The sequence below is a fragment of the Sylvia atricapilla genome, chromosome 2 (assembly GCF_009819655.1).
Source record: "Sylvia atricapilla isolate bSylAtr1 chromosome 2, bSylAtr1.pri, whole genome shotgun sequence".
Classification (NCBI taxonomy): domain Eukaryota; kingdom Metazoa; phylum Chordata; class Aves; order Passeriformes; family Sylviidae; genus Sylvia; species Sylvia atricapilla.
The window spans coordinates 108,862,049-108,926,643 of NC_089141.1; the positions used below are offsets into that span (position 1 = coordinate 108,862,049).

At 43.4% G+C, this 64,595-nt stretch overlaps 1 protein-coding gene across 1 annotated transcript; it reads left to right on the forward strand.

Annotated features, from left to right (window-relative positions):
• Nucleotides 1-24,031: 24,031 nt before the first annotated feature.
• On the forward strand, nt 24,032-60,612 carry LOC136358165 (amine oxidase [flavin-containing] A-like). Its single transcript, XM_066314071.1, has 15 exons — nt 24,032-24,100; nt 34,247-34,341; nt 35,631-35,768; nt 42,879-42,983; nt 44,189-44,280; nt 46,619-46,760; nt 48,318-48,467; nt 49,479-49,638; nt 50,899-50,995; nt 52,317-52,370; nt 53,280-53,337; nt 53,771-53,868; nt 55,840-55,951; nt 57,298-57,360; nt 59,309-60,612. Exons 1-15 carry the CDS (start codon nt 24,055-24,057, stop codon nt 59,462-59,464), a joined length of 1,566 nt encoding a protein of 521 aa, XP_066170168.1. The 5' UTR covers nt 24,032-24,054; the 3' UTR covers nt 59,465-60,612.
• Nucleotides 60,613-64,595: the final 3,983 nt, after the last annotated feature.

Here is a 64,595-nt window from a genome sequence, read left to right on the forward strand (position 1 = left end):
ATTTTGTGGTTCCTTTAATAGGCTCAGTGCAGCAAAGTGCTTCCAGCTCACACACGCTTCTTTTGATTTCAGAGAAGGAAAAGCAAAGTTAAGGGCATTTGCATTAGTGGCTGTTTGCTGACTCAGTCCTTCCTAATTTTGCTCCAAATCCTTGTAAGAGTTTATTTCATAGTTTTTAATGTAGCTCTGTAATCATCTCCTCACCTTAAAAATTGATCTTTGCCACAATGTGAATCTACAAAGCATGAACTTGCTTTTCCTCACACTCTGTGCCAGGATCTGCATTTTAGGTGAAAATATAGAATAACAGAAAAAAACAGGCTTGGGAGGTCACCAAGACTTGGCAAACCTAAATCTCTTTTTTATTATTATTTAATATTTTTAATCTGATCATCTCGACTCTCTTTAGGTATATGTGTGCATACTGAACAGGCAGGTTTTTTTCATATTGTTCACAACATTAAACATCAATTGCCAAGTATCCATCCAAAGTAATGAAGTTTGACATTTAAAAGGCATCTCATTTATTATTCTATTTCTGTGGACACCATATGGCCCAAAAAATAGACTCAATTTATCTTCCTAGTTTAGAAATGAGTTTTTCAGACTGTCCAGCCCTCTGATCTGTGCCTGTTGTTCCAGCTCCTCCAATGCCAAGAGTCACAAGCCACAAAAGCCCTGAAGTCCTTCAAAGCCAGTGTTGAGGAAATTAAGTGAAGGTGTTGCTTCTCCCATATTAAAGATATGTTTGTGTGCTAAGCCTTGGATGTAGTGATGGTAATTTCAGAAGAAAAAGCAATTTTCAACTGTTATTTTTAAGATTTCCTAAGTAATTTACCTCAGCAAGTTTTTCTGCAGAGCTCTGGGTAGGTGCTGCCTGTGACACCCACAGCAAAATCCTGCACAGGGGCATGGGGAGCATCCATCAGGCCTCTGCAGAAGTAGTGGCAATTAAAATGCCAAAGCAATAATTTGTCCAATCATTGGTAAAAGCCAAAAGAAGGTCTCGGGTCAGCTTCTCAGCCTCATCTCCTTGTGCCTTCCTGATGACCTTCTCCAAGGCTGTTTGCTTGACAGATTGTTTCAGCTCTCTACCAGCACTGGAGAGATGGGATTCTGATTTTGTTTTAACTGCCCAGTGTATCTTCTCCTACCACAGACAGAAAAATTTCATCCTTCTTTCTTCTTATTTCAGAAAAGGACTCCACTAGCAACTGTGTCAGATCGTGCCTTCTCTCAACCTATCTTATTTTGCCTTTATTTCCACCCCTGTGTCCACGAGATGTGGTCTGGAGCCTTTCTGCCACAGTCCAGCTTATGAGTTCCAGCAGAAAAATTCAGGAAATAATTCCAAACAAATTCTGCATGAGCTAGCCATGTCTCTAGAGCTCCCACTGCCCTTTAACTCTGACCTGTCCTCATTTCTCCCCTCATAACTCCTTCCAACAGAAGCCAATCAACAAATAAGACTGACCAACCTTCAGTCCCTGTCCTCACAGATCACCTGCAATAAACAAATTGGCCAAGAAAAAGCACCTCTACTCTTATTGATGGTGATGCAGTTTTTGTTGGGGTTTTGAGTCATTTCATTGCTCAATTCAACAAGGAATCTCCATCATTAGTAGTTTTGCTTGTATATTAAACCCAAGCTTGGCTACAGCTGTGGAATATATTATTGACCTCTGGATTCTTTTGCCACACAGACATTTCTGCTTTGGGAAAAGTCAAAGGCTTTGTGCAAAGTCAGAGGCTTTGGGTTTTTTCTGCATTACTCCCCTTTCTTGGTAGCCCAAGCCATGCATGAGAAATACGGGTTTCAGCATAATTGCGTGCCTAATGAAGCTTGAAATTATTGGTGGTGTCCACTGATGAATGAACAGTGGACATCGACCCAAATCACGGAGTTTAAGCCTTTTTAGTTCAGCAATTCATTAGCAGCAATTAGCACAGAGCATGTGGAACCCCAGGTGTTCTCCACTGCAGCAATGAGATAACTGATGCGATGCCAAACACCTGTGAAACCAAACAGCTGGGCCCAGGGCGCAGCTCTGCCAGCACAGCTGGGCACTGCTCCTTGGTCAGCCCAGAGCAAGGAGCTGAGGAGGAGAGGGCACCTGCCAGACTCTGAGCCTGCACTAGTGACAGCACAGCTACACGGCTCTCACTGTGCTCAGTGATGAGTTTGCACCTAATCCTGGACATCCTGGACATCTTTCCAGGCTCTGTTCTTTACCTTGGGCTCAGCTGAGAGAGGAAGTAACCCTACAGACACCCTGAGGTTTTCTGTGTGGGGACTCAGTGCAGGTGCCTGGCTGTGCTTTGATCTTCAGCAGATGTGTCCCCCCCACACTCAGAGGTCAGCACAGCACAATTTCCATGCCCAGTGCCAAAGCTCAGAAAATGAGAGGACTCATGTCTTGGGTTGCAGTGCAAGATGGAACCAGAAGTATGTATTCTATTGCCAGCTGTTAAACCAGCTGAGGCAATGTTCTTTACCTCTCCAATGACCCATCCTCATAACTCCAGGGGACATCTGCTGTTAATGGGCCATCCAGGCTCACTGCAGGGCTGATACAATTACATCATCCCACTGGGAGATGCTCCACCCAGTGGGAGGAGCCCAGCCTTCCTACCTGGATCAAACCTGAGATTCAGAACACCAGGACAGCCTGTTTGCACTGGATTCCCAGAGGAAGACTGGACCCATCTCACCACCACTGGATCTTCAGAGGAAAATTACACCCTTCTACAGGATCATCTCTGCTCCAACAGAACCACATCTGTCACTCCAGGAGGATTTAATTGGACTGGTACCAACCCTCTGACCAACAGCGTGTCAGGTTGTATTCTGACTCTGTCAGTGTTTTCTTTTTTGTTTGCTTTTCTGTACTACTGCATTTGTATTTTTAATATTCCTACTAAAGAACTGTTATTCCTATTCCCATATCTTTGCCTGAAACCCCCTTAATTTCAAAATTATAATAATTCGGAGAGAGGGAGTTTACATTCTCCATTCCAAAGGAAGCTCCAGTTTTCCCTGGCAGACACTTGTCATTCCAAACTGGGATAACTAATCTTTTTTTCAGTTCAACAGGTATGAGAGCAACTATTTCCTAAAATGTTTCAGCAGTGTTGAAGCATTTGAGATGTGCACACCAAGAAATGTGCCAGTGCATTTCCTAAGCTCTTTCCCAGCAGGCTCCCGCCCTTTAACCAACCTCTATGAATCTTGCTGTCCTCTTGCATGAACAGCTTGCCGTGATGGAAATGTATACCTGAATTTTGTTTCACAGAATAGTCCTCAGTTAACTAATGGCTTGATTCAGCATAGCCTGGCAAATGTCCATTTGGAATATTTCCAACCAGGTTATCCCAAATAGAGCTCTTCCCACAAATCAAATATTACTAAGAGCCTCAAAAGATGAGATTAGAGCATTTAAACTGACTAGTCACAAAATACAGGGTGTGCTTCCTTTCATAAGAAATCAGGGTGTGGAAAGTAGTTCTTTGTTTTCTCCCAGGTAGAACCACAGATTTCTCTCAGCACTGAAAGATAACCAGGCAGAAATGGAAAGTCATTTTGTGCCTGGCCAGAACTCCTGTTCCAGACCCTTCTCCTTCTTCTTGTCTCTCTCCATTCACTTCTCACACCCTGCAGCAGCTGGAGCTTGGCCATGCCAAGTGCCCCTGTCCAGATCCACACATTTTCCTGGGCCAGGGGAGTGCTGAGGTACAGGGACAGACAAACCCTGTTAATTGCTTCTTGTCTGCAGCATTCATTGTCCTGGAGTATCCATTAGTAGGAGTGTGCAAATCTCACAGCATCAGCCTAAAATACTGTCAGACATTCTCTGTCAATATTAAACATGCTGTAGGAGGTTTATCTTAGAGCACATTGAAGTTGTAAAATAATGTCCAACACAGAAGCAACATGTTTTTTTTAATCTACAGGAATTAACTACTCAATTAATTTAGAGTGGGATTGAGTCAGTGATATTGGAAGCTGGTCAGAACCCAGCCTGTGGTTATTTTGCTTCAGGATGCTGCAGGTCATGGATGGGTGGGACTCAGGAGTGAGAAAAGCCCTCAGAGCATTGCTGTCTCTATAGGTGGTTGTCCAGTAGAAGCACTGAAAGCACAAGTTCCTAGAGACTGCCCAAGAGAGAAAAAAATCATCAGATCTTTCAAAAGACACAAATATTTTGTGAGCTCTTGTTGCATTAGAAGCTGAGATATCTTCTAAAAGAGATGGTGAAATTTTGGGTTTCAATTCTTTTTATGTGATTTGGCTTTGAGCAAGGGCTGAGTTGGGGAGTTTGAATATCTTAGTCTAATTGGAGGGCAGGGAAAAAAAGGAAGCAAAGAAATAAACATCGTGTCTGTTAATGTCTAAAACATTAATTCGAGCTTGAAATCCAGGAGAGTTGTTTAAGATCCAGTACAGCTCTGGAGTTTTGCTTTTCTGGCACCAGCTAAGCAGCAAGGAAGGTGCTGGTGCCTTTATTGTATTTTAAAAGCCTCATTATAAAGCCCCATTCTTATCCAAAGAACTGTCTGGCTCTGAGCTGGAGGACACCTTTCACAGTTGAGAAGTGACCCATCAGGAAAGCAAATGCCTTGGCGTTTCCAGGCAGGCTGTCAGAGGTGGCATGGGGCAGGGTGACAGCCTGCTCAGCAGCAGGTGGCCACCCCAGACCTCAGCCGTTTTCCTTGGAGAGGTTTTCCCACGTGGTTTAGGAGCAGAGTGCCCAGGGCACCTCCTCCTTTTAGGGGCAGTGCCCTCCTTGCTCACCCCTCAACAAATTGCATCCCTAAGGAGTCTGCTCAGGAGGGAAGGGTGGGGAGGGTCTAATCCATCCCTGATCCAGTTTGTGGAGACACACACTGCCCAAAAATTAATCAGGAAATAGCCCCTACCAAATCAGCCTGACAAAAGTTGTGAGAGAAGGAGAGAGTAAGAGGAAAGGGGAAATTTTAAAAGTGCTGGTGCCAGAGGAGTCACTGAGCCTTGGGGAAGAGCAGCCGTCAGGGTGGGAAGGGGAGGCTGCTGGGGAGCAGGGACAGCACTTACCCCTGCTGAAGCGGTGTGAGTCCACTGCAAACGGCAGACAACCTACTTAAACCAGAAAGTAGCTCTGGCAAATGAACAGGGAGAGCCAGACAAGCTCTGGGGAAATAATCTAAAATATTGTCTTTCCATTTCGTACCTCAGAGAGTGAAATGCTCAAAAAAACCCCAAAACAAAACCAAAAAAACACCCAAAAAACCAAAAACCAACAAAAACCACCACCACAAAAAAAAAACCAAAAAAAAACCAAAAAAAAAAAAAAAAAAAAAAAAACCACAACAACAACAACAACAAAAACCTAGACAAAACACAAAAATACAAAAATATTGATCCTTTATTTTCCCACAATGTATTTTTTTTCTTTTAGTTTTACTGCTTTTGAAAAGAAAGCACCTGACTTGGAAAAGCAGGTGGCATCTTTTCCTTCTCCAGAGGTATTCAGTGGTAACACAGCTGGCATCTGCTTTGCATGTCTACCCCTGGGCAAGCAGGGATATCCCAGGATGGGCCTGAGAGTATCACACACCAGACTGGAGAATCACACAGTCCAGCCTGATCACAGAATTGTCTGGGTTGGAAAGGATCTTTACAGGCCATCTAGTCCAACTCCCTGTAGTGAGAAGACACATCTTAACTCAGCTTGCTCAGTTCCTTGTCCAACCTGTTTCCAGGGTTGGGGGCATCCACCATTTCTGTGGGCACCTGGTTCCAGTGTTTCACCACTCTCATCATAAGCAATTTCTTATGGCTAACCTGAATCTACCTTCTTTTTGTTTAAAACCATTTCCTCTTGTCCTATCACAACAGGTCCTGTTAAATATCTGTGTCCATGTGTGCGAGTCAAGCGGCAGAAGCTGGAGAGAAACAGGCCTGTGACAGGAGTGACAGCCTGAAACTGTGTGACTTTTTTTGCCACAGTTTAGGCCTAGATATCTTTTTTACTTTTAAGTGGCAGATGGGGATTACCATAATGTCTTTTATTTGTGTTTTGGAAGCAGGAGAATGAATTCAAGCCAGCTGTGTGGGACCACAGGAATGTTATTTTTCTTAGCCTGGGAAATATCCGTAATCCACTATTTGAGGTGTGTTACAAGGCACATCTACTGCCCCTGATGTTAATTCTTTAGGTTAAGCTTAGCCAGCTTACAGTTCTATCTGTGAATATCTACATACAGCCTGTCTCAGCTGCAGTGGTGGCTGTCACAGGGGTACATCCTGCTCCATATCTCTGTCCAGATAAAACTGACATTGTAAACTCCCTTGGGAAACGTCATGAGCCAGGCTAAATCTTCATAGATACGACCCTTTCTGGCATGGTTAAGAATATGAAATCTGTCACATTCCTGCTCGTTGCCTTGTTTTCAAAATGTCTCTGTTAAATGTTGCTGAAGTGAAGGAGCTGAACATCATTATTTCAATTAAAAAGTTATACAAAGGACCAGCAGTGCACTGTGCTGCCCGTGAGATCAGCAGCCTCAGAGAGATGATTCCACTCCTATGGCTCACAGTGTTTGATGAATTCAAACAGAAACAGACCTGAACTCCAGCAGAACTCCACCTCTGGTTTATTTTCCCCAGTGTGTCTCCTCCTGTCCCTGTGCCACCGCCCCTGTTCTGGACACTGGAGCACCTGGAGGAGAAGATGCTGGTGGCTCTGAGACTTTCCTGCTCTGATGTGTGCAGAGCTCATGAGGCTTGGGAAAAGGAGTCCCATACCAGAGTGGGGTCAAACTCATGGCAGTAACATTCATGCAGTAATATGGGTGTAGGTGGACCTGTCCTCTGTCCCAGTCCTGTTTGTACAGGACTTGAAAGGTGGCTGTGCTCAGGTGGGGTTGGTCTCTCTCTCCAGGCAGCAGCTGCCAAAATGAGAGGACACAGTCTTCAGCTGCACCAAGAGAAACGCAGGTTGGATATTAGGAAAAAGTTTTTCACAGAAAAGGTGATCACGGAATCCCAGAAACACTGGGTTGGAAGAGACCTCCAAGATCATCAAGTCCAACCCAGCCCTAACACCTCAATAAACCACGGCACTGAGTGCCACATCCAGTCTTATTTTAAACACATCCAGAGATGGTGACTCCACTACCCCCCCAGGATGACCATTCCAGTTCCTTTATCACACAGTTTTAAGCTGTGCTAAGGGAAATACAGGTTGGATATTAGAAAAAAGTTTTCTTACAGAAAGTGTGGAGTTGATCTTGAAGGTCTCTTTCAACCCAGCGACTCTGTGACCATGTCATGTCCTGGTTTCCATCGCGGTGCCCAGGCAGAGGAGGGAAGAACCCAGCAGGGTGGCACTGGGAGGTTCCTGTCCCCCTGCACGGAGCAAGGAGCAGGTAAGGGACAAGGAGAGAAATGAGCACAGTGACAAATTCAGCATCCAGGGGGCCTGGCAGCCTCATCTTGCTGGGAGACAACCTGCTGTCTGTCAGGAAAGCAACACCTGATTTATACCACATCTTACACTGCCAAGACTGGATTGTGCATAACTTATTTGCAAACATTGTGGAAATAGCTCATATGTCACCCAGCCTGTGTTTTGGTGTGGAAAGAAAAAGAGGGGAAGCATTTATTATAGGAGAGTATTAGTACAAGCAGTCTGGAGGTGTGGAAGGAGATCTGTGTTTTTAATTGTCATAAAACATCTTGTATCCAGAAGCTTGTTCCTGAGGGTGCCATACATTTTTTTACATAAGTCATTATGCTTGGACAGAAATCATAAATGCACTACTGGAAATGCTGTAGGTTTGTACCAGCTGCCTCAGGCCTGACTGTAGAGAAACAAGAATAAAGAAAACAATCGCTGAAAGCCTGGGATTTCTTTTCCTAGAGTCATGCCCAAAATTTCTGTGCTGTTCTCAAAACTACTACAACTGTTGGATTTTCCATGCAACTGAGATGCAAAACTGCCAATTCTTCTGCCTCCACCAAAAATCCCATGGTTATGACTCTTCGTTTTTAAAGCTTTGGATTGCAGGTTCTTAAGATTTATGGAAATCTTGTTCTTTGCTGGTTTTAAAGGAGTGAGCTTCTGCTGTCCAGAGCTGTAGAGAAGAAACTGCACCTGTAACTTCTCTAACACAGCAAAATAAATAGCACAAATGCTTCTTTCCATGGCTCTCCTCTGTTCCAAACAGTTTTAAGCCAATTTTTTCTTTTCAACAGTGCCTGTCTGATGATGCTTGGCTATGTGCCACCCCCAACCCTGGAGGCTGTGAGGATAAAGACCATGTGTACCCCCTGATCTGGGGGTAACCACTGCCCAGGTTGTTCCCTTCTGTCACCTGCCTGCACCTCTGCTCATCAGGCACAAAGATAAACAGCAGATGGCTCCAGCCTTGCCCTCGTGGGCAGCTGGAGAGGGGCTGCTGAGCCATGCAGAGGTCACTTCTCAGGGGCTACAAAATGTTAGATGGACTTGAGGGAAGGAGAATGTCACACACACAGTCAGCTGGGCTTCAAAAATGCTCCTGACAACACTCCCAGAGCATGAGAAGGAGGTAAAGAGGATACAGAGCCTCTCTGAGGTATCAGGTGTCTCTGATGGTCATCCCCCATCCTCTTCCTCCTCACCAAACCCACAGCTTGGAACTGCTAAACCCATTGGGATGGGGGGAAAAGCGGATGCTGGTTCTTGTGAGAAGAGGTGCAGTACCTCAGCTTTATATCCCATCCTAATCAGATGGACTGTGGCCAGAGATGCATGAAAACGCAAAATAATGAGGGACAACTAGGGCCTTTATGGGAGTCAAAGGTTGAAACCACAATAAAGCCTGGCTTTGTGTCAGTTGGAATGGGTTCACCAGCAGGATTCACTCCCAGAGCTGCACCTGCAGCAGCTGCTGCCAGGGCACAGCACTGCCCATGGGCTGTCCCCAGATCAGTCCTGTCCTTCTCACAGGATCAAACCTGTGCCATGAGCTGTGTTTGCCAAACTGCACAGGGAACCACGCTGGCCTATGGCACTGCATCATTTGGATTGCAGCTTTGAATAACAAAGTCCATAATCAGATTTTAGCCCTGCCCATCCTTTGCAATCTTCAGAAACCAGAAATGGTGGAGTCCTAGAGACTTAGAATTTGGGCTTTTAGTGCATAGTGATACATGTGAGTTAAGATGGAGGATTTTTGGGTATTGTCTTTGTCCTTCTTCTTCCCCTTCTTCTTCCATCTTCTTCGTGGGTTTGGGTGGTTTTCTGTAATTGGGTGAAAAAGATCTGCATTTCGGGTGGTCATTATTGGGTCAAAATATAAATAATACAGGTGTCACCTTGATATTGGGTAATTCTTGCTAAAAAAAAACCTTAGAAAGAGTTAGAAACATTCCATTTCACCTCGTTTTTCTAGCATGCTAGTTAAGCTCATGGCTCATGAGTCTGTAAATACTGTAAATTGATAAGAGATAACAAACATTCCAAGTCCGAACTCAACATCTTTGTTTCCTGTGTTATTCATCCTGACCTTGGCAAGGGAAAAAAGAATCCTAAACTGCCACACAGAAACATTTGAGAAGACTATTGTTTTTCTTGCTTGCCTGCTTTTTCAGTAGGTGTTGCAGGCACCTACCTGCTATTCATGGAAAGAAAAAAAAAAAAAAAAGAAGTTTTGCTAGCTGCTACATTAGCTGTACTAAAAAGAGTACATCAACTGCTAAAAAAAATCATAAAATTCAGAAATTACTTTTAGGAAATTAAGTTATCAGTTAATGCTTAACAGGTATTCCAGCATTTTGAGTTTTTCTATATTTATGCCTCCATAGCTACAATCCTGTATAACTGAAAACATCCTCGCTTCTTTTTTTTTCTATTTCTTTCACAGGTGCTTGAAAATACCTGCTGCCTTCTGGAATGGATTGCTGCTAGATAGTCAGAAAACACATTTGTTAACTTCCTAAATATTCTATTTGTTAATGCATTTAGGTTTTTTTAATGGGTTTTTCCTTTTCTGAATTACCATTTTCATTTTAGAGGCTTTGCCAGCTCCTGGTGTAATGGATTGTGGAAGTAGCCTTGACACATGTTTAAATTCCTGATGAGCAGAGGCTGAGGTGAGCATGAGCCTTAAGGATTCTGTGTGCTCATGTGTGTGCACTTGTGTGTGAATTAAAAAAAAAAGTAAGTTACATGCATTCAATTTTTTGTTAAAGGATCTGGGAACGAGAAGGAGTTTTTGGCTGCAGTCATCACTGTCAAGAGCTCACTGCACATACTCCTGTCTGAGAGATTTTGAGCTGCAATTTTGGCAGGCTGATGGCAACCATCAAGATGCAGGTCAAACTAGAAGTATGAGAGCTGGATCATCACCTGAGCTGTCCACATGTCTCAAACTAAAATCCAGATGATCTGTTTTCATTTAGACAGACTTAGTGATGGGCTCAGGAGGAAATTTCCCAAGAGGGAACAAATACAGTCAGCACATCTGTCTTGAGGGTGATAGAATGGGAAATTTTCCTCTTGGGATCTCAACAATTCCTTTTGCAAGCCTCAGCTCTGCCAAAGAAGCAATGAAGTGCATAAAAACATAAGTAGGAGCCCCGATCCTGTCTCTTGTGCTCGTGCATCTCATCATTCTACATTCTGCAGTGAACCTGGGGACAGCAGCCCTGTGTGCTCTGCAGGAACTCATCTGGTCCATGACATTTCTTTTCCAGGTTTTTCCAAAGCAAAATAATTTTTGTGTTTTTTTTTGTTTGTTTGTTTCTTGATGGGTTTTGTTTGTTTGTTTGTTTGTGGGATTTTTTGTTGGTTTTTTTTGTTTTGTGTTTGTTGGGGTTTTTTTGTGTGTGTGTGTTTTTATACTGCCTACCACTGTCACAGGTTTACCTCTAAATGCGATTTAAGCAGAATAAATTATGCCTGTGAAATACATCCCACCTTCCCTGAACTGTACTGACAACTTAAATGTCTTCTCATTAGATGAATCAGGAGAGCTGCATTGTTCTCAGAGCCACTCCCTCCCTCCTTGGCCTGACAACAGGGGATGCTTTTGGTTATGGGTGTCCTAGAAACAAATTAGTAATGTATTTTCATGTACAGGAGGCTAAAGCCATGCAAGCAGAAGATGCAGCTTTTTCTCCATGCTTGGAGTGGAGGACCCTGGAAACCAGCACATCCTGTGGGTCAGCCCCTGCCCTGTTAGAAAGGAACAACTCTGTCACATTGCCTGCAACCTGTTTTGTTTGCCCTCGGCTACTTCACTGTGCCTTTTTTTTTTTTTCCTTTTTTTCTCCCCAGCAGAGGGAAAACTCCATGAAAACAAACAAACAAATAATCAACATGTTTTACTCCATAAGTGTCTAAATTACGTGGCATAACACATGAACAGGTATTTTACTTCTGTGAAAAATAAGACAAAAAAGATCTAGCACAGTCCTGATAGAAGAATATTTAATAAATGGGATTATTTCCCATCAGAGCAGTCACTAAGAGATCTGGATGTGATCAGCACACTCAGATATACAATGACTCTGAGGAGATGGCAAACACACACTAGAAAAGAGGAGTTATTAAAATTACAACAAGCATGTGTCACAAGCTGGTGGTTTAAATAGGCATAGGAAAAACAAAAAATATATAACAAAGTGTTCTGGGAATGGTTCACACGAATACACATCCCAGCCCACAAATACACAGGAATTGTATACCTAATACTTTATTGGACCTTGACTTATTCATTGTCTTTCCAGGGATCTCCTGTTGGTAGTCATTCCCTCCCCAGATGATTTTTTCTCAGGAATAACAAATTATATCTAGGTATTGTTTCTTTAGAAATATATTTGAAAGCCACTCAAATTTCAGAAGAGGTAAAATTCTCCTTCCAAAGGACTCCATGATTCACCACTGTGTAAACTTCAGCACCTGCAAACACAAAACATCCTGCAGGTAAAAAGTTCAGGCAGATATGACACCTCACACATAGGAGGATCCCACAGTTCATGGGGTGTACTTTCACACTGGAGAGCAAACACAATGAACTGTTTATTGCTGCAGGCTCCTTCTGATAGCTTTATGATGTTTGAGATAGTAAAATTCAAAACTGCCAGAAGTCAAAATCCAAAGAGCACCAAATAAGATGTTTGCTTACTTAAGCACTGTGTAGTTGATAGACAGAAATAATCTTTACACTGAGGCATTGCATTAGGCAAGGCAAGCACTCCCAATTGCTAGAGGCTGGGGAAGCTGCAGGAACTTGTCTCAGGTGGCTCTGTTACGTAGAAAAGAGGAAAAAGTCCAGAAAGGGAAATCAGAGTATGGAAAAATATGAAGTGAGATCCTCTGTCAGAGTTCTTGCTGATGGTGCTTTCACCTCATGTCTTGGCTGAGCACTTCAGCCTGTGCTGCATCCTCCAGACTCTGCAGCAGGTGGAGAAGTCACAAGCTTCTTCAGGAGGGGCAGAAACCAGCTTTTGGAGACACTGTGTTCTTCCAGCCCCTTTTAAATGCGCTGCAGACACACAAGAGAAGGTGCTGTGAGTCCCTCCTCTCAGCCAGACCCTGGGGCAGAGCTCATGTCCCCCTGGACTGGCTGCTGTCCCCTGTCCCTGCTGTCTGCATGGCTCTGGCTGCCCAGACTGGTGGGCAGAGGGCTGCCCTGGGGAGAGCAGCCCTGGGGGACACTGCTGATGGAGCCATGCCTGCCCACACTGGCACCAGCTGCCCTCAGTCCTGTCACCACAGAGTAAATGTACACTCCCATGTGTGATTTCTCCCCTCAGTGCTCTTCTCACAGGTGTAAGCTGAGGTTTAAACTCATAATGACACCTGTGGCTCACAAGACTGAAAACCACTTTTACGCTTCCTTCAGAAATACCTCCAAAAATATTTGGGAAAATTGCACTGATGTCCCCATCTCTTAAATGACTCATTCAGAGGAGAGACAAGAGGCAATGTATTTTTCTAATGACTCAGGAGCACAAGGCAGCAGCAAACCTGCCTGCTGCTGCTGCTTCCCACACTCCCAGCTCTGTGGAGGAACAAGAGCTTCACAGCAAGGACTTTGCCACCCTGCCTGGGCATCTGTGCTGGCACCAGGAGTGCAGCCCGGTCCTGGAGCATTTGCCAAAGGCAGAGCACAAATACAGCTGCCTCCCTCTGCTGCAAATCTCTCATCTGTGCTGGGGATTTTGGCTGGACATAAATCACCAAAGGAAGGAGCAGGCAGCTCAGTGTGAGAGCAGCTCTCCTGATTGCTGGCCTCCCTCCCTGCTGCCCTGGCACCACAAATTGAACTTTGATTGCTTTGCTCTGCTCGTGCTGTGGAGAAACCTGTGAGGCTCTGCAGACTCACCCTGTGCTCTCTGCAGGAGAATGCTGCATCCACATTTATTAATCAAAGAAAGTGTGTGTAGGCAGGGATTCCCATTTCTCTTTTTCTCTTCTGCAACTGAGCGGATTTTTTTTTTTTTTTTTTTTTTTTTTTTTTTTTTTTTTTTTTTTTTTTTTTCTTTTTGTGGAAGCTTGTGGTGATTACTACTAAACAGAGCTCTGAGAAACTGCATAGGGTGGTATTGATGGATTTCATCAAAGGGTGCATTCAGTTGTTTTCCTTTTCCAAGAAGTACGTTGACAGACTTGACCAGAGAGATTATTTTTAAATGGAGATCCAGATTAAGACTTTTTTTTTTTCCTGAAGCAGTCAAAAAGTTTAATATGTTACTAAGTTGCATGAAACAGAAGTAATCAATATTATTTTAGAGAATATTATTTTAGAGTTTGATATCACCAGATAAGCAATAATCACTGTGATAAATACTGCTGAGAAAGTGTAGTTACATCAGAGGTCAATGAAGTTACTAACAATTCTCATGAATTTAACCAATTTATTTACAGTTCCTAATTACAAAATCTGCTAATTCATTGTTCTGGCCAATTTCTAATAATTCATCATCAAAAATTGAGTGATATTTTGAGGAAAAAGGATGTACTTCTCTCTAAGTCAGTTTTAGAAATGAGCACAATGTTAGGATCCGAGATCCTCTGTTTGAGTTTGTAAAACTTTTGTTTTACAAAACATCCTCTGTTTGGTTTTGTAAAAGCAAAAACAGGCAATAAACATTATTTATTTATTACGAGAATGTGATTCCTTGGGTCACACTAGAAAATGTCCTGCATCTACAGGGCAATATCCAGTGAAGGACTTTAAAGAAAAGAAATGGCACCTTGGAAATGACTCTTCCGTCCTTCTCAGCTCATCTGCCTGACAGAGGTAGGGAATTGTGTCCATGTGACTTATTCCTACCTGCTGGAACTTAGGGCTGAGGTTGCTGCAGGAGAGGAGAGCTGGTGGAAAGGGATGTTCAGCTCCCAAACCCCAGCACTAAATTTGCTTCCCAAGAGGAGTGCTGAAGGTTTTAGGTGTTCAGTGAAGCAGTCAGTTATCTAGGAGAAAGATGAAACTGTGCTCATGGCTTCAGTTCACTTCATCTTGTATAGGATTTGCAGTGGAGAACAACCTCTATTTCTTTTTGGATGGTTTCTGTAGATTCCCAGCGCTGTTTTCCCTGATAGACAGTGAGAGGGAATGACAAATTTCTCTGATCTAGTTATAGCAAAGCTTTTTGATTTTTGTTATTGTGGTTGTTGTTGTTATTGGCTGGAGTTTGATGGCTGTAAGTGGATTATTTATTCCTGCTGGTGTTTCTATCAGGCTTTTTAGCTCTCCCAGACCAAATCTTCTTTGCCATTTTGATGTCTACACTAATTATCTCCACTCATCTCCCCATATGCCTACAGCTGCAGTCCTGCCTCTAAAATCCTGTTCAAGCTGCAGCCAGGCTCTGTGATCTATAACAAATCCTTGTTCTCCAAAGGTAGTATTATGTTCAGATTGTTGTTATTTCTGATACAAGCTTTGATCTAACCTCAAATGATACCAGCAATCCATGAGCTATATACAAGCCACTCTTTTATGGAACTGGTAATTAAAGGGACATTTAGTTAATACCACTGAAAGTTCATTTTGAAACCTGATGCATAAAAATTATCTGATATTGGGATGGTGGTGAAGGGCACGGAGAAAACTTGATAGCAGCAATGAAATGACACTGCACAGCATAAATCTGCTTCAAGTGCTTTAAACAACATGAGCAAAGTTCAGGTCTTCACACAAAGTCTCATTCACTGGCTGGGTCACACATTGTGCAACACCGACCCTTCCCCTCCAAAGGTCAGAGGGTGCTTGCATTCATTTGGGGTCTAAAACCTGAAAAGGGAGACTGAGCAAATCGACTGGAGCTGCTAAAGTAAGGATGGAATTAAGTCAATTTAACATGCGCTCAGAGAGACCAGAAATTAACTCTGGTACACAGTGACAGCCAGGGACCTGAAATGTGCAGGTTGGGTGTTAAACCCATGCCCTGCTGAGGGGCTGAGCCCAGGAGAGATGACACAGAAACTTCTCCCAGTTTCCAGAGCTCAGGCAGCTCTGCCATGGCTGCTCCTTGCTGTCACCTGTCCCTCTTCTTGAGCTCTTTACACGACTTTTGGACAAAAATCTTGCAGGCACCTGCTGGCAGGTGTTTGGACAGCATTGAAAGCACCACGTGTGCTGCCCAGGAAGGTCTTGCCCCCCGTTAGGATGGGATGAAAGAGTCCCAGAAGTTTGAGGAATGCCTGGAGCTCTTCTCTTAGACCTCTCTTGTGGGATCTCTCCCTGATTTCATGTTGGAAGTTATATTGGAGCTGAAAGTGTCAGTCAAACAAAAGTTCCTAAAGGATTTATTTAATATAAGCTTGTTGAAAACATTTCAGGGCGTCTTTAACTTGAAAGCAAATAGAGACATATACATATTTTTAAAAATTCTTATTACTGCAGTCAGTGACTATATTTTATCCCATAGTTATTACAATAAACTCCTTTTGAAGGCAAAGGAGTGAAGATAAATTTGAGAGAAAGAGAGAGATTTCATGTCTGTCTTGACACTGGCATTTGAACTAATGCACCTAATTAAAGACAAAAAAATAGAGCTAAAGAGATTAAAAATTAGTTACCAGCATAATTATTTTAGTCACACAGGCTAGCTTAAACTTGAATTACCTCTATTTATTTTGTTAGCAGAAGATGTAGCAGCAGCTATGTTTCTTTCATACCTTCTGAAAAAAAACCCCACTCCCACACAGAGGGATTGTACATTTTTAAAGGCAAAAATTATATTTTGTGATCATTTTACCTTCAGAAGATGTTTGCCAAGAGGTGGTCTGAAATCTGTTGTTGCCACTGTAATGGAATTTGACTGGCTGTGAAATTGTACAGGCACCTAAAAATCATTGTTTTCTTTCAGAGAGGCTGTGTGTGGGGGAAGGCTGAGTCTGGAGAAAAAATGGGTTTATTGTTCACCTGGTAATTCCTGGAGCATTCCAAACAGCCTCTTCTCTGTGTAAGACCTGCCCTGGGCATATCTGGCTTCTGGTACCTGGAGATTTGTGCTGTATTTCACCCACTGATGAAGCCTACCTAATGCTCATCTGTAGGATGCTCGAACTTTGAAGAAAATTGAAACATCTTCTTAATTTAAAATTATTTGACAATTCTGAGACATACAAACAGGACTGTCTGATGCTGTTAAAAGATCAGTAAGTGTTTCAGTCAGATTGCACAATCATGCAGAGAAGTTACTTTAAAAATTTGAATGAGGTAATTCAGTCTCTTTCTCAAACTACTCTCTGAATTTTTGCATCCCACATGCCTAATTCTGTTGTATTACACAACGAAATAAAGAGTACAAAATATTTTGCAAAATGAAATTATTGATGTTATCCTAGCAACGAAAGAAAACATTTACCTAATTCTTTGGTGGCTAAAAAGCACTTAGAATTTTATTCCACGTTTCTATAGAGCCAAAATATCTTTTGGCATCTTGAGGTAGTGAAACTCCATGCAGTGAGTACGTAACAGGTTTCTCTGGGGGAACAGAAAGTTTCACTGCATGGAGCTGAGGGCACAGCTCTTGAGGGAGCAAGTCTCAAGCTTGTGTTTTTCTTTTTCTGTTCCCAGCTGCAGAGGAGCACTTTGTAATTTGAATTCCTGTGTTAAAATATATTCTAGTAGATTTACCTAAGGGCACTGAAGCCATTGTAGTTGACCTTTTCTCCATGGCTTTAAAAAAACTCCTGACATGCTGCTGCCTGTGTTCTCCACTGCTGAGTCACAGGATGGGTCAGCCTGGAAAGCACCACAGTGGATCATCTGGTCCCACTCCCCTGCTCAGGAAGGGGCATCTCATAGCTCATGGCACAGAATTGTGTCCAGAGGCTTCTGGAATATTTCCAGTTAGGGAGAATCCACACTCTCTGGACAATCAGTTCCAGTGCTTGGCTTCTGAACAGGAAAGAAATTCTTCCTCGTGTTCAGGTGGAAATTCTTTCATTTCTTCATTGCCTCCTGTCCCTGGCACCACCAAGAATAGCCTGGATCTGTCTTCACAGCACCCTCCTTTCAATATTTATATCCCTGTTTAAAGTTTCCAGGCCCTCAAAGGCCGTGCAGTCACATAAAGATGCCTTGTGCATCCAGAGCTGAGGAGGAACTGAGAGCTTTGGAGCTGTGTAGAGGAAGGAGAGTGGATAAGGAGATCCTGCTTCAATCAGGCACTGAAAACAGGAGCTCTGCCAGTGCTGGGGGCTGACTCAGAGCACCCCACTCCCCTCATCCCCTTCCATGTCCCACTGCCACTGTCCAGGACAGGCACTGCACCAGGAGGTTTGTGGGATGCTCCACAAATGAGTGAAACCCAGGTCAAGGAGAGGGTGGACAGTGAATTTTTGTTCTCTGTGTTTGTGTATCAGAAGATTCCTGGTTGTGATTATAAGGCAAAATGAACAAACCAAATGCTAACAGCCATGAGTGATGATAATTTGCTTCAAGGTGCTTATTCCTTGATTAGAGTTGAGCACAGTGCCCTGAAAAAGAGGTGGTCAGGAAGCATGAGATCACTAGGACTGCTGAAAACATGCCAGTAAAAATGAACACTGATTAATAAATATGCCACAGCCATCTTTTTGTAGAAACCCATTTTTCATACCAGTGAAGACTGTTCTGCAGCATCAGACTGGTGATGGTTTTCAGATGGTTTTACACATCTAATGAAGAAGATTATCTTGAAAACCTAAGAATTTACATCCTAGTCCATAAAAATGAAGATTAATACTTGACAATGCCACCCACAGTTTACCAATTTGATTCTAATCAGTTCTTGCCAACATGTTGAGCAATGTGTTTGTGAATCCCCAACTGGGACCATTCCAGGGGATCTAGACAACTCTGTATTTGAGGGACCAGAAAGAGGTGAAGGGATTGTAGGAATATTCCCTGAGGGACTCACTGAGGGCATGGTATTGCAACAACAGGGGTCCCTAATGTTGGAGTCCAGGACATCCCCTTGGATGACCTGGGACACGAGGAAGGGAATTTAAGCCCTGGACAGGGGGGTGTGGAGCCAGTCCAGGGGGCTCAGAGACCTTGGCACAGAGCCCAGGAAAACACCAGGTTTGATTTTAATCCATGTGAGAGGCTTCTGACACTGAGAAAGGAATTACAAACCACCGGGATGTGAAAACAGTAGTTTAGCACAGTAAATGATACAGAATTCAGTAGTTTTAGGGTTTATAGAATAGAGGTTAATGGGGACAAGATGGTGGAATTTGGGTGGTACCTCATGTACTTCTTCTTCCTCGTCCTCCATCTTTTGGGGTGTTGATGGCACAAAGTAGTTAGAGTTGATTGGATCAAAGTAGAAATGACACTTTTAGTGTGGGCACTAGGCATTGGTACAAAGTAGTAAATAACCAACACGTAGTTACCTGTATAAATGTTAGGGAACATCCCATCATGGACAGTCACTTCATGTCCCAGCTGCTGTCCAGACCTCAGCTGAGAGCAGAGAAAATTTTGAGATACCAAATAATAAACAACACGAGAAACCTGAAAACAGACCTCGAGGACTCTGCTTTTTTATACCGATGTGACTCGGGTCTTTTAGAGGGCCAAGGACTTTAAACCACCTAAATCTCGAGTGAGGAAACCCTCCCCGAGACCTAAATAATAGGAGGCTGGACAGAGCAGTCAACACATCAAGCCAATGTGGTTATCATGTCGCTCTCTCTTTATTGTTTACAGCAGTGACCCTTCATACATTCACAACTCAGTTGACATTACAGGTCACACAAAGTATGTAAACAGTCTTGGACTTAAGGTGGTTAAAGTATCAGAGCCACAATTCTGCATATGGAAACCTCATTATTGCCTGGAACACCTTAATGTCAGAAGGGAATTTTTCCTGTGCCACAACTGGGAATTTTTCCTGTGTCACAGAGGCCAACACTCCTTGTGGTCCCAAGGAGCCTACAGGCCTTAGGGCTCAGTCTGGAATTGCTCATCCTGTCTTCACTCCTGCAGCATGGTATCATGATTTTTTACTTTCAAGACCTACTGTGCAGCGTCATGGTTTTAATACTTCTTGAAATGCCTATAACAGAAGTTCCAAAACACAAAAGTACCCCAAGCTCCCTGTGATGGAACAGGAGCAACAAGCACAACCCCGAGCCACAGAAAATGCCAACTCAATCTGAGGAGCAAAGGATTCACTCTGAGGGTGGTCAGACCCTGGAGCCCACGGAGCTTAAGACTTTTCCTTCCTTCAGTGCATTCAAACTACACAAACCCTGGATCTGCTTTGGCCAGGAGGCTGGTTAACCCCTTCCTTGCCATTAGTGAATGAACATTTTCTCTCCTTCCTCTTGCACAGAACCCTTGAAGACAAGGATCTGCCATTGTTTGTTTGGAATTTGTTTCAGAGGAAAAATACTCTAAAGGCTGGAACATTTTATAGACCTTTTATTTTTTTCCCCTATTCACAGTGTGCAACATTGTCCAAATATCATGTGCTACACGGTATTTTATGAACTCTCTTACTGATAAAGTCCTTGGGCAGGGAGAGGACTAAAGGGGAAGAGGAATAAACCCACCATTTATAAACATCATTAGCCATATAAATTACCTGTTGACCCTAAATTTAGCCTAAGACAGTCTCAGACACTGCTCGAAAGTAGAAAACTGTTCTTAGAAAATACAGCATCACCTACAGCTGCGTTCTGAAGTTGCTCCACACTACGTGCCCTGTTGCCCCACAAAAGGGCTCCCAACAGAACTACTGAGTGAGTCTGATGTTTGGGAGAGTTTATTTTTCACATTTTTTCGCATTTCAGCTTGATGCAACCCAGATTGCTAACCCTATAATTACCAGAATTAAAATGTGTGCAAATGCAAATTTCTGTGATTTAGGCTTTGCAAAAGGCTCTAGTGCTCCCTGGAAAGCTCATCTTTGTGCATGCAGAGTAGAGTGCTAATCAACACAGATGATGAGTTAATGGCAAAATTTTCAGCTGACAGTTACACTGAGGATGACAGGTTCTAGGGTGTTTTAGAGGAGCTCTGTTGGTGTCATTAAGATACAAGAATTACATGACTTTAGAGGTGGCTAAGTGGTGGTAATTATGACCTTGGTAATGACAATCAGTCTTCTAGGGATAATGCACCCTGCTTACAGAACTTAGGTTCTATTTACTTTTCAAAATGCACTCATAAAACAAATAAATAACTAAAAATCCTATTCCATATACATATATGTGCAACAGATAATACATTTCATTTTTACAAAAACAATTTAATGGTAGAGATTTTCCCTATGTTTGTGTTTTAGTTTTTAGATTTTCCCTATGTTTGTGTTTTAGTTTTTAGACGTGCTGACAATAAGTAACATTGAAATCAGGAAGGAATGCAAAATATCTGACTTTCACAACAATTATGACTGATTTTACTCATCATTTGGGGTATTGAGCAGACACAAAACGACACTTAATTGTGACTCTTGATGGCATGACCTGAGAAGTTTGACTTCCATCAGTAGCTGGCAAAACTGAAAGCAAAACACTAGCAGCACAACAATGGACTTGGTGATGCCACTTACTTTTGGATGCTTTTCTTCATGTTCTTTGATTAAAAAATTGATCCATTTTTGCCCATTCTTGGGGCTACCCAACAATTTTTGTTGTTGCTGACACAGATATGATCTCAAGTGAAAGCTTTGTTCTTGATATTCCACTGTATTTATCGACAACTTTCAGTGTTTTTTTTTTCCTGGCAGATTTGAAGGTCTATGTCTGTGACTTTCTTTACCTTCACATTTATGAACATGCACACTCTGCAGGCTCAGCAAATTATTGCTACAAATCAATCACTGAGGCAGACATAAATCCACTAGAGAGATTGCTAGGAAATGGTTTCAGCAACAAAAGCTTCCTATATTCATCCTTCAGTGCTGTTCCCTTGTTTTTTGTACTGCATAACAAACAGGGCCCAATGGTGAGCATTTCCTTCTTAATCAACTCTCTTTTCTGAGTGACAATTGATTTATTTCCAAATAAAATTTTATCTGCTTGGAATTTCCTTTAGTGTAAGGTTTGGCATCCCTTTATTTTCTGTTGAATTCTGACACATTTCAATTTTTTTTTTTTTTTTAATGTTGTCATCGCATTTTAGGAGGATCACTCTCAATATGACACATCACCTTCTTCCTTCCCTACCTCTTGCATTTTCAGCAAGTCTATTGGATTTATCCTATTGCTCTCAAGTAAGGCTTCAGGATTTGTTTTTTCCCCAAATCCTAGATGTCTGCAGGTCTGAATTGAGAGACAACTATTCTGAGTACTCTTATTGATGCCAAGGTCTAAGCAGTCACAAGGCTCTGACAGGCTCTGGAATCTCTGAGGTAACCCTTGGTAACCCCTCAGGAATTTTTTCAGTCTTTACTACAGTGATTGAGCCAACAATTTGTGTAATTCACACTTGGATAGCATCTCTCATCATTAGAGCTGGTCTAGGTAGAACCACTTCGGTCTCCACTGCCCTTTAACAAGACTCTCACAGCTCCTTTTGGCACTGGAGATTTGCTGGCAAGCTTATCCATCAGCAAGTTATCTAGAGGCACACAAGTTTCCTGCTGTTATCACAAAGGATGTTTTTGTTGCTTTCCTCCAAACTTGGCTTGTGAATATGAGGGAGGTGCCCCTGGGTGAAGCTTTTGATTTGTCAGATTCCCCGTGACCTGCCCACTGAGGCCAGCAGAGCTGTGGGAGTGGGCGTCCTTATCTCCCTCAAGGAACAGAGTCTTTTTCCCCCCGCTGAGCACCAAGGGGGTGTTGGTACATTAGGTTTTCTGTTTCAGAATCCATACCACTCTCTCAGCCTTGGTCTGCTCCCGTGGTGCTCCCTTTACCCTGGCGTGGAACAGCGGCAATCACAGTGATAACCAGCTTCTGTGTGAGCTGAAGATCTCCCAGAGCAGCAGGGATCTCTTGCTCTGCCTTGCTACAGTGTCTGCCACTTCTGTGTCTGCAGCTATTGCAACACCCTTACTGAGTTCTGCACTTGCTAAACTACCTGTTCTTACTGAAGAAGATCCATTGTTCTGTCTCCCACACCGTTGCTTAGTGATTCATTGATGTTTCTGCATTCAGTCACTGCTGTCACAGAAATACAGGATGGTTTGGGTTGGAAGGAACCTTGAAAGCTCAGCCAGTCCACTTGCCCTGTAAAAAGCAGGGATATTTTCAACTGGACCACGTTGCTGGGAGTGACCTGACCTTGAGTGTTTCCAGGGATGTGTCATCCTCTACCTCTCTGATCAACCTGCTACAGTGTTTCACCACCTTCACTGTAAAAAATTCTTATTTACCGCAAACTTAAATCAGCTCTCTTTTAATCGAAACTTGTTATTCCTTTTCCTATCATTAGAGGCCCTGCTAAAATCCTGTCCTCACCTTTCTCATAGTCCCCTTTTAAGTACTGAAAGACCTCAATAAGGTCTCTCCAGAGGCTTCTCTTCCCCAGGCTGAGCAATCACAGCTCCCTCAGCTGTTCCTCACAGGAGAGGTGCTCCAAACATTTTTGTAGCCCTCCTCCGGTTCACACAACAGGTGACTCTCACTCATTTGGCACAACTAACAAAAACCAAAGGTCCTATATTTTCCCTGTAGAGGAGAAAACCGACTCATTTCCAAGAACACCAGACAAAAAGTATTGCAGTCTTATTGGATCCATTGGTCATACCCAGGCATGGAATATGATTGCAGAATTGGGCAACTCTCAGAATTTACACCAATATTTAACATGAAACGGTGTTAGGATTTCCCGTAATTTTGTGGACCTTGAAGGTCTCCTGTGCTTACTTGGAAGGGGATGGACAAGCTCTCTATTTTTCCCACTCCACAGGGATGACATTTACACTTTGGCAATAAAATCTGTACGAGTTGTAAAACGCATAGCAAGGAATATCACAACCATCGTGTATTCCAGAGCAGTAATAGTAGCTAAGTACAAACAGGATTCCGACAACCAATTATTATTTCAGGCATTGTCTTTGGGAAGGTCGGTCCGTGGAAATGTTAACCCGTTGTTCTCTGGCTCATGGATCAAGAACGACTTGATTCTAGCAGTAGGGGAGGCTGGCAGGCTGCCATAACCTCTGGCTCCATGGATCTCCTCCTCCTCCGCAGTGGCTGCGGCTCACAGGCACGGGGTTGAGCGAGCTCTGGCCGGTCCATACTCTGCACCCTGCACCGCTGCCGCCCGCCTCCTCACCCCCTGCCCCGGGGCGGCACGGAGCCGCTAGCCATGCGCGCCCCGGCATGCAGCATTCCCGGTGTCCCTCCCGGTGTCGCCGGCTCCCGGTGTTCCGGATGTTCCCGGTGGTCCCGGAGTTCCCGAGCATCCCGCGCGCCGTCGAACCGCGCTGAGATTCGGGGAGGGCGTGGCCATCCGCGGCCCCGCCCCAGACACCTCAGCCATTGGTGGGCGGGCCGTGTGGCCACGCCCAGGGGCGGGGCCGGGGCGGGGCCGGCGCGGGCGGGACGGCGCTGTCCGAGCGCGGGGCCGGGACGGAGCCGCGGCCGCAGCCGGCGCAGGGACAGCGGGGACAGCGGGGACAGCGCCATGGCCGAGAAATGCGACGTGGTGGTGATCGGGGGCGGCATCTCAGGTGGGTGAGGGCAGGAAGAGGCTCCCGCAGGCCTCTCCCGGGGCATCCCGCCGGGAGCGCGCCCGGAGCGGGGCCGGGCGGTGGCGATGGACGAGCGCCGAGCCAGAGCGCCGGGGGCTCCGGGTGCGCTCGGGGAAGGAGAGGGGACATGGTCCCTGTCCCTGTGTTAGGGACAGATCGCTGCTCCGTGCCTTGGTTTGTCCTCGGTGCTCGTGGCCGGGGGGGGCTGGAGGAACGGCGGCTTGGCCGGACAGGTGCGGGACAAGGGACGGGGATACCTCGGTGCGGGATACAGGCTGCGGCTGGTGCGTCCCCTCGAAGATGGAGTTTGGACGTGGTCTTTTTGGGTTGCCCAGCAGCGGTGGCAGTTGTTTTGCTTGCGAAAATGCGGCAGAATAAACATCTGGGAGTATCTCTAGGCTGGGTTTTGTTGCTGGGAGAAGAGCTGTTCTAGAGGCAGCCCGATTCCCCGGGTGCCACGGACTCCTCACACTTCGCCAGGCAACACTTCCCAAAACACTCTTCAGATCTACTTTGACACCAGCGATTTTATCATGGCCCCTCATCCTTAAAACTTTAAAAACCCCGTTATTTTTTTTTTTCTTTTTTTTGTGTTACCAATAATGAGAATGTTGCTGTGTTGGAGAAAATTAGTGTTTAGCCTGTCCCTCAGGTCAATTTTGCGTTGGCAGCTTTGGCCAGGTCTCAGTTTTCAGGCAGTCCTTACTTCACTAATGATTCAGAAAAGGTAAGTTTTGTGACTGTGTGACTTCAGTGACGTTACAGCCATTATTGGTGTGGGTAAAGTTAGGTTTTGTTAGTATTGAGAAGGAATCAGAAGCTTTCCTTTGGTGTTATCTGCAGTTGAATTAACGTGTAAAACAGCAAATGGTTCTCGTAGTTACATTATTGCATTTACTAAAAGAACAGTAATTGTTTAAATAATTATTTGTGCATATGTAAATATGCAAATAATTTGTACCACCACTAAACAGAAAGGAAGAGTGTGGACCTAGATTTCCTTGCTTTTTAGTTGTACCAGATGCCTGGTAATTTTCCTGCTAGCATGAGACATTTGGTCTTCATCCTTAGGGTTCCTGTAATGCACACAGTGTCCTTAGGGAATTACCACCCATTCTGTGTGCAGCTCATGGTGACATCCTCTTAATATGGCTTTTAGAGCTCTGAGAAGCTCCTTCAGGGTGCCTGGTTCCTCCAGGTCCCCAACCTGTTGCGGTGTTTCAGAAAATGTTTTGTGCGTTTCTATGTGGCATCTTCCCTCACTGGTACAAAAATGCTAAGTTACTTTGTAACACCCGCACCTTGGACCAAAACCCGGTGTGGGGATTGAAATGGAGCCAAGGAGAAAATTTCACGGTGCTCACAGTCCTTGAAAATTTGTCAGTGACGTGAGGAAGACAAATAAATATTTCACAGCACTCCTGGGGTGCAGGAACATTTTTCATGCCGATGGAAACCCCACGCCAGTGGCACAGAAATTGGTGTTTGCCTGTTATGAATTAGAACAGGCATCATTTTAAGAAAACAGCCATTGAAAAATAGACAATAAATGTCTTATTTTATAATTAATCCATCTTTACTCTACACTGCTATTCATAGCTGGGGATTAAACTCTGATCAGCCTCTGGTCTCTTTTGCTTTTCTCACAGCTTCTCTGTCACTACGATTCCTGTACCAATATGCCTACATGCACCTCAGTTCTGCAAGAGGTTAGACAGTGCTGCTTTCTGGTCTTAAAAAAAAAAAAAACCAAACCAAAAAACAAAAGTAATCTGTATCTAGAGCTCTGCTTCTGCTGGAATACACAGTAAATCATGTTCCATTATGGACAGGATTTCCCCTCAACATGTCCCTGACTCCAGTCTTGACTTGCTGTTTGCATCTCTGAAATTGAATTTGCAGTTGACTCATCTGGTGAGATTTCTGTCTCCACTCCTTCTATTGTATTTTAAAGACTCACTACCTGGTGCTTGCAGGAAAGGATAGGAAACTCTGGGATAAACAAGTCCTTCACTAGAAATACATGAAATCTGTAGAAGGCATAAACAAAGTGCTTGTTTTATTAAGTGTGAACTTCCCAGCAGTGATGCTGTGGCTTTTAAAAATGTTTGTCCAGTATTTGTGTCTGGAGTTTATTCCTCAAAGCAAAGCAAAGCATAGTCCTGAGAGGCCATTTCTGAGCAATGCCTAACGTGTTCTACTCATCCATGCTCCCGGCCTCTGCATGGACACCACAGTGTGGTGTGGTCATTCCAGGGACACAGAGTCCACTCTGTCTGGGGGGAACTGCAGTCTAGGGGTGCAGGGAGCAAAGAGTGCTTTTGGAAGAAAAAGCTTTTGGAAGAAATCTCTGCTTGGGTGGCTTCTACCTCTGAGATTTTCCTGCTATACCCCGTGGAATCCCACTCAAGGGCTGCATCAGCAAGTGCCTTTGGACCCCTACAGAGAGGGAGCTGCAGGGGTTGGGATAGATTCCTCATTCCACTTTAACATTTTGCATGTTAAAAATGTGGCTTGTGGCCAGTAAAGGCCCCAGGCACACCTTTGTGTCACTCTTAATAGATAATGTCCCCTGTAATACAGTTAATACTAATTACAGCATTTTATACCCAAGCATATTAAATAAACTGGTGCCTGAAGTTAAAGGCTTTCCCCATACCCACAGGGACTTTTTATTTATATGGCTTGAATATTGCTTCCATTTTCTATTTATAGCATTTTCTGCTGAACTGAAGAGTGTTGTTTTGGATTGATTTTGACTTGATTGATTTTACTTGGTTGTGTGTTTCTTGAAACCCAGCAAGCTGATGGCACAAAATGTTGTAAGGAGGTCGATGCTCAGTCACTCCTCAGACCCTGCTCATTAACAACTGGACAGCATTAAGTGCTCAGAGAGTTTTGACAGAAACCTCAGATATTTCAGCCAGTCAGATCTGCTCAATGACTGCTGTAAACTGTAATTTCTCAAAACTTTCTAACTGACCTTATTGGGGTGTGTTTCCACATGGATAACAAAATGTGCTATGTTGACTCCAAGGTTACCTCCCTGCCAAATTTCAAGTGGCTGCTGCAACTTCCAAAATAGGAATTCAAAAAAGGCATGGTTTTTCAAAATCAAAGAATATGTTTTGCCTAGACATTTAGAAATACACCATGAGTTTGGAACAAGATTTTCCAGCAGAAAAGAATCACCAAAAACCACGCCCTGAAAAGCACAGTGTGAAAATTCAAGCTTAAATAGTTCCAGATTTGGGGGAAAAAAATGTAAGCAAAATACTTTTAACTTTTTTTATAGGAGTATATTTATGTGCCAGCCTCATCTCATGTGGAAGCCAAGTTTATCAGAAGATTGCATGAAGAATTAATAATGTTTGTCTACATAATGCAAACCAGAGAGGCAGCAAACATGGAGAAACATGTCCAGAAGCAGAGAAGTCCAAAAAATCTTGTATGCAAATATCTTTTGGAAGAAATTTCAGCATATTTTGATACAAGTACAAAACACAGGGGAAAAACAGACGTAATTGAATGTTACACTTAAGACTATAATTAGCTGACATTGATAGTTCTTATTTATTCTTATTTATACCAGAAAAAGATGTTTGAAAAAGATGTTCTTATCCAGAAACAAGGAGATTGCGTAGTTCTACAGAAATCAAAGCTGAGATTTCCCAGCCATATGCAGGAAACAGCACTGTTTTCTGCTGCACTTATAGAGGGGTCCAAGGGCCACAAATTGTAGGAAAAAAAATCCAGGATGTAAAAATAGTAGTGATTAGTCTTTACATAAAAATAAAACATATGATATATGATTGAGACTTTAGTTTGTTTGTTTTTCCTCTCTGTAGAAAAGCACTCTGTGTTGGCATCCCCAGCTCCACAGTGTGTGATCGACAGCCTTACCCCTCGAGCTGCCCACGCCTTGGCTTTGGGCTCTGAGTGGAAGACTGAATAAAGAGGAAATGCAGATTTTTTTTTTTTCCTTGCTCGCCATCCTGGCAGCACAACTTCTGTTGTACACTGCCCTGTTTGTTTTGACAGCTCGCCAAGCTGCTGGTGGGTGGTGGTGTCACATAAACTGTCAAACACACAGTTGTTGGTGTGAGGTAGAATCAGTCTGACCTGTGTAAATCTGGTGTAGTTTTCAATAAGTTGCTTTTTTCCCCTACTGTGACTTCTGTATTTACCTGGGATTTGACCTATAGGAATGTAATATTGGATTCATCAAATGTATTCTCTTCTTATCGCTTTGCATTTGCCCTGTGCTGGGTTCCATCTGCCCTGCTCATTCCTTCCTTCTTTCTAGATCCAACCAGAAAGCTGATAATCACTGATGATGTTGTCATTTAGCACCAGAGATTCCTCAAGACCATTTTTGGGGATGCAGAAATAAACAACAACGTTTCACAGAGCTCTGAATTCCCAGTGTACTCCTAGCAAGCCGACTGTCATTATGACAAACATTTACAGCAGGAACAGAATTCCTAAAACCCTATACAAAAGTGTAGTGGATGCTTTATACAATAATTGCAAATAAGCAAAAGTACCGATTTCCATTTGCCTCCTTCTTCATAACTGTTCTGCTGTTTTGCTGCTGAAATCTTGTGAGTGTTATTTTCCCCGACAAGCAGAAGAAATAGCCAAGTAGTCAGGACAGATCCCTAAAAATACCCATACGTAACAAAACCAGGCATTATGTCTTTTCTGGGAATACCAGCACTGGTGTTATTGGTATTTGTGGTGATGACATTGATCATAATTTAGCAGCAACATTTTTTTCACTTGCTTTTTTAGTTGAAGGTCACCATTTAGGTAAGAGGAATTTATTCTGCACAACACTGACTAGAAAAATTGCCGATAGTCATGAAATGTGTGTAATTACCTTGGTTGTTTCCATTACTAGGTGGCATCAAACTGTCATCATTTAATTGCTCATTTTAATATGCAATGAGAGGAAAGATGCCTCAATTCCAACCCTGTGCTTATACTCACTAACTTTTATTCTGCCATTGTTTTGGGGGAGGGCATTACTTGGGGGAAGGAATGTTTCCTGCAAGAAGCTGTGGACATGAAAATCACAGTGGGTGTTTGCAGAGGAGTGAATTCATCCATGCAATAGAATTCCCTCTTCCTGCCCACTGTATTTCTGTTAACATTGTCCATGAGAAGCTGTCTTTGTGCCCTACAGAACAAGGCTTGCATCTGTAGAAAGCTTTTAGACAGTGATGCCATTGAGCCCAGTAAGTGGCTCGGTCTCATTTGGACAATGTACTCTGTAGTAGAAAATATTTATTCTCTTTTGGTTAAGATCTTTGCTGAATCAAGTGGATTTTTTTTCCCCTAGAAGAGAAAAAAAAAATACTGATTAAAAAGAAATTAAATACATTTACCTGAAAATGACAAAATACATAAACTCAATCTCTCTCCAGTACCAAGTATACTACAAGAAGGGATGTGAAAGGAAGTATGGCAAGATAAAACACGGTTTCTGACAAGCAGAAAATTAGTGATGTTGTGGTATTAGGCAACACTGAAGTAGAAATAAATGTAGACTTGTGATCCACACTGTGCATTCTTGCTGTTTTGTGTGGATTTAAGATGCTGTTACTGCATTATGAGCATTGGTGGGTTGGTTTCTTTTGGGGGTTTTTGGGTTTGTTTTTTTTGGTTTGGTTTGGTTTGGTTTTTGGGGTTTTTTTGTTGGTTGGTTGGTTTTTTTGGGTTTTTTTAAATTTAAAATCTTCAAATCCTTAGTCAGTGGAAGAAAACAGTTCTTTCAGTCTCAGCTTTCTGTGTGTTGTTGCCCATTAGTGGCTTCTCTGGTCAATCTGATGTAACTGAGCACGTTTTAACTGTATTTTAAAGCTTAAATAAATGCTATGATGTACACAAAAATTCCAGTGGAAGGGTAATCAGGGTTGCAGGAGAAGAATAAAGAGGTGAGAAAGGGAGATTTTACCTTATGGTCATGGCAGAAATGTTTTGCATCTCTCCTTGACAGGTTCATTTTTACTTGTCAAAGGAATTTCTAGCTGGAAAAATGGGAGCTGATTTTAAGGTGGTCATTGCCAGGTTTAATTACTCAGTAGGGTTTAGAAGAACTTAGGTTTTCCGTCAGTGAAACAGTAAAAATAATCACAGCATTAGAATGCCATTACATTGGAACTTTAATAGTGATATATTGCCCATTCTCTTATTTTACTGGTGTGTTTTAGAAAAATTAACAAAAAGAAGTCTTAGATTTATTTCCCCACTCAGGATCAGAAAAATGTAGGGATTTTACGAGAAGATTTTTCCCCATTTCCTCAGTTAAAGCTTGCTAGAACACTACAGCAATGAGTTAATTATCTTTCTCACAGTGTGGCTATCCCGTGCCATTTACAGTAGGGTGGATTTATAAGGATTTCAGGAAGGAATGTTCTGTATTTACAGAGCCTAGATTTTGAAAAGTAGAATCATTTTCTGTACTGTTAGTATGCAATCACTAGGACATTTCCAATAAAGTAACCTTTTTAAAACTCTCACTATTTGTGCTGTAGAACTCATCTCTGCTCATATGCCCTGTATCAACCCCAATATTGAGGCACTTTGGAATTATCCTCAGAAATCTTCTCTTATAAACACTTCGCTAGGAAACAGGGAACCATTTTCCAAATTACAGGATTCCTCTGGAATCAAGTTCAAGTCTCTAAAGTCCTAGTGGTTTTTGCTACCTGTGGAGTTAAACTTTTCTTTCCTATGAGGTAGACATGGGCTTTGTTGTATTACAAAATTCAGTATTGTTCAGTGTCCTTATGTTTCACTCATGGGGTGTATCTTGTAGTCTGCAGGTTGGCATCAATTCATCTTAGGTTGTGGGGTGTTTGTTTGGTTTTGCTTTGCTTTTGCTGTATATCCAGTGGTTTGAAGCACTTCAAAGAGCTTTTCTTGTGGTGGGATTATTACGATTTTCAGGCATGAAAGCACCCTCAGTCTGATCTGTAGCAGCAGCAATTTTGAGTCCTTAATAGCACTGCAAAATCAATAGGAGCAGAGCTTTTCCTGCATGGAGCTGCTTGTGAGATTTCCATAGAAACCCTTGTGGAGGATGTCTTGCCTTGTTTGTTCTCATTTAACAATAAGTGAATTTCCACGGCCAGACACTGCAGATGAGGCATGGGTTTGGCAGCCTCCTTCCGTCCTGCTGAGGCAAGAACTGCATTTCTAATTCATGGAATTAGGAGGATATCTGGAAGGAGTTTGTCCAGTGATTTGGGGCTGTTTCCAGCTTTATCTCGAGGCTGCGCTGGGAGGAGGTGGAGGCGACAGGCTCAGCTGTGCCAGGAGTGTCTGCACCACAGTCACACCAAGAGACTGGAGTGTTTCCATTGCCTCTCTGAGCACAGAGCCCAGTGCTCCATTTGGCCTGGAATAGCCTGTAAGGGATGGGTTGGGTTGGAAGGGACCTTAAAACCCATCTTGTTCCAGCCCCTGCCATGGGCAGGGACACCTTCCACTAGAGCAGGTTGCTCAAAGCCCCATCCAGCCTGGCCAGGGATGGGGCATCCACAGCTTCTTCCTTGCTCCTTGGCAGTTGCTGAAGTTTGTGATGTCCTCTGAGATGGAGATGTTGTAGGGGAAGTGAGAGGAGAGCTCCATGCAGCCTGAGGGGAGCTGAGCAGTCAGGAAGGAATGAGGCAAGGTGCAGGAAAGGAGAAGGTCTCATTCCTTCCTCTCTCATTATTACCCCATCAATCAAATGGTCACTCTCTGGTGTCCAGTCCTATCCAGGATACTGGAACAGCAACAAAAGTCTTGAAAACTCAAGTTATGGAGAAGATGAAGGGTAAATATGCAGTCAGTTTAGAGGTTAATTGTGTGTTAAAAAGCACAGGGGCTTCATTACCTGTGGGGTGTTTCAGACAAACCTGTGGAAGCACCTGGACCTGGTGCACTTCAGTCTCATCAGGGTGGAGCTAAAGAGGTGGGTCCAACAGGTAGAGGTGGGCACAGAGATGCTGTGTGCAGGTTGTTGCTAGTCCTCTGTTTTGAAAGAGTTTCCATGCTTTGAGCAAATAAATGTGGAGTGGCAATCTTAAATAAGCATATTTTGTATTGGTTTTACTCGTGAGTCATGCCCTCTCCCAGTTTCCAGTTAAGCCATTGCTGTCTCAGTTTATTTCTTGCTGTTTCCCAGTCTGTGAAACTTCAAAGCCTTTTTTCTTTTTGGACCAGTTTCTCACATGACCCTTGGGTTAACAATTATGAAACCTAACCACCTGTAAATCTGGAGTACAAGTACAGTTTAACAGGCAAACAGGTTAGAGAACCTCAGTCACATTGCAAGACATTCTTCTTCCCTTAGCAGCCCTTCTTCATTTGGATACATCCCATAATTAAGCTGTAATCCAGTAGTGAGTTTAACTTCCACCTCAATCCAGTGTAACCATTATTCTTCCTAAACAACTGTAGCAGGAATAGAGCTGTTGTATTCAGCATGAAATTATGGTCTTAAGCACCAAAGATTTGCATTTAATTTTTTTTTGTATAGGCCAAACTTTTTTTGGCTTCATGTTCAATTTTTTTCAAGGCATTCATGTCTTTTTTACAGAAGAATTACCCACTCATGTCTGAGTGTCCAGTGGTATTTACACAGAAAGGAGATTTCAGCCTTTTATTTTATACATGTAGGATATCCACTACTTTGTGACAAAACCCACTGTATATTTTGAAATCTCATTTTTCTGCATATTAAAAGATTATGTATTTGTAAGAAAATACTGCAGTTTGTGTTTTCAACATCATAGGTTTTTGTCTTCTACATTTATGTTGGGGAGGAAGAGAAGCAATCACTCAATGGATTAAAGAGTTAGCTAGAAAAATTTGTTTCTAGAGTTTCATGGAGGAAAAAAGTTATCACTGAAATAAATTAGATCAATTTGTAAGATATCCACTCCACTGAAAAATGGCTTGCAATTTAAAAAAGAGAATATTAAATAGATGGAAGAATTAAGTATACTTCTGCTCCAGCAGCAATCTGAAGAATATGCTACAAGGGTGTAAAGTTACTTTTTTATGAGTATGAAAATTATATACATAATTTCTGCCTATGTAAGACATTTGAACTTCCTCAGTTCTGGTTTCCAGTGAAGGGTGTTCCACTTTCACATTACAAGATTCTATGCATAGAAGTTTATGGTCAATTCTGTATTGCCCTTAGAATAAAGGAGTACATTTAATGATTCCTCTTCCCTGGTCTTTTCAGACATGCATTCTTTGTAGGCTCACAAACAATTGATTTTAATCACATTTCAAGATAGTGTAATAAACACGAGTGTAATATCGTTACTCCTGCCTGCAGGGCATCTTGGAAGTTCTGATCAATAGGGCTGCCTTTCGTGTACTTAAGGAGGGGAAACAACTCCAAAGAAACAATGCTTCAGTGCCAGATTGGCCTGCAGGGCACTGGGATAATCTGATTTCACCAGCTCATGATTGCTTTTTACAATTTCAGCTCGCATCTGTCAGGAGCAAAGAGGTCTCCTGTCCTATTGAATTTTCAGTTGTCTCTAGTGGCTCCATCACAAAGTCCCATAATTAGATGATTTTTGCTGAGACCATAATTCCTTTTATAAAGTGTCTGCATGAAGCCTGTTTGATTGTCATGGTCAAACTCCATTGCTGAGAATGAATCCTGACAGTGAGGCCGATTTTCCTTCTGCATGTGAATGAGGACAAGGGACAGCAGAGGAGCAGAGCTGATGTGGGAGAGGAGCATCATTGATGTCCCTGTAGCACTGCAAGTCCCCCAGGCTGGCTGCTGCCTTTCCATGGGCTGCACAAATGAAGAGTAAGATATGTGCCTGTCCGTTAATAAATAAAATTTTGCTGTTTTTAAAAGGCCAAAATGCCAACCCAAGGAGGAAACTTCAGTCTGTGAATGCTGTGAGTAGTTGAAACATGCAACTAAGCAGCAGCCACGTGATTTCTGTGGTGAGATACCAGGCAAAGTCCCTAAATCTCTCAGGGATTTTTTTGACAGCACTCTATTGAAATGTCTGACCTTGGAGCTTCGGTTCAGTTTTTGAGCATTAATGTGGCTGATTGCTGCCACTTGCTTTAATGCACTTTCTCTTTTTTTGATAGGTTTGTCAGCTGCCAAATTGCTGTCTGAGGCTGGGGTCAATGTGGTGGTCCTTGAGGCCCGGGACAGAGTTGGAGGAAGGACACACACCATCAAGGTAAGTGCTTCCTGAGGTGTGGACTCTCATCTGTGCTGGTCTGTGATGTGACAGATGTCACTCCTGTTATTTTGACCCAGGGAACTACAATTATTTTGATCCAGGAAACTACAGCTTCCACTCAATCCTTTAGAAAGTGACAGAGCAACTAATCCAAAAGTCATCAGTCAGCATGTGTTCACCAAGAATTCCTGCTTGGCCAGCCTGACAGCCTAAAGTGCAGTGACTGGCTTAGTAGATGAGGGAAAAATGAATATTGTCCACCTAAGACTTCAGTAATGTATTGAAAATCACCATCTGGGACCATGAGTGTCAGAGCATTTCCCATCTGCCTTTGCACACTGGAACAGGCATGATAACTTAGAGCCCTGTAATAAGCAGCCTAGAGCAGTACCAGACATCATTATGGCTCAGACATATGTTTTAAAATGTCTTAAAATTATCTGAAATAACACTGCTGCTTCTAAAAATGAATTGATTGCCATTAGAAAAAAAAGAAATAATGAAAGAAATGAAGAGTCACTTGTGGTACAGTGTAATGTGATACAGACATTACCTCTGCTTCCCACCCTGGAATTGAGGGAGGTGTAAATTATGTCAGGTGCCATTGCTGGGGAACCAGAGATAAACAGTGGTGTTCCAGCAGAAATCATTGTGTGTGAAACATGGAGCATAAACACCATCCTTCTGTGACACTGAGAATGCCAGGCTTAAAATACTCACTGTAAACAGTGTTCAAAAGAGTTACTGCCTTGGGAAATCAGCCTGCTGGGATAAGTGTGCATCCCTGAAACCTTCTGCTTTCTTCCCACTTCCCAAGTGAGTGGGGTGCTGGTCTGAGGGGTGCATTGAGCACCTTTCATGGCAGGCATGGCTGGGGGTCCCTGCCCAGACTGCAGCAGGCTGGAGCCAGGGTGTGCAGTGCTGGAAAGGAGAATAATCTCCTGGAAAACTGTGGTGCAGAGCTCAGCACCTGCAGTGTGAAGTCTAAGCAGGTTTCTAGAGACAGAAAACAAGTCTTGATGCTGGAGATGGTTTCAACTGCAGAAATAAACTGCAATGACAAGAAAAGCAATGTGAATTTCTTGAACATCTCTGTCAGGTGACTCTACCACCTCCCTGTGCAGCCCACTTCGATGCTTGACAACCTCTTCCATTAACAAATTCCTCCTGAATTTCATACACATACATGCCACACATACTCAGTATGGAATAACTCTTTCTGCTTCTAGCTGTTTGTATTGAGGAGCTCCCTGCACAGCTTCTGATCCCTGTTTTCTCTTCCACAGAATGATAAAGTGGGTTATGTAGATGTTGGTGGATCTTATGTGGGACCTACCCAAAACCGGATTCTCCGACTGGCAAAAGAGCTGGGGGTGGAGACCTATAAAGTGTTTGTGGAGGGCCACATGTTCCATCATAAAGGGGTAAGTATTGCCTTTCCCTGCTGAGGTACCCAAAGGTAGTGCTGAAACTTGGAAATTACTGACAGTCATCAAAAGAGTTCCATTTAAAACTCACCCTTAGAAATCCAGAAAGCGCCTGCTTGAAGTGTTGTTATTCTGTTTTAACTTACTGGGAGTGCGACAAAAGGTTCTTATTTTCTTTTTGAAAGTGTTCAGAAAATGCAGCTGACAGCAGCTAAAAAATCTGGGATGGATTTGGCACATTGTCTTTGAACATACCCTCTCACGCAGTTTTGCCTGAAATTCAGGAAATACTTGTTCTGAAATAAAAGCCAAAATTAAATTTTAAAAAATAATAGTATTGAATGATGATTTTGGACAACAGTGTAATGGAACTAGCCTGGGAATAGGATAATATATTTTGCCCACATGACTGGATTCCCATGAGATCTCTCTCAGTCCCCCAGAGTGGGATTCATCTCACAAATGGGTGTTTGGAAGTTAATAATCTATTGTGAGACTCTGAGGTTCCTTCTTTTGCTAATAGTGACACACAAGCCCTTCCCAGGAGTCACCAGAAGTTTCACCTCTGAGATGTGGGGCTGCAGGAGTCCAGGTGGCCACTCTGAGCAAGTACTGGTGTGGCTGAAGTGAACAGGAATGAAACAAAAACCTGTCCTCAGCGCAGATTTCCAGCCCTTGTGCCACATCTTTAGCCAGATCTGTGAATTTTTTGCATAGGTCCTACCCAGGACCTGCTGCCAAAACCAGTTCAGGATGAGAGCAGCAGGGAGAAGGACAAAGAAAGGCCTAAGATTCACTGATGTGAGATGTGACTGTCTGTATCCATAACACAGAGTATTACTTTAATTTGCAAAGACCATGACTTTCAATTTTTTTTTTTTTTAATATTCTATAGTTTTGGTACTTAACAGACTCTGGCAGAACCAGACTTGAAGCCTATATGAGTCACAGTTGACATACTTGGTACAGACAAGCCATCCTATATGATGGATCCTTAATTGGTTTCATTTCTACTACCTTCCCACTTTTTTCCCTAAGAATTAGAGCAATGTGTTCACGCTGCAAAGTTTCACCATCTGGTTCTGCAAGCACTCCTTATTGGGCAGATTGATGCCAGACTCATAAAACAGGCACATCTTAAATAATTGCACAGCCACTCCATAATACTAAAAAAGTTGTTTGTCACCCCCTCATGCAAAATTGATGTAATTCTACAGCAAGAGGGATGGGCTGGTTTGTACCAGCAGAATGTTTGTCCCGCTCTAATTTAAGCTCAGGCATGAATCTCTCAGCGTCCTAAAAGGCACTTATCTTCTTTATGTTGAATGAAAGGCTCTAATGGGTTACAGTACTTTGAGCCCTTAATCCATTTTGACGCCAAAGCTGCAGCTTTTTGTTGTCCCACATTGCATTATGCACGTCCCTGCTAATGACCATGTAATTTTGTACGTTTTCTTTGAAGTGAAAGCATATTTCTAAGCAGGAGGCAGCATTCTGAGCTATTCAGATGGAGCACAGGCTGTGGATCAATTCTGGATTTGTCATCATGGTCCTGCTGAGATGATCAGAGTCCCAAGGGAGCTGTACTTGTTGGACCAGGGTGACAGCAAAGGGGTTTAAGGTCTCCCAGATTTAAGCACTGGATAAATAATAATGATGCTTTTCTTCCTGTAGGTCTCATTTCTCTCACATCCTCTTCCCATGAATTGTAGCCCTTTTCTTCCATTTCCTTTTCCTAAAGTTTTCCTCAAGCTTTTTTTCTCCTTTCTTTTGCCTCGAGACACTGTGCAGTCACCCTGCCCTTTGATTTAGGGATGTGTGGTTGAACCCACACATATCTCTCATATCCCACTTCTAGGAGAAGCTTATTAAACTCCATCTGTGCAGTCCTGGCTGTTGGCTGGGCTGGACAGTGCCCAGGGCTCTTTACCTGTCTCTCTTTTACCTGCCTGCTGCACACCAGGCTGGGTGGGGAGGGACAGGGAGGGTTTGTGCTCTCCCAGCCGTAGATGCACCCCTCATATTCATTAAAGATGCTCCAGGAACACAAGGACCTCTGGTATTTCCTAGATGGCAGAAGGTGTTAGCAAAGAGATTATTTGATATTAAAGGATCATATCCACCAGAAATTAAATATTCATCTGAAAGATGGATCTTTTCAGCTTCTTGGGCTAGTACACCATCAGCCATGGGCCGTCCACTGCCTTTCAGGTTTGAAAGGTTTGATTAAATCTTCTCCCCTTGTGTCTCAGCTGTCGTTTCTGTCATCTGGTGGCTGTCCAGGAGTGTGTGGCCAGGGCCAGACAGGAAGGTCTCCTCCCAAGAGCTTTCTCCAAAGTCTGCAAGGCTGTGTGGTTTTGTCAGAGGGGAGAGGAAGTGTTTTGAGCAATGACTAAGCACAGCTGTAGATGTGTTTGTGACATCTGTATGTAATCTCCAGCACTCTTGGATTAAGAGATTTTCGGTCTTTTCTTTACCATAACAATCAGTTCAGCTTGGCTTTTTCTGAGGATTTCCAGGATCCTGCTTTGATTGAGCTGGGAGAAAGTGGGAAAATGGTTTATCTGAGCAGCGGGAGCAGCCAAGAGAAAGTGAAAATCCCCAGAGGGATTTAATGAGCTTCTTTTCTCTGACAGGAATTTTTCCCATATGTGTGTGGGAAAATTCCATGTACTGCAAGCTTTAGTAACCAAGTTACTTCATTGGTGCAGGTTTCCTTTGTAATTACAGTTTCTTTGAAAATCCAAATATGTAACTATAGTTTATATATTTTTAAATTTTTTTTTCTTTTTCATCAGTCAGCATGGTAATGTGGACTTCTTTAATGTCAATCAGGAATTTTTGGTATTTGGTATTCTGTCCCTGCAAATCTGTAACTATTATGAGTCCTCTTTCCAGCTGAATATCTCTATGGCTACTGTCCCATAATTCAGCAAGAATGCTTTTGGGCTGAGAAAGGGAGGATATGCTGGAGTTCTCCCTTCCCTGAGCTGGCAGACAGCTTTTTGTTTTAACAGAGATCCTTGAAGCTCTGTGCTGTTTTCATCTTTTTAGTAGAAGACCCTAGAAAGCAAAGGCATTGGGCCTTGGTGTGGTATTACTGACTTCTCATATAACTGCACTCCTCCAATATCTGGCAGCAGCACACAGCTCCAGGATATTTAATATTACTTAATAAGGAATTATGATTTTCAGAGGGAGGGAACACTTGATAAAATGTGAGAATTTCTGTACAGTGCTTCAGATTAGCCATCTATTCCTTTCTTTCCTTCATTCTGCCTTTGGATCAAGAGCTCAGGGTGCAGCAAGTGGGTCTGTGACTGAGGCTCTGCACGTCACCACAAACTTGCAGTTCCTGCACAGGGCTCAGGCAGTTCCAGCACTGCTGCCAGGGCCAGTCCTGCTGGAACTGGGGATCAGGGAAGGGTACTCTCCTGGGGGAGCTGCTGCTCTGTGCTGTGCACAGCCCCAGGCAATAACAGCCCTGCTCTGGGCCATGGGGGATGCTCCTCCTGTGCTTCCTGGCGTGTGCCCTGTCCTTGGCACAGCAGCCAGGAGACACACCTGCCTGGTTTAAGTCTGGTTTAAGAAATTATCTGCTCCTCTGGCACAGTTTGAAGCTTGGGGTGGTGTCAGAGCTTGGGGTTAATTCCTGGAGTTTTGGCTCCAAGCCCCAGCAGAGCTCTGGGCAGGGAAGGGACCTTGCAGAACACATCTCTCTCTGCCATCTCTCTAACCACTGAGGTAGGGTGCTTGAGGATCTTTTTTACTTTGGATTGGTGAGGGGTAACTAATCCAAGCAGGCAGCAGGAGTCAGATCTGAGATCTGCAGGAAACCACTTGACACACCAGGAAATGAAAAAAAAAAAAAGAGTTGGGTAAACTCTGTGGATAAGTCAGGCAGCCATGTGTTAGTTAGCATGGGAACTAAGCCAGTAGGTTATTTGCCTTTCAGTTAAGAAAACAGCAGTAGTTCTGAAAATAATACATCCAGAACACTATAAACTTGTTTAAAAATGGAATATTGCAAGACCTTCCCTGTTTGCAGTGAGCTCCTCTGTGAAACTTGCAGCCAGAGCTCTTTTGCCTAGCAGAGAGACAATATTAAAGCCAAATCAATAACTTACCAGCCCCAGCTCACTTGGGCTGGATTTACTCCCTGCTGTGGGGATGCTTGTGCCAGACAGAAAGTTGGAGAACTGGTGTGTCTAAGGCTGTTGAGCTCGTGCTGCCTGATGGGAAATGGAAATTTCTTTCCTGGAATTTGATGGAATTGGCTTATCTCTAATGTAATCTCTGATAGGTACAGCCCTGTCACATAGAGGGTCACTGTCTGTGAACTATTTCACCCTCTCTGAATTCAGTCTTAGCCTTTTCCAGGTCTTGTTAGCACTGTTGTATTTTTCCAGCTTTTCCTGCCACTGGGCTCCAGTCTTACTGAAGTTATGGGATTTTTGCATGCAGAAGAGAGCAACAAATAACACAATTTTAGACTCTTTTAATTATCAGTTGGCATTTTGTAGTTCTCGGGGGATAAGACATGTATTCCCATTGACCTCCCCGGGCTATGCCATTGACCAAAGATGCTTTAAGCTAAATAAGCTAAGGATAGGAGAGCTGTTTGTAAGTTACATCACTCTGAACAAGCACAGTCACTTTTCAGAAAGACTTTTGAAAAGAGATTTTCACTGAACAGTGGAAAACTGGGAATATTTTGCTGCTGCTCCTGATTGGACACAGGCTTATCTTTTCCCTTTGTCCCCCTGCAGTATCAACAGGACAGGATGGCAGTAATAACTTCTCCTCACCCTGATCTGGGTGGCCTGGCAGCACTGCACCTCATCTCTGCTGAAGGGCAGAATTATTGGTGTTAAAGCATGTCCAGGAAGGAATGTGGATGGCACCTGTGCTCCTAGAATAAAAAGACTAGCGATAAATTACATTTGAGAAGCAGTATTTGATGATCTTTTAGATTAGAAAAGGAAAATGTTGTGCAATAAGAATAAAATGATTAGTGGTATGTTACTGCTTGGTATCAGTATTTCCTAGTTTGATAGAGCATTAGCAGTTTATGACAGTAAGAGCTGGAGGATGCAGTATATCCCTTTGCATGCCCTGTTTGGCCCCTCTTTTCTGTGGCTGAACACAGTGCTGCAGCCTGGCAGTGAGGAATTGTCCTCAAGGGAAGGGAAGAGCTGGTGTTGTTTGGAGGATTCCCTGCTAGCAGTTCACAGGAGCATTTACTCTGCTCTTGCCATGGCAGAAATGTTTTGCATGCATGTGTGCACCTGGAGGAGGCTGGAGGTTTCCCTGCCACCCTTCCTTCAGTGTAAGTCTGGAAAAGAACAAAATAGGGATAAAAGAGAGAAAAAAGTATGTGGTACACAAGAGTGAGATTCCATACCCAGAAATCCAGAGGCAACCAACCACGTCCTGGTGACTTGAAAGCACAACATTTGTTGGAAATTAAAAAAAAAAAAACCAAAACAAAACAAAACAAAAACAAAAAACCAACACCAACAAACCCAAAAAAACAACCTAAAGCATTAAACTTGTGGATCTCAGGCTGAACTAAGTGCTGAGGTCACAACCTGGTGCTTTGCTTGGCCCAGAGCAGAAATTTGCTGAGTCTGGATGGAACAGGAGAGTGGCTTTGGTGCTGTCCTCAGTGAAGATGGTGAGAAGGGGCAGCACAGAGGGACCAGATGGGCTCCAGAGCTGGGGCACTGCTGGAGCCCTGCTCTGAGGAGACAGCACCAGGCACTGCCAAGCCTTGCTGTGTCCTTTACACGTTTTCCTCCCCTACTCTACCTGTCCTGGGGCTGATAAAAGTCCACCAAAGTGTGGGAATTTCAGTGTTTTGCTGCTTTTGCCAAGTGTGGAAGCTCACTATGATCTCTTGAGTTTTCTCTTTGTTATGACCTTTCCAGAGGAAAATGTTCTGCAGAATATCAGAAACCCATATGCGTTTACACACAAATATACACAATTACCAGTGAGGAAGATCAATAAATTCTCTCTCACCAAGTGTGAGGAAGGTGTTTTTGGCTCCTGCTTTGTGTCCTCTGTCCCCCCATTTCCTGCATTTGAAGCACTGCAGCCTCTCTCTTGGTCTGTGATTCCCACCTTGCCATGTGTGATGGGCTGGCAGGGGGTCCATGGCACTGAAAAGCAGGTTGCAAACTCCTTTAGCACCACACCTGTCACGGTCAGAGTGTTCCTGCATCCTCACACAAACTTCTGACACACCTGGAAGGGCAGACAACAAAGAGGTCTGGTGAGAAATTCACCGCTGACTTACACAGGGGAAGGTTCAAAGCAATTTTTAAAAGAGCAAATGTTACCTGCTCATCCCCTCCTCTTTCAGATTAAAGTTATCACAAAGAAGCAGCTGCTGTTAGATTGTTTCTCTTATCATGATATCACAGGATTATCTGAAACAGTCAGATAATAACAGTTTCAGCCACTGCTGCAGCTCTGTGTCACACGCATTGTAAATACTGACACCATTTGTGCAAATGTACAATATTTTTCTTCCTGCAGCAGAAAATTTCCTGTTCAGACTCTTTTTTTATAGGCTAGGTTTCTTCCATGGAATAATCAAGAGGTATGTTTGCTTTTAAAGTGAGGTGTACCATAAAGGTGCTTAAATAGTTAAAAATGCATTCAACTTTAGACCCACACAAATTTCAGGATGCACATTTCAGCAGCAGGCAAATAGTAGATTCATTTAAATGTAATAATGAAGGATGCTTAGGAACAAGGAATATTACCTCTTTTGCCATGGCTTGAGTATCTTTAGCCCAGGATTTGACAATTTGCTCAGAAAAAATGTACCCCTCCCCACCCCTTCAGAATAGTAAATATAAAAAGGTGTTACTGTTCTTTTTAATGCCACTCCTGCTGTTTTTATCCCTCCTACTTAGCAACATGCATTCCATTGCTTGCATGCATATACAGGAAAAGAAAAAAAAAAAAATAAAACCCAAAAACCCAGCCAGGTCTTTTGGGGCAAAAGGCCAAACACGTGATGACTCTGAGGATTTTGTGTTCTTGAAGATCTGCTGTGTTGTATTTCAATTGCTGGTGTTTTTATGTGCATTTCAGGGAAAGTCACGGAATTTCACGGATATTTGCCCTTCAACATGGAATCCTTTGGTTTTTCTGGATTACAATAACTTCTGGAGAACCGTGGACAAGATGGGAAAAGAGGTAGGCTGTGAAAATTCAATGTTTTCTATGAAGCTCGTGTCGCTGTGAATAAATCAGGTTTGGTTTTGGTTTTTTTCTGGTAGGTTTTTTTATTGCTTCTTTAATATTAAAAAATCCCAAACTTCAACAACAAAACAAAACAGAAAGGAAGCATCCATCAGAAAGATTTCTATAATGCCCAGGAGTTGTCAGAAATAATAGTTCTTCCTCCCTGAGAGGGGGGTGGACTAGATGACCTGTAAAGGCCCCTTCCAACCCAAACTATTCTATGATTCTGTGAGAGGAGACAAGAAGATCTGGAGGTGTCTAAGTTATCTGAAATATGAGGTTGAACTCAGTGTAAGTATTTTCTCATGACAGGAAAAAAATATTCCATGAACTGGGAGATTAGGAGGGTTTTTTTCCTCTTCCTTCATGACAGCATTTTGAATAATAATTTTTTTCTTTTGTAGCTGCTTAAGCTGGGCTCCAGTTTGACTTCACAGTAACTTTAAATTTCAAAATATAAGCAGTACAACTGCAGCCCCTGGAGCATTATACTCTCTTTCAAACATTCATCAGTTTCCATATAATCTAGCTACAAACCAAGGGCTTTACCTTACCAGAATCTTCAAGCATAACTCACTGTACTCCTGCAAATTCCATTGGTTTTATGTGGTTTTGCAGAATCAAATTTATGTATTATACTACACTTTTTTTGGGGCCAATAGTACATTTTTTTAAGATTTAGGGATATGGTAGTATCCTCCACATCAAGTTACTTACATGCAAAGAATTATTATTAAGAATTTACCTGCTTAAAATATTTCAAAAGTATCTAGACCTTTTTTTTTACTCTGCAATTAGCAGAGAGACAGAGAGGCTTTTGGATACTCATCTTGGAACTGACTGGAAAAAGAACATTCTCTTCAACTTCTAGTGGACACCAAAACAATTAAGTTGGAATTGCTTTTGGACAACTAAATGCCAGTTGATCCCCAGCACAAGGATATGGTCAGACAAAGACAGATTTGGTGGTCATGGTACAATTCATGCCCAAAGATGTGAATGGAAACTATTCCATTTGTTCCTAATTTATATCCATGTGCAGGAAACAAAAATAACTCCTGGCCAACATATCAAATAAGTCTGTGCTACTAACTAGCTATGACCAGGCAGTGGTGAAATACTGAATCATTTATTGGACATTTCACCTCTGTCTCCAGATTCCTGTTGATGCACCATGGGATGCTCCACATGCTGAAGAATGGGACAAAATGACCATGAAAGAGCTGATCGATAAGATTTGCTGGACCAAGTACGTAAACCTTTACCTGGCTTTGAAATTCCAGCTGTGGAAGATGGAATTGGATTGAATTTGGATTGAAATTCCAGATGTGGAATGATGGTGGCTTTTTGGCAGGTTCTGTGGTACAGCTGAGTACAGATGTGGAAGTGTTTGAGATGGGCTTTGGTTGGCTGGCAGGTGGCATCAAAGATGCTGGGGGAGAGTTCCAGCAGGTCCCTGCACCCAACAAGGGTGGTGTGGGCTCTTCCCACCATCCTTCCACTTCAAACCATTGGATCACTGAACTCCAGCCAGCTCTCCTGTGGTTCTTTGCCTTACAGTACAGTTTCCTATGAGACACTGACATTCAGGCCCTTGAGGAGGATAAAATCCTCCCCTCCAAATTCCAGGGCTGCAATTCTGCTGTTTGCTGTACTCCTCTCAGGGTCTTAAACTCCACAGTCTCATGGCCACTGCAGCCAAGGCCGCCCTTCACCTTTGCATCAGGTCCTCCTTGTTTGTGAGTAACAGATCCAACAGGGCATCAACAATAGTTGGTAGGAAGTGGGCTCAAGGTGTTGTATCATCTATAAAATGACCAATGTGTTTTCTGTGAGGAACTGCACTGTAAAAATAAAAAAAGGGAACAATGTTCAGTACATTGAGGTGATGACAACTGGAAATTCTCTTTCTTTCCTTTTCAATCATTTCTCTTTATAAGGCAAAGATGAGTGTGCTTTTATGAGCACTTGTGTCCCCACTTGCTGTGCCAGCCCCTGTGCTGTTCTCTAACAGTCTCCTCCCTCCTATTCAGTGTCTTTGATTTGTGTGACTGTAGTCCATTTGCCCTTTCGTTCTGACTGCAGTTTAGTGCTGTGCCTGCTGCTTCCTGACCAAAACTTTCCATTTGAAATCCATTTTTTATGCCTTAGGTCTTGCTCCAGCTCCATGGGATATGCTGTACAGCCATTTGAACTTGCTCGTGCTCTCTGTGGCACTGCAGTTTTCTTTGCAATTAGTTTTATGAGCCTTTTGCCTGCAAACTCGGTTCCTTTCAGCTGCTGTTGCAAGTGCACTGACTCTTCCTCTTCTAGTTTTTACTGTGGCTTTTAGCCATGAAGCTGGTGGAGCACAAGCAGGACTGGGTTTGTAGTGATCCCTCCTTTAACAGACCTCTCTGCTGGGCAGCTTCCACTGCCATTGTGGTCAGTAAAACATCCAGTTTTAATAGATGTGCTCAGCTGAAATGCATTCAAAAACTCAGTAAAACCCCATTTTAGATCTTTAGGCCAAGCCACATTTTTCTACACACAGTTAAAAAACAGTGCTTAAACAAGAGCTCTCCACAGCATTTTCTGTATGACTCAGGGCCAAGATTACAAAATAAGATTTGTTTGTCCTGTGTCACAGATCAGCATCTACTGATCCTGGAGACTTTTTTCATGTTTCTTAGGCCTGAATCTGCTGCAACTGTTTAATGTCTTGGTGCTCTCAGAATTGTCACAGAGGGTTCTTGTGTGCAGAGTGTTTTCATATCCTGGCTAATGAAATAGAGGTGAATGGACTTCATACTTAGAGAAATGAGGTTATAAAAGTTTATAAGTTACATATTTTAGCCCAGATAACTTGCAAAGTTCCTTCTTTTATCAGATGATTATAAATTCATGTTGCTTCATGAAGCTTCATTGAAGTCAAAGTCCTTTTAACTTCTTTGCAAAATTATCTCAATTTTCTTAGAAATCTATGGCCACAAATACAAGAAGTGTGAATATCCAGACCCTCTGTTCCTGCTGCTGTTTCTCTGTTTATGTTCAGAGGACTTACTGTGGTATACAAGTGACCCTTTCCTTATTTTTATGGCTGTCATTTCCAGTTTGGTTTCTCTGTCTGGGTTTTTTTCCGAGTTGGGTTCTTGATTTCACAAAAGGTCAGTGCAGCAGTGTTACATGACAGGTGGGAAAGTCTGGGCTGCTTCAGTCCCTCAGGACCCGTCAGACCCTGGAATTGATGTGCCCAAGGAGCTCCCCATGAGGAATGCAGAAAAGCTTCACTAACAGATTACAAAAAACTGTTCTTCTGCTGAGAAAAATATTTATTCTGATGAAAGGAATAGCAGCTGGGAAACTATTTAGCTAAGGTGATGTCAGTGGGATTTCAAGGTAAATGGGTGAATACTTTAGGAGGGAGCTGCTGGTAGAAACCCATTTAAACAGAGTCACTACAGACTGAAAAATTAAACAGATATTCATCATCTTGACTTTTCTGACTTTGGGAAAGCAGCCCCTGTTTAGTATGACAAATAAAATCCTGAAGCAATTGGGAAGTCATATTTTCTCACAGTCTTTTCCTGGTCCTGTGTCTCATGCAGAGCTGTCAGGGACTTCGCCACGGTCTTTGTGAATGTCAACGTCACGTCTGAGCCTCACGAAGTCTCTGCCCTCTGGTTCCTGTGGTATGTGAGGCAGTGTGGGGGCACATTCAGGATTTTCTCCATCACCAATGGGGGCCAGGTACAGAATGTCTCATTTCCTTCCTCCTCTCTTGAATCTGTAATGATCAAGTGCAGTGTTGTAGCCATCAAAACCCTTCAATTCATGAAAAGATGAGAGCACGTGGTGCCAGAGAGAAACGTGTTCTCATGGGGTGATACAGCCCTGTCAGCTAACCCTGTTTGATGAAGGGTTTTGTTAGCTAAGATGTGGGCTAAATTGTGACTATTTAAACAACTGGGGTTGTCTGCATTCATTTCAGCACAGTACTGTTGTTGCAGTTGTGTTGCTTTTTTGCCTATTTATTTTCTATGGGTTACTTGGTACATTTGAGTGTTTAGAAGAGCTCAGTACAAGTGTACTTCAGAGTGAAACGTGGGTGTATTTTTGGTTGAAGCCTCTAGTGACAGGAGTTGGAAGTAAATAGCAAAAGGCCCTTCCTTCTTGGGCCAGCTCACGTGGCAAGAGTTTCCATCAACATCTGTCCATGGAAGTACAAATAGACAACCATGTGTCAGGAAGGATGTAAGCAGTGCTGATGCTGTCCTGAAGTAGGAGACAGACCTGACTAAGAACCTTCCTCCTCAGGAGCCCCTCAGTCAAGTTTGCTCTCCCACATCAGCAACTGCTACATGTTGAAGCAAGAGTTAAAAATAAAATTAATCCCAAGATACTCATAGCTAGACGAAACGTGTGGAGAAAGGAAAGCTACCTGGGAATAGCACTTCCTTTTCTTTGCAGCTGGATGGGAAAAGCTGTCTTCGTTCCTACCGTGCTTCCTTCTTCCCTCAACCCAATCAACTTTAGTTGAACAAAAGCACTGAGGGTTTCTGGTTTAGTGGCCCTGAAAAGACTTATAAAACCTGCTTGGGCAGCTATTTCAGACTTTCAGCACAAAACTTTATGGATCCTTTCCTCCCTGCCAGTACCAGCATCTTACAAGTAAAAGTGAGCTGCTTTATCTACCACTGGTGGCTGCTGGATGAGAGGTTTTAGTGCTTCCCTTGACCCTCTACATGGGCATTGCAGGGGATGTGTCTCACAGATTGTGCTTTTTTTCCTGACAGCACTGTCTTTGTCTCTTCCCAGGGACAGAGAAAGCTCATAACTTTGAGACCAGACCCAGTTAAAGATTTGTCTTGCTTCTGGGCTGGCACAGTCTTTTCACTTTACAGTTGGTTTCTTTGTCACACCTGAGGGTTTTGGTAGCACCGTGGTGGGTAAAAGACTCAACATCTGGTTTGAATGAAGTGATATGTTTTTTTTTTTGCTAGAAAGACTGTATTATATGTGTCTGTTCTCTAGGGTTAAGGAGTCTTTAAGCCAGGTCATTAGGGAAGCTATTGCAAAAGTAATGTCAGTAAGTAATTGTCAGTAATCCTCACTGAGGCTCAGGTTTATGCCCTCACTCTTCTGAAATCTGGGTGACTTTATGCACCCTTAGGACTTGAAGATTTAGCCTGGAATTTCATGATGGTGAGCAGAAGTCATGTTCAATGTCATTGTGATTAATGCTGTTGTTTTATTTTGTTTTGTTTTGTTTTGTTTTGTGTGTTCCTTTTCTCTTTGTTGTTTTAGGAGAGGAAGTTTGTAGGTGGCTCCGGTCAGATATCAGAGAAAATGATGGAACGCCTCAAAGGCAGAGTTAAACTGGAGAGACCTGTGATCAGTATCGATCAGACAGGTGATAATGTCCTTGTGGAGACTCTAAACCATGAGATATATGAGGTAATTCGATCAGAATAAAAGTAGAGTAAGCATTTAGTAGGGGAATACATCTGCTGTAGCTCTTAGCCAGATGTAATCAGGAAGTACCCATTTGTGTGTGTGTATTTCTTGGACCATGCTGACACTCCATGGAACCTGCTTCACAGATTTATTTATGACTGGCTCTTTTCTTGGTGTTCTGGTTCTTGGTTTCTGTCATTTCTCTGACTTGTCTGCCTAAAACTTCCTATGTCTTTATATATTTTTATATTTTAGTTCTGCATTGAGACCATTTCAAAGGAAGGAAAAATAATAACTTTGCTATTTGCGTCTAAGCTTGTGGTTTGCATGACAAAAAAAAAAAAAAAAAAAAAAAAAAAAAAAAAAAAAAAAAAAAAAACAACCCAACAGAAAGGACATTTCAAACATCTTTAGTAAGATTTTTTTCTCTGTACTGTGGTGCTTGGAAATGCTCCATCAGCACACGGTTACCCACAGGGGCATCCATGGGGCAGCAGCAGCCCCACCAGCCTGAGAGCACCTGAGAGCAGCAGTGTTGTGATATAGTGTCACCCTGTAGGGTCCTGCACTGCTCCAGTCAGACCCAGGGTCTGTGAGAAGGATGGAGCATTCAGGAAAGCTGGAATCACCATTAATATTCCTTGTCCTGGAGTAACATCCTGTGAATATGCACAAATGTGATTTTTTTAGCATCTTAAAATTAGGACAAATGTGGACAAATATTTTCCTGGACATGATAAAAGGCAACTACCTAGGCCACAGGATGTCTCTTGTCCCATTTCCTCACCTATCTCCAGCCAAGTTTCAACTCTGGTCACTTTTTCCCATCTTCTTTTTTCTGAAATGGCAGAATTACTTTTGTCACCTGGAAATCTGTGTGTGGCAAATCCTGACCTAGCAGGGTCAGGTGTGGGGAAGCTGTTAGCAGCTACTGAGTGTCTTTCAAACATGTCCTGTGGGATGAGCTCGCTGGGAGGCAGCACCTTGTGCTGACTTTGTTCTGCATTTCAGGCCAAGTACGTGATCAGTGCCATCCCTCCAATCCTGACAACAAAGATTCATTACAAACCAGAGCTGCCACCAAAGAGAAACCAGTTAATTCAGCGTATGCCTATGGGGAGTGTCATAAAATGCATGATGTACTACAGGGAAGCCTTCTGGAGGAGGAAGGGTAGGTGGGGAAAGCAGAGGACTTGGGAACTCTAAACTGTGCAAATTTTGAAGCTCTGCTGTTGTCTAACAAACATAAATCCAAGAGGGGGTTAAATGTGCAAAACTCCAAAATCAAACATACACAAAAGTGAAAAGTAAAGCTCCTTAGAAAGCAGAACTCTTTGGGCTCGAGTGCATGCCTTGTCTCAAGGATGAGTCCAGACCCAAACAAGATCCCAAATCTCATTGCAGTTGGCTGAGGTGGGATGACCAAGAGAACAAGCAATGTTTCCCTGGGAAACCTTGCTGAAACCTGCAGAGCACAGAAGCATCAGCTTCCCTGCAGCATCAGCTCCCTTCTTCTCCTGCCAGGGACAGTGAGGTCAGACAAAGAGAATTTACAGCAGATGACAAGCAGAGCTTAAGGTGTAAGCAAGACCTTTCCCTGATTTTAATCTTCTGTTCTGCAGACTTGGTATTTCAGAGGACTGGGCAAAGTAGGTTAGCTTTTTGTTTAGCTCAAGGTATTTTTTTCCATTCTGTAATATCTTGTTTTTTCTCAGCTTTAACTGATACCATTTTCAGAACTATTTGTATGACCAGATTAGTTCCACTTTCTTCCTAACAATGTTGAAAGTGGTAAGAATCGTTCTTAATCAAAGTAATATTTTTGCATGTTTCAGGGCATAAACTGGCCATTGAGATTAGGCAGGAGTACAGTCAGGTGTATAGATTGTTCTCTCTCATGAGATCTCTCATGAGATTTTTCACATGTTCATCTGAAACATGATGTGATCCTGGATTAGACAACCCATACTTCTGCTGCATTACTGTTGTGGAACACCATTCCTAACAATCTTACCACCAGCAAAATCAAAATAGTGTAAATTTGAGCCTGCAGTGACCAGATATAATTACACTGGGTTTTATTTTGGTCAAAGTTACTCACGGAATGAATCACCATAGTTCTGATTAGATTATTTTTAATGTTTGTTGTCCCCCAAACAGGAAGCCAAAGGGACTTGCAGCAGTCCACAGAAATTCCTTCTTAAGTAGCAATGGAATTTTAAGGGTCTTTACAAGTCTGTATACACAATTTCCCAGAGTCAGAGAGAGGAGAAACTATTACAGACACACTTCAGACATGTAGGTGTTATTGGTAATAAGGGAATTACTGAAAAATTCCTTTTATGGATAATTTTCCTTGCTTATTACTATCAGAAACAGTGATCATCAACGCGTTTTTCTAACAATCAGTTTGGGGTTTCTTTCCCCTTAGGTTACTGTGGTTCCTTTATCATTGAGGATGAAGAGTCTCCAATTGGAATAACCATAGATGACACAAAACCTGATGGAACTTACCCTGCAATTATGGGGTAAAAGCTGTCAACTTTTACACACACAGATGTGTATTTCTTCTTGTAAGAGTTAATGGGAGCAGGAGGGAGAGGAGAAATTACCAGGTTACATCAGTGTTTTCCACTTCCACAGTTGCACAGATGGAGGGGAGCACTTCTGCCAAGCCTCTTGTGCCTCTCTAGTCCATATAAACTCTTTGGTGGAGGTTCTGCTACAAACAGCCTAATACAAAGAATGTGGTTGGGAAGGAGTTGCTGAATTCAGCTGTAGACTTTTTTAAGCATGCAGTTCACAGGGGGGGTTTTTTTGTGGTTTTTTTTTTACCTATCTATTTGAACCTCTATTTGGTTTATGTTGGGCTTTTATGTTTAGTGCCTGGTCCAAAATGACAGTGCAATTGTTCAACAAATCCTCATTTTTCTCCTCTCCCCACTGAGCTGAGGCAGGACAAGGAACATCATCTGCTGGAGCAGGCAGGCAGCTGTACAGTGAAAAAATCAAGATTCTGTAGACAAGTAAAAATGTTACAGTTTGGATGAACAGGTGGGAAAATACATAACAGCATTGGCTGGCTTTTAAAATAGCTGAAACCAAATGAACAAATGATCTTCACAAGTGTTTCAACCATAACCTGAGGTGAGACTGCCAAAAAAAAGGCCAATATAAATGTCAGGCAACTACTCCTTAAGTATCTGGCAGGGAAAGCTCACCACTCCTACTGAACTGTACATGTTTATGGGCATGTTCAAGGCTTAAAAGCTTCCATGATCTGAGAGCAGCAAGCCTCCTCCAAACCCCATATGGCAAACAGTTTCCAGCTTTCTTCCTCCTCATGGATTTGGATGACTTTCTAAAAGAGTGTAGGAACATACTTCATCCCCTGGATATCTCAACTAGGGTCAGATGAACTAATTGCCCAACTGTTTCCTTCAAGAGGAATAGATGTTAATCCCAGTCCTTGCAGGAGTGATCCATGACACTGTGCAGGGCCTGTCAGAGCAGCAGGCTGTCATCACCTGCTGACACCAGGTGACACAGGCAGCTGCCTGCAGGACTTCAAAAGCTCAAGAAAGCTCAGGGTCTCAGTCCTTTTCGATCAGACTTAGGCAGGTGCCCTCTGAGAATTCACATCCTCCCTTTCAGTTAACTCTGCAGGTTACCCTGCACAGGCTTTTTCACCCGTGTGACCTGTAATTATTTAATGTTGAGGTATGATGACAAACATGGAGCTCATTACATGCCAGTAAAGTGCTTTGCCAATCCATTTTTAGAGTCATTTTGAGCCAGAGCTTGCAAATCAGCTGGGGTGATGTTCATATGCCTTATTTTTCTTTCCAGTTTCATCCTTACCAGAAAGGCTGTCAAACTGGCCCGTCTCAGCAAGGAAGAGAGGTAAGAGTTCAGAAGCTGCAGACATTCAGAAACAAGTTGTTTCTCTGGGATGCTTCCCCACAGGAATGTGTGTTAATATGTGTGCGAATATGCATATTTATACATGCTCAGTCCAACTACCAACACTGAAAATTGGGGCAGAAATTGATACTTTACCAGAAACAGGCCAAGACACTAATGCTAATATTCATCCAGTTATGGATATTTCTAAATTTGCAAGTCCTGCCCACTCTTCCATGCTATGATTTACCAGTTCTGGGTCTCTGTGTGAATGGAGAAGATTTTTCCAACCATGTTCCCCGACCACATCTCCACTGAATGATGCTTTAACCCAGGGGTACAGGAGTGCTGACATGGCTCCTTTTGGGTCTCTTTCAGATTCAGACTGGGTGATAAAATTTTTAAACTTCTGTGTTTACAAAAGCATGGTTTCTCCATTAGTCAGTGAAATGAACAAACTTTCTAAATATGAATTTTGGTACTGTGCAAGTGAAATGGGAGCTCTGCTTAGGAATGTGAGCAGCATTCTTCAGCTCATATTTTATTCCCAGCTATAGTAAATCCGTAGGGATTTAATTGATTTATATTGCTTTTCTTCTGGTCTTACACCAGTGAACATGAGAATGAATTGGCTCTGCATCCTAAAATAGCTGTAGAAAGATTTATTTTTTTAGACCTCATTGCCAAAATCAACCTTCATTTCCCATTCCCTGGGTCCATTTTAGAAGTAACTTTTAGGCATCAGCATTTGAAATATGTATATTAAGATAAGAACTTGAAATCAGACTTAAAGCCTAACCCAACTTTCTTTCCAATGTGTTGCAATAAATTTAGGTTTTATAGAAGGAAGATGAGAGTGGAGATGTTCCCCCTCCGTTTTTTTCTGACTCTGATTTTATTTTCATGTAGGAGAAAGAAGATCTGTGAGGCTTATGCCAAGGCACTGGGGATGAAAGAGGCTTTACAAGTAAGGAATTAATGCCTGTTTTTGCCTCTGTTGTACAATAATGTTGCCCCTTTATTCTGGATAATGCAGGCAAAGTTCCTGACACCTAAAAAGTGAACCTAAAATTGCATGTTGTGCCATACAATCTATATTCCCAAGGGGAGGGCAGCACTGAGTACAGCAAGAAAAAAACTGCCAGTCTCACTCTGCACAAGAAAAAAGAAGGCAGTGCATGTTTTAATTTGTCCTGTCATGTGCCCGTGGGAGAGTGGTGTTTCTGTAAAAGCACAAAAAGTTGTTTTGTGCGGATGGATAGCATTAGCCAGATGACATGGCACTCCTTTGTCAGGTATTCTTAGCCTGCTTCCCCCCCCCGCCTTCCTTCAAAGGAAATATGTTCCCATTTCCCATTTCTCTGCCAGTGTTTCACTGTTTTCTCTGTCCATGCTCACAGCCTGTGCATTATGAAGAGAAGAACTGGAACACGGAGCAATATTCAGGGGGCTGCTACACAGCCTACTTCCCACCAGGCATAATGCATTCCTATGGAAGGTAAAACAGAGGATGCTTTGCTTTCTAATTCACATTTCTTAGCTCACTTACAATGCTATACCTTATGCTATACCTATGGCATATTTAGAATATTAGGAGAACTTCAAACCTCTTTCCACTCCCCTTCTTCCCAGCTAACCAGGATATTTACTTGCTATTGCTGCTTACTAAGAGCAGAGTTTCTCTTGTGGCTTTCAAGGAAACAAAACACAGTCACAAAGGGACCTGCTACAGCCACAAAACCTTTCCCCTCTGGATTATTTACAGTAGTTTGTGCTATGCAGTATTTGTAGTGGATCCCTCTAGAGACCCCCAAGGCCCTGAGGACACACATCTTGGACAGATGAGGAGTCTCCACTGACTGTATTGGTGGAGCATGAGGTTCAAGAGAAGCCCAGGAGCTGTTGGGGAGGGGGTTACACCCTGTCTGAGCCAAGGTCCTTGGGGAAGAGTTGTCTGTCTTGGTTTGGAAAGACAGGTGTCTGCCAACAAAAGCTGGAGCTTCCCATGGAATGGAGAATGTAAACCCCCTACCTCCAAATTATTATAATTTTGCAATTACGGGCTTTCAGGCAAAGATATGGGAATAGGAATAATAGTCCTTTACTAGGAATATTAAAAAAATACAAATATAGTGGTACAAAAAAAAAAACCAAAAAACCCCACAACCAAAACCAACCAGAAAAAACCACAACTCAACAAACAAAACCAACCAACCAAAAATCATAGAGACTCTGACAGAGTCAGAACATGACCTGACACCCCTGGTCAGGGTGTTGGAAGTAGTGCAAATAAATCCTCCTGGAGTAACAGATGTGGTTCTGTTGGAGCAGAGATGATCCTGTAGAATGATCAAGTGGTGGCAAGATGGGTCCAGTCTTCCTCTGGGAATCCAGTGCAAACAAGCTGTCCTGGTATTTCTGAGTTTCAGTATTTTATTTAGGTAGGAATGCTGGGCTCCTCCCACTGGGTGGAGCATCTCCCAATGGGATGATGTAACTTCATGCAGTTAGCCTTAATGGCCCATTAACAGCAGATATCCCCTGGATGGAGGATGGGTGTAGAAGACATAAAGAACACTGCCCCACCTTGTTTTAACAGCTGTCCATTAACAAAAGACACCCGTCCCCTCCCCTTGGAGTTATGAGGAATGGGTTATACAAGAGATAAAGGGAAAAACAAAACAAAACAAACCACCTCCTCAACTGGTTTCAACAGATGGAAAATAGAATACACATTTTTGGTTACATATTGCAACCCAAGGCATTGTCCCATGTAGTCTCTTCTCTTATCCTTTATCCAAACGCTCAGGCAGTGATGGGTGAGGTGTCTGGCCTGGGGAAGTTGTCAAGCAGAAAGGGAAAACCTAATGGGGGATTAGATGGGAGCCCTTACACCAAGCACATTCCCACTGGGAGAAGGAGCTCGTTACCTGTAGCAGGGTTGGCTGGAATGCTTGTGCAGCACTGCAGGGCTGAGGGACTGCCTTTGTGACCCTGTGGGGTGCATGCAGCTCCCTGAATGCCAGGCCTTCAGCAGCCAGGCAAGTCCAGCCTCAAAATAGAAGCTATTTAGTGATCTATCACTGCAAAAACATCATTCACATTCCACTGTAATAGCAGGGTAATAGCAAAGCTGCCATGCAGCAGACAGTAATCTGTCAGCTGCACTGCATTGTTGGAGGCTGTTAGGATTATCCCTTATCCCAGCACTAAAATGAGGCCTGTGTTACTTTGTGTGGGAGCTGGGAACACTGATTTATACCTTAGGTTTTTCTCTCTCTCAGATCTTGAATTTTGTGTGCAGAAGCAAGCGGGTGGTCCTGCAGGGACAGATTATTGCACCTCAGCCCAGGTCTGCAGGGATTGTGGAGAGCTGAAGCCAGGCACTCCATCGAAACCATAAATGGCTTTTAGAAGGATCACTGCCTTCCTGTCACTTGTCACCTGACATTCTCCTCTTGTTTTGAAGGGTCATTCGCCAGCCTGTTGACAGGATCTACTTTGCTGGCACGGAGACAGCCATCCAGTGGAGTGGATACATGGAGGGGGCCGTGCAGGCGGGAGAGAGAGCAGCCAGAGAGGTACAGACCACTGCTCTGCTTTCAACAGCTCTGTCAAAAGGCTGGAAAGGATCAAGCACAGCTTGGAGGGTCTGACTTAGTGCAAAAGCTCCTAGAATTGACAGGGAGTGATCCCGAAAAACAATGTGACCAAAGCTTCTTTTTTTTTTTTTTTTTTTTTTTTAACTTAATTAGTTATTGAATAAAGTGAAATTGAATAAATTGATATTGAATAAAGTGAAGCAAAAAATCTCAATCAAATCAGAATATTACTGAACTAGAGGCTTAAAATAAAGCTTATGCCATGTACTGCATGCCTAGAGGAAAAAAAAAACCCAACCTGATTCTGCTTGTAGATACACTACCTGAATTTCTAACAAATTAATTACTGCATGTTTTAAAACCAATCTAAGTTATTTTGAATGCTCACAGCTATTTCCTGTGCAGAAATCCAGAAATCTGAACATTGTTCTCATTTTTGATCTATCCTTTCTGCTTCTCCTTTTACAAGACAGTCCTGTTAGCTGAGCTTTATGGAATTTTAATGTGCAGCTCTGATAATGTGTAAATCTCCTCAGATCGACACACATTGGGCTGGGTTCCCAGTCACAGTAAAATCCCTTTACAACAATCTGGAGGGAGGGGAAAAAAGCATTAAAGGGTGCACACTGCTGTTACAACTGCTGCATGGCAAAGCCACAGAGTTGTTATTTAAGGGAGAATCAGCCTTTTACTTCCATTTGACAGAATGTCATATTCTTCTTATAATCCTTATTACTTGCTTCATTTCAAGTCACCTAATTTCTTTTTTCTCCATACCTGTAAAGCAGCAGTTACAAAGACAGTGAGCTGTCTTCTGGAGGCATTCATTCATTCATTTGTCCCCAAGAATCCCCATGATTGTTACAATCAGTTTATTCTCAAGAAAAATCCTTGATGAGCTTTGTACTGCCTGAATAGGGGAAGGAGAGTTCCATAATGCTGTGCTGTGAGAGCCTCAGAGTTACCTCTCTCCTCTCTCTATATCCCAGAAGCATCATTCCTTACAGGTTTTGTGTCCCAAGTGCATGGCACTAACCTCACCTTGGTGTTCTCAAAATGCCTTGAGAAAAAGCATTTTTACTTCTACTCAGAAAAAAAAAACCAAAAACCACAAAAACAAAACTAAAAACCTCCCACAAAAATATATAAAGAAGCTTTAGTTAAAAAAAAAAAAAAAGTGCATTTTCTGGTCCAAGAGATTTCAGCTCATCACAGTTACACCTTTTATCAATGTCACTGTGCTCTGACTTGCTCTGTTTATCCAAAACTAGAATTATTGTGGGTTATAATTTTTTCATGTAGTACAAATAATTTTTTTCTTCTAGGTACTGCACAGTATGGAGAAGATCTCCAAGAGTGAAATTTGGATGCCAGAGCCAGAGTCAAAGGTAAGCCAGAGTATCACTGTCACCCAGTCAGGTGTGTGTCTCTATTTCAGTGATTCCTGTGCACCCTGCTCCCAGGCAAGGCTTTGGTCACCTCAAATGCTGATGTATTAATTTTTCTGACTTGTTCAAGGAATATTATTTGTGTCTGAAGGGTGGATGACTAAGAGCCAAGAACAATGGTCTCAGAGCCTGGGGGACTGAAAAATGCAGCCTAATTCTGCCCAGTCCAGGCCATGGTTTAACGCCAAATAGAACCTCATTCCAGCCACAAGTGACTCCATCTTCACTGTCCTGTGGCTGTTCAGAATGACAGAAGACATATCTCACAGCCATCTTCTTCCCTGCCCAACCTGGTCCTTAGGAAAAAACTGTGACCTCTCCAACCTCATGGGGGGCATTTGCCAGCTCCCTGCTCCCCTGGTGAGGGGGGACCCTGCAGAGTCACCATCTCCTCTCTGTCTCTGTAGAGACAGCCACAACACTCAAGAGTACTTCAGTAAAACTTCAGAAAGCTTCAAGCATCAGCACCTCATTATCTAGAAGTCTTTCATACCTGTTCTATGTAGTGTCCCATGGGCAGCTCCACACAGCTCTGACTCTTTCCCTCCTTCTGCAGTTCCAATTCACCCCTTCCTGTCCCTATCACAGCCACCTAACCCTGTCTGTCCCTCATACAACAGCTCACTCTTTCTGTCCCTTGCACAACCCCCATCCCTTCCTCCTCACAGCACAACCAGCAAACTCCAACCAACACTCTACCACTAACTTACTCTTTTATCACACCCAGCTGTAAGGGCAAGGCTCTTCCCACTCTTTGGTAATTAACACAGCTGCAATGTATCAGAAGCAGGATTGCCTTTAGCATTAGAAGAACTGTTAAGAACTGGCTGAATGGCTGGGCCCAGAGAGTGGTGAATGGTGCTGAATCCAGCTGGCAGCCAGTCACCAATGGCATCCCTCAGGGGTCTGTGCTGAGGCCAGTTCTGTTCAATATTTCCATTGATGACATGGATGAGGGTATTGAGTCATTCATTAGTAAATTTTCAGATGACACTAAGCTGGGAGCATGTGTCAATCTGTTGGAAGGGAGAAGGGCTCTGCAGAGAGACCTGGAATGGTTGGAAGGATAGGCACAGTCCAATAGGATGTGCTGAGTCCTGAATTTTGGGCACAATAACCCCCTGCAGCACTACAGACTGGGGACAGAGTGTCTGGACAGTGCCCAGGAATGGGACCTGGGGGTGCTGGTGACAGCAGCTGGACATGAGCCAGCAGTGTGCTCTGCTGGCCAAGAAAGCCAATGGCACCTGGCCCGGATCAGGAAGGGTGTGGCCAGCAGGAGCAGGGAGGTCATTCTGCCCTGTACTGGGCACTGGTGAGGCCACACCTCGAGTGCTGTGTCCAGTCCTGGGCCCCTCAGTTTAGAAGGTAATTCTATTACCTACCCCAAGCACTGAGACACTTGAGCATGTCCAGAGGAGGAAACAAGGCTGGTGAGGGGCTGGGAGCCCAAACCTTGTGAGGAACGACTGAGGGAGCTGGGGTTGTTTAGTCTGGAGAAAAGGAGACTCAGAGGTGACCTTGTCACTCTCTACAACTCCCTGAAAGGTGGCTGTGCTCAGGTGGGGTTGGTCTCTTTCTTCAGGCAGCAACTGACAGAAGGAGAGGACACAGTCTTAAGTTGCACCAAGGGAAATACAGTTTGGATATTAGGAAAAGGTTTTTTATGGAAAGAGTGATTAAATACTGGAGTTGTTTGCCCAGGGAAGTGGTGGAGTCATCATCCCTGGATGTGTTTAAAATAAGACTGGATGTGGCACTCGGCGCCACGGTTTAGTTGAGGTGTTAGGGCTGGGTTGGACTCGATGATCTTGAAGGTCTCTTCAAACCTACACATTCTGTGATTCTGTGATTATCTCTATCTGACTTCCCACACCTCTCTCCCCAGGATGTCCCAGCCCTGCCATTCCCCACCACGTTCTGGGAGAGGAACCTGCCCTCGGCGCCGGGGCTGCTGTGCCTGCTGAGCTGCACCCTGTGCCTCACCTCCGTGGCTGCTGCGGGGCTCTTTGTCTATAAAAAGGGACTTGTCACTCGAAACTAGCAGGGACCAACACACCCAGTGGAAGCTGCACACCCCCTCTCCTCTCCCCTTTTACCAGATGAGTGTTATTTTGGAGAAAAGTGGCACGGACAGCTGGAAAGAGCAAAAGTTATTCTCCTTGTGATTTTTCTTTTTAGTCCCATAATTAATGCATCAAATCTGCTGCAGTTGCTACCAGCTAAACAGAAATAAATCAACTGTGGGGGTGTTTTTTCAAATTTGTCAATTTGTTTTGGGTTGGACATGATAACATCAGTGATATATTCCTAATACAGGCAAGGCAAAATGCAGATCACACCTTTTCTGAGTTGCAAAGTGGTCTCGGAGATCGCTTTTATTTCCACTCAGTGTTTTATTTTTCATCTCACAAGATAGTAAATGCCCTCATGCATTCACCTCAGTCAGCAGCTCAGAACATCCGAGGTTATTCCCATACCATCCCTGCTGCACAGAAGAGATTAACATGCCAATCAGTCGTAGAATTGCCAAATTAATTTTCAAATGCATTTGATTAATTATTAATCATCACAACGTGAAACTTAACCCCGAGCTGGATGAAAGGAGGTAATTAACACAAGGCACAGTGCTGAACAGGGAGAGAGGAGGCATGGCTGGACTTCATTCCTTCCACTGCCAAGGAAACATCTGTGCACATCTGCTCTGTGAGGTGCCTGCCCTCAGAGCATCCATCCAGCCCAGCCTCGTGCTGCCACAGCACAGCGAAATATGAATTAGCAAAGTTAAATTCCCCCAACTTGCAGCAGGTGCTGGCTGTTATTTTCCAAATGGCAGCAGCTTCCTGGATCCCTGGATCCATTCACTGCCCCTCATTTCACTGCTAATCCGTAGCCCCTTCATCCAATAAGGAGAAGCATATTTGAGGCTCGAATTGCTGCCTTGTAAATTACAGTAATTGGATGCATCTGCCTGTTCTGCTCTTATTATGTACATGATGCACTTAAAATAATCACTTGAGTGTTTTACTGAAGTCTGGAATGTATGTTTCACAATGTACCATCATTATGTGGTCTTTTTTGCCATGAATTTTGAGCGTTGTACGTGTCCATGAACTCAACTCTTGTTCAACATGGGTGAAATGTGCCTTTCAATAGTCCTGAAACCTCGATCTTCTTATAAACTTTTCTTCAAGATTCTTTCTTGCTCGGTTTTTTTTGTGAGTTACATGAATTGCTGATTGACTTGAGGGCTCCCTGCTGAACGTGCTCTCCCCAGCTCCAGCCATTGCTGAGCAGAGATTCCTGTGCTCAAGGACTACCCTGTGCATGCAGCCTGGCACAGCCTCAGTGGCTCCTCAGGGAGGGAGAGCACTGGCTGCTGATGAGCCTTTTGTGGTGTGAAGCAGTTCTACACTGCCACACACTTCCCCCAGAAGGACATTTCCACCACCTGAAAAACACTGCGCATACCTGTTCAAAAATAATTTATCCATGGGTGTATTTGTAGCAGTTAGAGCCATTTGTTTTCAGGCTTACCGTAGACTTGACATCAGAACTTCTGCATGTACATGCAAAAGGGACCCCAAATCATCTGCAATACACCCATGAACCAGCACTCTCCAGCTTCACTTTTCACCTTATCCAGGCACATTTCTATTGAAATTACTTTGGGGTTTGAAATAGCAGTGCAATTCAGCTGAACTCATCTCAAACTGTTAAATAGGGCCGGGTACAATGTTCCCCCCTTCCCAGGCAAAGGCACGTCTCACTGCTGTGGGATTGGCAGGTGGCATGTGAAATGAGAGAGATTGATTAAAATTGGCATTTCTGAAACTCCTGCAGCTCCCAGGCACCAGGCTGCTGCAGAGAAAGGGCAGCGTTTGTCGGAGATTATAGACCAGTTCCCATCCTGCTTTAATGCCCTTTCTGACAATCAGACCAATTTCCCTGTTTAAACATTAAACATTTAGTTTAAATATTAAACAGCCAGGCATCCTTCTTAAACCAATTTTGAAACAGAATGGGACTGAGTTTATCACCACTGACAACTCCCCAAGCGAGCTGCTGCTGGTATTAAAGCTGTCAGGATGAAGCAGCAGGGAAACCCCTCTTTCTCCTGGGGACAAAGCAGAGCCTTCACCCAGCCTGGGGACTGGGAAAGCCTTTGGGTGTCTTCCCTAACCAGAGGTGCCCCAGTTTTTGAAGGAAGAGTTTTGCACTCCCTTGGCAGAAGTGGGAAATGTTCTGTCTTCTTTAAATACAGGGTGAGATGGGAGAGACTGAGGTCCACACCAAGTGTGGGAACTAAATTGCATTGACACTCCTGGGAAATAGGAAAACCTTAGGTGAAAGGGTTGCTGGAAATAAAACAAGGACCAGACCAACCACCGTCAGAAGGAGTAGCAGAGGAAGAAAAAAACCTCCTAATACTCCATAATAGCAGTGAAATAAGAAGCACTACTGAGCACATAGATCAGGCAGTCCAAAATAAGCAAGCAGTGATGATACATGTGAGAAGATCTGCCTCTTTTTAATCAAGTTGTTGGATTTGATTACAGAGAGCATAGCAGCTTTGCCCAAGCCCTGGGGATGGAAAAACACTCCTGTGAGACTCTTCCCTTCACCTTTCTGACCCAATCCCTTTGGCTGCAGCTCCTGCCTGCAAAAGGTGGCATGGTTGTTCCTCTCTGGCTGCCATCAACCCACCCCTGGGGACAGGGACCCTGAAACAGGGTGGGCAGGTGGTGCAGGAGAAGAGGCACTGGCTTGATTTTTAGCACCATCAGCCTAGCAAGGCTTTCCTTCCCTCATTACCTGCCCAGCCCAAGCCCTCCTGGCCGTGGGACGTGGCAACCTGAACCCCTCTGGTTGGAAACCTCTGTGTGACAGATTTGGGAAGGGGCCACTACCCCAAGGGAGCAGTGCCAGGCTGCAGGAGCTCCATGTTTTGGAGCAGTGAACTGGGATGTCCCCCAGGGCATACAGTGGCCCTCCAGTCGTGCTCCTGGTTTGGGACAGGAGGGAAGTCTGACTAGACACACCCAGGTTGCTAAAAAGGCACATGCAGCCTCAGGATGATGAGGGACAAGGTGCCCAGAGAACTCCATGCCCCATTCCTGGGAGTGTTCAAGGTTTCCCTGGATGGAACTCCAAGCAGCTTCCAATTCCCCTCTGTTTTCGTCAGAAGGGAATTGGAACAAGATGATCTTTAAGGTCCCTTCCAACCCAAAGCATTCTATTACTATGTGAAAATCCATTCTGGGGAAGCAGAGATTGCTGCCTTCATTTGGTCTCTTTGCTAGTCCTTCAGCAGCAGCACTTTTCAATTCACATTTCATTCAGCCCCCAGGTTCAAACTTGATCTCTTTTCCCAGGATCAAACATACCCCCCAACTACTGGCAAAATTAGCATTACATATTTGAGCAAAAAAAGCACCCAGGGTCATGTGCCAACACAGTCTGACGTGTTCCAACATCCAGGTTTCCCACCAGTTGGTTCCCATGTCCTACAACCAGGTTCTGATGCTTGACAGCAAGGGTTTCCTCAGCCAGAAACTATGCTGGGGTCAAGCTGGTCACTGATTTTATGCTCTCTGCACAGAGTTCAGCTCTCAGCTCCAAAGATAGAAAAACAGACAAACCAGAGAGTCCTCTACTGTGGAAACATGGCTATAGTCAGTTCTCTCCCTTGTAGGCTGTTTCTTCCCTGCAACAGTTGCTTTTCACACACACACAGAGAAAGGAAATTTCATCTTGGTGAAATTCCAGGAGGGGAAATCAAATGTGCTCTTTATGAGTGAACTGTAACTTTTTCTTTTCCCATTCAGCTCCTGCACTTGGCAACAAATGCTTCAGGCTCCAGCTGCAATTCCTGGTCGGCTCTTTATTTGTAGCACTTGGCTTTCCAGGTTCTGTTCCCTGCTCCTTGCTTTCTTTGTTATGGTTTTTTTTGATTCACATAACAGACAGAATAACCCAGGAGACACTGAAGGAGCAGGGAAGAAGTTTTCCAAGTGAGAGCCCATTACAGATGAGAGGAGAGGGGAGCTTTAGCAGTAGTGTTGGCACCTTGCTGGGTGCCAGAGGAGGTCAGCAGTGCCTTCAAGCCACACACCTCTTCTTCCAGAGTCCCAGGGATGTGGTGCTGCCTGGTCTATAAGGAACAGATCAAACAGGGGCATGAATTTGCCCTGCCTCTAACCTTACCAAACACAAGAAAATATAAGACAGATGCCCTTTGCCATCTGTATCTTCCCACAGTTCTTTTATATGAATTATGCCTGCCACTCACAGTACAAGAGGACAGCTGCCACTTGAGATGGGGTTGAAAATGAAGCAAAGACTTCAATTATTGCTTGTGTTGGCATTTCGACTTCCATGACCAGACCACTCACTTGAAAACTCCTTGGATTATAGCCTGAGCCCAATCATTTTCATCAACACCTTGGTTAAATCCAGGACACCTGGCTGAACTCCAAAAGGCAGAGGCTGGCATTTGAGCAGGAGTTCTGTCAGCAGACACCAGTTGCAGACAGCTGAGCTGAAGCAAGGGCAGCTCAGCAGCATGGCACAGCAGGGCTCAAGCCTGAAATAAAAGCTGTCATCTCCTGGGATGCCTCATAGAAGTATTTTATCACCTCACCAAAAAAAAAACAAAAAAAAACAAAACAAAACAACAAAAAACTGGTGGCAGGAGCTTCACACTTTCGTTTTCAGAAAGGTCCCCCAGCTTTAAGCAGAAATTCTCACCCATCTCCAAGCTCTGATGTGCCACACTGGAGGAAGCAGAGAAAGGCAGGCTCCATCCCTGCAGCCTCTGCCTTCTGACTCTGGCCAGACCCTGGCAGAAATCAGGACAGAGAAATGGCTGAGGCACCACGTCCCTGTCAGCACTGCAAAACTTCCTACAAAGGGCAACTCGAGTCCTTTCTCCTGCTTGGCAGCATAAAGGAGCTGGAAGAAAAGTGTGAGCACAAATCCTGAAGGCAGCTGGACATTCCCCTTTCTCAAAGAAGGGAGTTTCTGTGGGGGCAATTTGCTTTGCAGAGATGGATAGAAGTGTTGGCTCAAATACCCACACTCTGAAAAATTGCTCAGGGCAAACTCCATTTTATAAAGAATTATTGGGAAATAATGTAGTTTCTAATTTAGTTAAATATTCTTGTTCCACTCTG

What these genes read in the sequence shown, in the direction of transcription:
- LOC136358165 (XM_066314071.1), top strand. Translation starts at nt 24,055, where the DNA reads ATGGCCGAGAAATGCGACGTGGTGGTGATCGGGGGCGGCATCTCAG. An exon ending in ACATGTTCCATCATAAAGGG is followed by an intron (nt 35,769 to 42,878) that starts GTAAGTATTGCC and finishes TGTGCATTTCAG; the next exon opens with GGAAAGTCACGGAATTTCAC. An exon ending in AGCCTTCTGGAGGAGGAAGG is followed by an intron (nt 49,639 to 50,898) that starts GTAGGTGGGGAA and finishes CTTTCCCCTTAG; the next exon opens with GTTACTGTGGTTCCTTTATC.